The sequence below is a fragment of the Limanda limanda genome, chromosome 8 (assembly GCF_963576545.1).
Source record: "Limanda limanda chromosome 8, fLimLim1.1, whole genome shotgun sequence".
Classification (NCBI taxonomy): domain Eukaryota; kingdom Metazoa; phylum Chordata; class Actinopteri; order Pleuronectiformes; family Pleuronectidae; genus Limanda; species Limanda limanda.
The window spans coordinates 17,815,520-17,876,467 of NC_083643.1; the positions used below are offsets into that span (position 1 = coordinate 17,815,520).

Consider the following 60,948-nt stretch of genomic DNA (forward strand, 5'->3'; position numbering starts at 1 on the left):
AACAATATTCACTCTCTTTTTTACAATCTATCCTTCATAAATCAACAAAGAATTTCAAAGGGCAAAAGAGTGGATTATTTAGAATAACTGTATTGTTACTTGGATGGATTATGACTTTGATCTCTTTCACTGGAAAGGAAGGGGTCTTATAAGGAAGAATTAATAATAAAATACTTTTGATTGATGTTTTAAGAAAGACTTGAAAATGCAAAATGTGTTATGCAGCATGTAATGCTGTAATCCAGTGGCTGCATTCAATTAAATTATGACAGTTTTAAAACTCCTGCCATCTGACAGCCCTTATTATTCCCCCTCATGTCTGCAGTTCACCTACAGATTCTCCTCTCGGTCGGCCTCATCGTCTTCTGTCTCTCTTTGATCCTGGGATGTGTCCTGTGCTGGAGGAAAAGTCCGATTTGTCCAGGGAAAGACAAAGATCCTGTGACGCCACCCCCTGCTGAACCCGTGACCTTTGCCCAGAGCTCACCTCACGCGGCAGCGACGACAGATTCCAGGCAACAGTATGAGGAGCTGGACGGAGACCTGCTGGAGTATCCCTCCACATTCACTAGTCCTGCCCCTTCGGAGGTTGAAATCACCTCTCCGCCGTTTTCTAATCAAGCTCGAACCACCTCTGAGCGGAAGGAGCAGCCAAAGTCTTATTTTTCCTTGCGCCGTCTCAGCACACCATCGCTAACGTCACCCATTTATAAACCCATAGATCCCAGCCACACTTCCCTGCCCACCTTACCCAAGCTTTCACTATTGTCCAAAACATGTAATGCTCTGCAGAGGCGCTGCACTGTCACTGAAGACAATATATCTTATAGTGAACACAGCAGGCTCACCAGCCCTGGTGCTGTCTCTCCCTCTATGCCTGAGGAACCAATCCCACTAGCTCCACCGAGCTATGGCTCCAGTGCCAGCTGCAAAGAGCCAGCATCACAAACACCCTGCCTCCATTTCACCATGGCCTTCTCTCCCGAGCAACACACCCTGGCAGTCACCGTCATCGGCCTGAGTGGGACGCCTCACAGACTGGAGGACGTGTCCGTGCTGGGCAGCCTGCCGCCTCTGTACCCCTGTCCCACACAGGCCTGCGTCCAGAGCCGCCTCAGCGCGGGGCCACGCAGCCTGGTGATGCTTTTGAAGGTGAACTCAGTGAATGACCTCCAGAGGTGCACGCTCAGAGCAGCTATTTACACCCGGCAGCCACACAGCCTGGGAGGCACCGCGCTGGGTGAACTGGAGGTGGAATGTGGAGGAACAGACTGGAGAGCAGAGCATCCAATCCACTACACGAAAGAACTAAACCCAAACAAGGGCAAGCTAAAAAAGGTAGTGGTGGATTGAAATAATATCACTAAGTGAGTGACAGTATATCTTTGGATAGAGGAATAGCCAGATTCACCTGTTACAGGGCCCAAGAGCAAAAATCGGATTCCGGGCCCCTTTTGACCCCCATTTTGGGCATATTTAGGACTTGAGGTCTGCGTTCAACTTCTATACAGAGACACGCAGTGAACCTGGGGGTGTGGGGGTCCTGACATTTGCCTGGTTGGCGATCCTGCCTTGCACAAGGGTTACCAGTTTAAATGATCTTCTAAAACTTTTAAAGAAAATGATGCAAACATTTTTATAACAGTTTTTGGTTTTGATGTTCAGCAGACGAGTGTGCTTGATTTCTGTGCTCAGTAATGTCACGCTTCATTCTCTTAGTTCCTTCCTGTGTCGGCAGGGTTCTAAAAAGCTAAATTCTCATCCCCCCCTGACAGACGTTTCCTGTCTTTGTTGAACTTTTGCCCTTTTGACTGCAGAGTTTGATCTCCAAGGATGCACAGACAGATAAGGGGCTTAGCTGTCCTCCGCAGATCTTCATTTTGCTGCAGTATCAGTCTCTGGCCCACCGGATCAAAACCACAGTCCTCAGAGCAGATAACCTGGAGAAACTCACTCACATGTCAGCAGCACCAGGTAAAACTGGCATTTGCAGTCGCTTGAATTTGACTATACATGTGTGTAGGAATCCCATAAGGGCAGGATGCATGGACACATTATGTAACCATGTAAGGACCTAACGTTTGTTTTGCAGGGGCAGAGGTAAAATAATTCCCTATGTTTGCTTTTAATGTTTGAGGGATTAGATGATGTCTACAGGATGCGAATGCCGCTGGAGATCATCCCCCTTTTTTAATGACATTGTGGTTTAATCCTTCACTCTTCACAATCCCCGGGAAAATGTTCCAATCTCCTCTTGATCTCTGGTCTGACAGTTATAATCTTTGTTTGCATTAGCCTGTCTGCGCATTATTTTCATCCTAAAGACCCATTCGATTTTATGATATCTATTTCATGTGCAGTGTGTCACACACACATAATCTCTTTTTTGTTTACATCAGATTCTGAAAGAAGAATATGTACAGTGGAGAGGAGAGAAGACTTTTTAACTATGGTTAAAGACCATATCTATTATTTACTCCAGTTAGATATTACAGGTTTTGTAACTGGACTGTGTATATACATGTTTTGTTTCAAATATAATGTGTGTTTTAGATCTAAATACAAACCTAAACTGATACAGGGGCAGCCATGCATTTAAAATATGGCATTTGAAACAATATAAAAATGTATTATTAAAATCTGACTTTTTGTTTATGTGGTATATCAACACAAGGAAGAGCTAGTACATCGTATTGTTAACTGTAATATGTATATAATAGTAAAATTGTTTCTTTCCTTTTCCGTTTGAATCTTATTTTCAGATTACCTGGTGGTGATCAATCTGCATCACGACAGAACTGTGATCTGCAGCAGAGAGACCAAGGGAGGCTGCTGCACTGTGTGGAACAGCTCATTCCTGTTTGAGCTTCCTCCAGGAGACATCAGTCAGCTGCCCCTCATGCTGGAGTTCATTATCATGCAGGTACTAATAGCTTTGGGAGTTCACATGCATACAATGAAATTATTTAGTGAAACATAACATTTACTTAGGACACTAAAAATGTCCTATCCTGCTCTTTTCTTATGTGACAGAATCACGTGGGCCCAGAGGCTACAGTTCTTGGTCGAGTCGTCATCGGTGCAGCGGCTGCAGATGCAGGCCGAGCTCACTGGAGGGACATGTGCAGTCTGCAGATGGAGCAGGCACGCTGGCACAATGTTGAACCTGAACCACAGTAGATACACATGTCCTTAAGAACTCTTCTGTGGCCAGTGGACCTCATACACTCTGACCTCAGAGCTGATACAACATTTCTAATGGATGGATTCCTGAGCACCATGGCCTTATTTGAATAAATCCATCTGGGAGTTAATATTACATAATAATAATTTGTGGAGTGATCCATAATAAGACCAGACTTTGTATAATAGTATATTTGTCAAACTGTTCAACAAAGGAAAAACATGGTAGGTGAACAGAAAAATATGTTCTATATTTCTAAAAATACTGTCACTCAAGTGTTCTGCCCACTTGCCATTTGTATGAATCATGAGTAACACACATGTTCTTTATATACTATAAAAATCTTTTGAGACACATTTGAAATATCTTGTCGTCTGCAGGATTTCCTAAATGTTAAAGTGCTGTGAAACTATATCATATAAATAAAGCACATGTTTACCTGAGGTTGGTGGCTTCATCACCAAGTGGAGCTTTCTGTTAGACTCACTACCAAATCATCACAGTATTTATTTTCTAAAAGCATCTCCATCATCTAATCAAACAGGTTATTTTTAAATACAATAGTAGCTAAAATGTACAAAGGATTTCTGGTACAGCACCAGAAAAATAACCTGTTAGTATATTAATATATATATGTAAATCAATTCTTACACAATGCAACGTTTTCATGAAACACCCTGTCCCTAAACTCCATCTTCATCAGGGCTGCAGATATCCACAAGCTCAGCCAGGAATACTCCATCAGGGTAGAGGGACAGTGTCCTCCGCTGCAGGTCACACTCATCTGAACAGTGAGCCAGGTTGGGCTCTTCAGTATCTGAAGGTGGGTCTGATGCGGCAGTGGGAAGATCATGGATCGGCTGCCTGAGCCTTATGACTTAAATCAAAAGAAATAAGGTTGACATGATTGAAACAGGATCTTTTTTCAAAGTTCAAGTCTAAAAAATATTTTACACATGCATGAGATAGAAAGCAAAGGTATACAAAGAAGGCAATGAATTCAAAGCAAGGACTTATCCTCCAATGAAGATTTTAAAAATAGAATTAGCCTTATTCATTTGTTAGTTCATTTAGTTATGGTCATGTGTGGATATGTCCCTGTTTGAGGAAAAGAAAGTGTCTCTCAGAGGTTTAAACTATGAACATGACACAGATTAAAGCACACACATATACACTACTGATTATATTGATTCATGTATATTTTCACCTTGCAGCAGATTCTCATTATTTGCCATCAGATTGCTGGATTCTGCACTCACAGCTGACATCTGGTAGAAGAGAGAATGGTTTCAGATGCTTTTTTACCCAAACACTTCCAAATACACCATTTTTAAAAATCTATCTTTACTGTTAGCAGCCAGAAAAGATCATATTCAATAGAAAGCATTTTATTGCTAAAACATCTTGATCAACACTGTATGACCTTTTAAAAACACATTGTAGTTTCTATATAATGTTTTAAAAAGCTGCATTTAGTCATGTTTGGATGTTTAATACAGAGGTGGTCACAGGCCGTCAGTGCCACATACTGTAACTCTTGTCCCTCCTCTTATGGTTGAATCAGATGTGTTCCAGTCGAGCGGTTAACTCCTCAGCTTCAAATCCGATTATTCACCCAGTAGAAAGGGTCATATGTGAGATTATGGATGAACAGCGTTTCACATGGAGTTTAAGGGGTTATGCAGCCATGTGCCCATGTACTGTTTGCTCTTTGATTGAAGCAGGAACTGGGATTTGTGCTGTCTGCACATATGTGTGTGCTTGTAATGACTGGATGTAGTCACAGCGCCGTTAATTTCATGATATAATCTACGAGACAAGATTAACGATATTAATTTACATTAGTTGCAGACGCTGATACATCAGACATTTATAAAGCATAGCAACATGCAGTGGGAAAAGCGCCTTTTGAGTGGTGTGTTGGCTGGAGGTTTATATTGATGTGTCTGCTGGTGGTGTGAACAGTGAGATTCAGTGATTTGAGGGAGATATGGACAAACTGGACACACGCATGTATACATGTAAACAGCTTTAGGATTGATTGTTGATCCACACCTGGTCCTCTCCTGCCAACCCTTCCTCCTCCCCTCCTAGGTCACAGCTCTCCTCGTCCTCCTCAAACACTGGCATCAAACCGGGACTCTGCTGGCAGCTCCACCTGTCCACTGCAGGCTAAATGAAATATTAAACACATGCAATCAGAGCTCCTTCAGCAAACCTTAGTGGCTATTAGTTCGACTGAAAATAAAGATGGAGGACAAGACATTTCCCCAAGAATGAAGCCAAAGTGTCACAGATGCCCCCTGGTGCCCAGAATAGGTCATAACTCAGCTTGCAGCTTGTTGGCAGATGGGACATGGGCCAAACTAGAAAATCCAAGGAAACATTAAATTCATTTTTCTCAAAGAGGCTTTCTATCAGTTTAGGGTAGTTCTTAACGCACTGATATTTGTTCAGTGTGTTTATTAATTTCGTTTTAATTGATTTGATGCTATAAAAAGGGGAGATGATGATTGACAGTGATTGGTCAAGAGCTTGTATCTCTATGATCACTACAGCACAGACTCTGATCCAATGACATCATCAGTGGGATACCCATCATGCATCTTTACAAACAGTCTATGGCCTAATCCATGTCATTACTGTCAGGGTTCATGTTCCCTCAGTTCTTAGTCATTACCCTGACAGCTTTAGGAGTGGGAGTCCAGTCCTGAGGTGAGAAGGTCCCAGTCTGAGCAGCTGCTGACTTGTTGTCCACATTTACCGCCTCATTTCCTTCTCGCTCTTTGAACAAACTCTTTAACTACAAGCATAAGAAACATAATATTTAGATTAGCATAAATGTTATCCTCAAAACAGCCACTACTTGTATTTATTTACTCTCCACCACTGCTTTTAAATACAAAATACTCGTTTTTTTGACAAGGACTTTAAGAATTACTAGTCATCCAGGGTGCAAAAGTGAATGTCATGGCAATCCATCCAGTTCCAGTCCATCCAGCAAACTTTCACATAAAACCACCAATATCCACCTTATGGTGGCACAAGAGAACGATTCAACATGACCCAAATTAATAAAAATTCAAGCTCTGAGGACCATGAAAATATTATGGCTAATCTGTCCAGTGGTTGTTGAGGCATTTCTGCCTAAAACAGAGGGTCTGACAGAATGACAGTAACATCCAGAGCCACACTGCTGGATAACAAAAGGTGAAGTGGAATTATGTTGGTATTGTACCTGCTCAGTGACCATTCTGTTCTGCTGGACTGTCTCCAGATTAACTGGACAGACAGTTTCATCCTTCCTGTCTCCCACAGGTGGTTTCTCATCTTTAACCTGTTGATAAGGGATCAGTCGTTTTTCATATTCATCACCACCACACGCAGGAAGCCATCTTTGAGGGGGTCTGTTTACCGGGTACAGCTGCTTTAGTGTTTGAACCTTCTGGATTGCCGACATTTTCTCCTCCTGCTGCTGATTCACCATCCTCCTGCTCTCTGAAAACATGGGGAAGAGGAAGGTTTGGAGCTGAACCAGTGAGGAAGATTAATCCAGCATCATTGGACATGTTTTTAATAGCAGACTCATTATAAACCTTCTTGCTGAGTCCGCAGTGATTCAACAGTTAAGACGTTTGCTTGGTCCTCATCATCTTGACTGTCTTCAGAGGCCTTCTCCATGGGGGTTCATGAAAAACAGTGATGTTAAAGAGAGATGAAATGTAGCCTAGTGCTTTTTGCTGGTTCTCAGGGAATTGAACATAGATGTGTGTACTTGACTCATAGACCAATCAGACTGGAATAACTGTACTATGTGAAGTAAAAAGCTGGACCTCAGTTGTCCCCGTGTCTCCCAGCCTTTCTTACATTCAAAATACATCACTCATGATTTCATCTTGTCTGCAAACGTAAATCCTGTAATTTAAATGTTGAAAATTAATTTAGCTGAGGTGCGGGAATATCTTGTTACCTGTGGGGATTTGTTTTGGCTCCTGTGGGAGTCTGCTGGTGGCTCCGGTAATAAAGAGGATTCAGATAAGCTGATACACAGACAGAGTACGAGATAAAGACACAGATCAGAGAGTTTAATTTTCCACCTCTGCTGACGATATATTTTGAGAATGAAAATCTCATCAAAATCCACTCACTTTGTCACTGTTTCTTTGTCCTGAGGCTGCACGGCTTCACCACCTGTAAATACAAGCAGATGTGATTCAGAGTACATCGCTCACAACAGTAATCTAGTGGAGAACATTGCCATTTTCATTCACCCATACCACCATCTTTATATATGTGAAGCAGCAGCCGACTCCTGCTCCTTTCCAGCTCCAGTTCCTGTTTACATGCATCAAGCTCAACCCTCAGCAGCGAGACAGATTCCCTCTGTAAGAGTTAAGAGTAATGTTATAGAACCAATTCATATCTAACAAATATGAACGGCTTCTCACTTAGAGCATCTAAGTGTCCAAACACTAAAGGAGATCAGGCACAGGGATAAACTACCATGTTATTGGTCAGCAGTGTCCTCAAACTAACGTTGTACTTCAACACATTCTTAGTTTCTTCCCAGGTAGGAAAATATGTATTATCAAAACATGATGTTATGGAAGTTATTTTTTCATTCCTGCTTGTTTGTCTGTTAGTTTGCAGCATTACACAAACAAATTGGATTTCATTAGACAGATTTCCAAATATCTTGGTGGAAGGATGTGCTATGGGTCAACAAAGAACCCATTAAATGTTAGTGTGGGTTCAGATCAAAGAGGGGTTTTTTTTAATCCTTTGGATGGAATAGTCTTACTTCATTTCTGGAGTTGTTCTTCTTGAGTTCCTCCAGCTCCTCTTGTGTGAACTGCAGGGTCAAAGCCACTTTTTGCCATTTCTCAGTCCAGTGTGAAGTCACGGCTTTAAGATCCTGGATTTTTTTGATTCTCCCAGAATCTCGTTTCTGATGGTCCTCCTCCTGAAGCTGTAACTTCTCCTTGTTCTCGAGGACGTCAGCCTCCAAACACAGACACTGATCCTGCAGCTTCTGCTTTTCTAATTCCAAAACCTCCACAAATTCCCTGCATAAATAAGGGGGTTTTAGTGAGGAGAGAATAACTACATCTTCAATATACTGAAGGAGAGCCAGTGTTCAACATCTCACCTGAGCAGGCAGCACTTTTCCTTCATCTCATGTCCACCTTCATTCATTTTACTCAGCAGCTCTTCTTTTTGTCTGATCAGCTCGGAGCGCTCTGCCTCGAGATCTTTGATCAGTTTGGTGTTGACGCCCCTCTCTGCTGTCAGCTCCTGTAGCTGAGACCGCGATGTGTCCAGCTGCTGCTCCATCGTCTTTAGCTCACATGTCAGCTTTTCATTTATCTGGTGTAATGAAACAATGGCGATGATTCAATAAAGAATTCAGAATAAATTTATTTGACAAGGAGACGATCACTAAAAGGTTGTAACCTCTCTGAGAGCCGTTGACTTTTCCTTCATCAGAACCGTCTCCTGATCCTGTTTGTTAGTGTGAAACTCTGCAGCAGCCACATGATCATGGATCTCACAGACCTCAGAACCTGGTTGGGTCGTCTCCAGGACCTGGGCCCTCCGGTGCAGATCAGCTTTCTCCTGTACAAGCATCAGGCCAAGAAAACCTGGTCACCCCACCACAGCACAACATTTTGGTCCTAGAGGCCTCAGATGTTGTTGATAAGGCTCAGAGGAGATTTCTTTCTGATACCTTCTGATACAGAGCCCCTGTCAGTTTGGCCTGCAGCTGTTTAACAACATCCTCCAGCTTTAGCACTTGAGTTGATAAGATGGCTTTTTCCTGAGCAGAGTTAGGAAGATGCTTTTGAATGTTCAACTGTTTCTGTAAATGTTTAACGTGATTTATAAGTTCGAAGGGAATCAGACACGTATAACTGACCAGGCATGCTTGGCTGATTTTGTTGTTTGCTTCAGTCAGCTGCTCTTGCACCTCGGAGTGATTTGACCCCGTGTGGCTGAGCCTCTGATTCATCTCCTCGATTTGAATCAACAGTGCCCTCTGTGTCTATATATGAACAAAAGACAGTCAGTATAAAGATATGTGTACAGTAAATATGGAGGTTATGTTTTCGTCTGCTTTTGTTTGTTTATCTGATTGCCGTTTTTTTTTGTCAGTTACCAGGATTATGCCAAATAAAACAAATAAAACTGAATAAAGGATCAGGATTCTTTTATTTTCATTAGTATTGTGAGATAGGGTATTTTCCAACACTTTCGCTGTTTTCTTAGAAAACTAGAATGGCACTCAGAGAGCACACCTCCACCCAGGTGTAACAGTCCGCATATGACATTTAAATTGACAAGATCCAGATTTTCATTTGGGTCTACACAAAATTCATCAAGATCCATGAATTAGAAATCAGTGTTAAACAGAAAAACTAATTCCTGGATTTGCCCCCTGGTCCAGATCCCTTCCTGACCCATACCTCATCCCAAGTTTTGCAGTGATCCGTCCGGTCGTTTTGTTTTTTTATCCTGATTACTAACAGACAACCAAATGCAGACAAAAACAGAACCTCCTTGGCAGAGGTAACAATTCTCTCAATGAAAAAATCTGACATGATTATCGGACTGATATTTATTAGTGCGTGCAATTTGGTGCACATCCAAAAAAGATCCAGGCCTATTGAATTTAAATGTGATGTGATAAGGGGACCGTTGGGCCTTGGCAGAGGTATTCACCTATCAGAGTGCCATTCTAGTTATGAAATTATTTTATTTAGGACATTTCTATTTCCTTTATATCCTCATACACTGACCTCAGTTGAGGTCTGGAGTTGCTGCAGGGTCTGGTTTCGTTGTTCTCCTTGAGTTTTCACTCTTGTCTCAGCCTCTTTCAGCGCCTCTCTCAGCCTCCACAGCTCAGTGTCAACCCTCTGCTTCTCCTCGACACAAATAAAGCAAGATAACAAATCACAAAACACAGAACAATCCACTATTTACTACACACATCTGTTTTCACAGTACAGAAAGCTAACACACCTGTCTGTTAAACTCTTCTTCTTTCAATGATCTGCTGAGTGAATCACTTTTTTTCACGATTGGTTGATCATTGCTTCCGCTGTCCACAGCAGACCTCATTTGCAGCAGGTCCTTCTCCAGCTTCAGGACCCTTGTGAAGTGAATTTCACATGAGGAATGTCAGTCTTTTCTCACAGCCTCTCACATTTACCTCCTCCACGTCTTCCCCTGCACTCACTTTTCATGGAGCGCTCCGTGCCGGAGGTTCTTGTCAAACTGGGATAATTGTGCTGCCTCCCTCTCCTGCTCAAGAGGGCCCATTTCTTCTAAAAGCTGCTGTGTCACACATTAGAACGAGGTTAAAGAATGTTCTGTGCAACTGCAGCAAATATCAAACATCCGCTTGAAAGAGAAACATTGTAACTCACCTCACAAAATAGTGGCAAGAGGACCAGAAGAATGCCAAAAAAGGTTGATAGTCATCTAGATACTGTTTTACTTACCTTCTGTGTCATGTCGAGTATGGAAGTCATGTTGTAGCTTAGTTGTCCATCTCTGGCCCTCAGCCGGTCCAGCCGAGTGCCGATACGCTCTTGAGTATCCTGCAGCCATTGTGGCACCTCTGCTTGTCTAAAGCTACTCTCCCCTCGGGCAGCTTGTAATTTAGCCCCCGGAGTTGGAGGATAGGGCCGTGTTGCCCCTTCAGGCACCAGATGGGACAAGGACTGCCACTTCCTTAAAGCTGGGTCATTCTGTCTGAGGCCACCGCTGCTGCCTGTTGAGCTGGAGCAGATACAGTATTTCACCCGACCTGACTTTAAAATGAGTATAACTCTGTCTGGGTTTCTTAAACACTGTCTCCCCCTCACCTTGTGCTGACGTTGGATAGAAATCCAGATCCAGAGAGGGTTGACGAACCATACCATGCTGAGGTCTGAGAGAGAGAAACACACATATTTCAGGCAACTGCAATTTTAATAAACTGTTTTTACAAAGAAAGTATAATGGGTTCTTACCTGGGCTGAAAAGCGAGATCTGGTGTCCCACATGTCAAGGTCCCCGAGGGAAAAGGGACTTGAACTTCTGCATGAGGACCCGAACATCATGGAGTGACTTCCTAGATCTGAGCAATTACTTTGTATGGGAGAGGCTGCAATCCTCATCTCTCCTCGTCCGCCCATGTGACAAGGTTAGATTTTCACACAAAGGTGGCAGCTCGGAGTGAGTTACTATTATTGGATGATGTGTCTTTATTTTTCCAGTGCCTGCTCGATGGCAGATTACTCATTGTACTACATGTTATTACAGCACGTCTGTGGTCTAGAAAACTATGGATTTGATTATAAATACGCTCATAATACCTATCTAGATCTATATCTAGATGCAGGTCCTTCTGGTCAAAGTGTATCACAGTTTGCACTAATCTACTCTTTCTCTCCTGTCCATTGACAACACTCACCAGCTCTGCTTGTGATCCCCCTCACGGCTTTGATTTCCATCAGATACAGCCCTTGAACCAAGTAACCATGGTAACCAGTGTATACAGGACACAGTTGGGTGGGTGTGCCATGTGCTAACACTTCTGGGATAGTCTCCGCATGACCTCACTCAGCCTGCTGACTGGCTGTTTGTTGCCGAGTAACAGTAATCATGATACACATAATTTACCCCAGACTAATTCGACGTGACAGTAAATGTGTCATGATTGATTTGGATGCCTGTGGGGATATTGAAATAAAAGAAAAACTTGGTGTGATGATGTTTTGGATACATGGATTTTAAGGGATATTATATTTTCTCCATGGGTTAAAAGAGCATGTGATGAGTTTCCAGATGGTATCATGGTTGTACGCTTACTCATACTCTGCAAATCAGTGTGAAATATTACATCCTGCTGACTAAATCTCAAGTTCTGTCTTTGCATAAGGAAGTCAGACCATTATTCAGAATCAGTGCTCCACCTTTAGCTAGTAATAATGCTAAAAACAACAACAGAAACAGAAACAACAACATAATATTATTATTATTATTATTATAATCAATGTCGCACATCCTAATTTAACGCTCCCAATGCATCCTAATATAATAATGCTCAGAGTGTTACATGTAGTATGCCTACCCTAATGTTAGAACAAAACAAAATCACATGATGATATTCTAATCCATTGTCGAGATGTAGCTTTATTTGCATCTACAGTAGATGGAAAGAAAATCAAGGTTCAAGCTTCTGATCTTATTTTGCAAATAAAAGTGTTCCGGAAACAGGAAGTGGTCATTCAGACGCTAGCAGCAGAGGGTGATAGCCACTCATGAATCTGAGAAGCTAACACTTCCAGAGAGCTACAATCTTCCTTCCAGCACTTAACTTTACGATTCAGTCATCCTTGTTCCTGAAGAGTTTGCTGTGTGTTGATCCCTAAAAGGTAAAACACTTTGACCACGCAGCTTTTATTAAATAGAGCGTTTTTGTGTCTAATTTTTTAACCGAATAGGCCGAGGCTAATGCTAGTTAGTTAGCACAACTAGTAGCATAACAATTCGCTAGCATCTCGCACTTAATGTCTCCGATTTTCCACATTCAGAAAGTTAGCGAAGTGATTTAAAAGTGAGGTTGATTTAACTACGCATCCGCTTTTACGAGTCCTGTTGTATTAAAAGTGATTTTCTGTATCATTATGCAGACATGGCTGCGGATTGGTTGGGTAGTTTAGTGTCCATCAACTGCGGCCCATCACTGGGAGTGTATCAAGGAGAGGTAACATCTGTGGACCAGTCCAGCCAAACCATCTCCTTGAGACAACCGTTCCACAATGGAGTCAAGTGTCCTGTTCCCGAGGTCACATTCAGGTAAAGCACTGCAACGATCTGACCCCCCCCTCTGGCTCTTCATCTGATCTGATTCACAACTTCAGTTCCTTCCTTCAATGTTTCTCCTGCAGTGCCATTGATATAAAAGAGCTGAAGATCTTAGACATCAGAAACGGCAGTGCCAAGACCAGCTCTTCTGCATCCACAAAAGTAAACAGTGCTCCGGTTGCAGTCCCAAAGGGAGACCCCAGGTCGGTGGAGAAGGTGAACTCTCCCCCGCAGTGCTCAAAAAGCCACGGAGAGCGTCACCCGGACATTCCTGGTCAGCCCAAAGGATTCCGGCGAAGACACAATTCCTGTAAGTGCAGTTTTATACGATATCAGAATAAAACAGTACAGTCGATTGCTCAGGTTAGGGTTAGACTTTTAAACTCCTCCGGACTGCAATAACTCCACCAAACCAGCACCGTGGCATATTTGCACATAATTGCACCATTTTTGTTCTATTTTTCTGCTTTATGTTTATATATTTAGATATACATATTTTATTTTCTATTTTAAATTTTGATATTCTATTTTATACTATTTCTATTTTTTATTTTTTGGTTGTAATTACTTTAGCGTTGCTAGAAGAGAGCCTGTGACTCAAGCATTTCATTGCCAGGGACTGCTTAATGTTATTGTTGTGCATTTGATAATAAAAATATTGAGTCTTGAATCTAGAGATTAACTACGTCTTCACTGTCCCCTCAGGGTCGGCCAGTAGTCGAGGGGTAAACCAGGTGACGCCGAAAAAGAACGGGGTGAAGAATGGCCAGATGAAGCACAGAGATGACGAGTGCTTTGGCGATGCCGTGGATGAAGAACTGGAGACAGACTTTGACTTTGAAGGAAACCTGGCTCTTTTTGACAAAGCAGCCGTTTTCTCAGAGATCGATACAACAGAGCGTCGTAACGGCGCCAGGTCGCGCGGGACGCCACAGGACCCGGCGCTTACGCGTTACCGCCACGATGAGAACATCCTGGAGGCCAAACCTGTCGTGTACAGACAAATAACTGTACCGCAGCCGGGGGACAAAGAGTATTGCACTGGTAGGTATTTGGCAGTCTTAAGAAACAATTAGTAGAGAGGGGAAAAGTGATTTAATTGTGTCCTATACTCTCTTCTATACCCGTACAGACTCTGGACTTGTTGTACCCAGCATATCCTACGAACTCCACAAGCGTCTGTTGTCACTTGCTGAGCGTTACGGTCTCTCACTGGAGCGAAGACTTGAAATGACTGGAGTGTGCGCCAGTCAGATGGCACTTACATTGCTGGGTGGGCCCAACAGGTATGTGATGGTTTACACACTCGTTTCATTATGTCTTACATTTTAACATATAAGATGGAATATTGGTAAATTTGCAAATGATCAGAGAGTGTGTAGTGTTGCAAGCAGGGTCAAAGTTTGGAGAAAAAAGCTATTTAATGAACATCAGAGATGTGGCTGTTGGTTATCTGGAGATCTGGAGGCTCAAAGTGTTGGATATGAAATGCATAAAATTGCATTCATAATATTGTCTTTTGGGTAATTTGAGAGGGCAAAATTCAATAAATCAACTTATTAATTCTTGTGTTTTTTTTTCTTTCCAGATTCACTCCCAAAAACTTACACCAGCGTCCCACGGTGGCCCTGCTGTGTGGCCCTCATGTTCAGGGCGCTCAGGGCATCAGCTGTGGTCGTCACCTGGCCAATCATGAAGTGGAGGTCATCCTGTTTCTGCCCAATTTCGTCAAGATGCTTGACTCGGTCACCAGCGAGCTCACACTCTTTAACAGAACGGGGGGCAAACAGGTGTCAAGTATCAAAGGTGAGCATATTTTCATACTTGGACTTTCTGTCTTGGTCTCAATCAATTTAACTTTTTTTTTTTACATTTCCCATTGTTGTTGATTTAAACATTAACCGATTAACTGATTTTCTCTCTCGACTCCTCAGACCTTCCAGACACACCGGTGGACCTAATAATTAACTGCCTGGACTGCCACGAAAACACATTCCTAATGGATCAGCCTTGGTACAGAGCAGCTGCTGGCTGGGCGAACCAGAATCGAGCGCCCGTGCTCAGCTTGGACCCCCCAGTGAGTGGACAGGGTCAGGCAGTCGAGGCCAAGTGGTCCCTCTCTCTCTGCCTCCCGCTTCCCCTGGGTGAGGCCGCCGGCCGGGTTTACCTGTGTGACATAGGTATTCCTCGCCAGGTGCTCCAGGAAGTCGGAATCAAGTACCACTCTCCGTTCGGGTGCAAATTTGTCATCCCCCTGCACTCTGCGTCACAAGACTAACGGTCAACACGACAGGTTGAATCTTTCACCATCCTTGACCATTTGGGCTTGGTCGCCTTATATTAGAAAGTTTCAGCGGTAATTCAGCTCAACACTTAAGTTTCTAACTCCTCACTATGTGAAAGGGACTGTTCCGTCACAGTGAAGGACCATGGTTTGGTACCATTTAGGTCTGTAAGGAGTCAATACAGGAAGGGAGAAAAAAAAGGCTTTCAAAGCTTTTTGAATAAATAGATGTCAAAACGAGTGTCTATACAAATATATTTACATACAAGATATTATGATGCTGAAAAACTTACACAATGTTCAGTTAAACATTTACTAGGACAATCCTAAAATGGTAAACTACTGAATGTCATTGTAACCTAATGTCATTCCAAAGCCATGTGAATAAGATCATCCAATTCATACAAATATCATGTTCTTACATTCATCTGGATGAGCCAACAGAAGGGACTATCGCTAATGTCTCTGCTTCAATACTTTGCAGTATTCAGTAAATGTTGTCGGATGTTTTATTAGGATAGAGTTTTCATCCTGAACCTTCATCTGTGTGTTTTCACTGAACCAATGTTATGTGGACCAGCTCCTGGAGAGAATCCAGATATCAGCAGTGTTGTTTGTCCATGGTTAACCAGGCTGTGGTCATAAGGGCTCCGAAAAACCTGAGCAGTGAGGAAGAATTTAATTTAATTGGTAAAACTTAAGGACCATACCAGTGTTTTTGTAGGTTTCAGGTCCTTAAATACAAACCGTATTTTGTTTCCCGCTGAACTTAATGTTGGCTATGTTTTTTTTACATTTTTTACTGTTCCATATAGATGTTGGTTTCTATTGATTTACTGTAAGAAAATGTCATCCTCTTAAACTCAATTATGTGAATTCTCCACAGTGAGCATTACATCTGTTTGTGTCAATGTTATAGTATTGTGTGGTAATGCAGTTCAAGCACATTTATTTGCTTAAGTTAGCACTGCATCACTAACAATCATTAATACAGACTTGATCAAAATGTAGATTACACAACGTAAGCATGTTTTTTTTATAGAGTTTTTGAAAAGATTCCGACATTGTACGGAAATAAATAGAAGCCAATGATTGTTTGGAACAGTCGAAGAAACATCTTAATTTCTTTCTTTTTTTAAACTGCATAATTCACAGGTTGTTGTGATGTAGAATGTAAATGATTTGTGACAAATGGGGAAAAAGATGCACTGGTACGGTACCCTCAGTTACAAAAAAAGTTTTTTTAACCGTTCAGGTTAGAATGTGAAAGTTTTGTTGGCTGAGAATTTTTCTAAAGTACAGACACTCTGTGGGATTCAATGCATTTTCTTTGGTTGAGTAATCTCGACCTGAACTCAGAAAATGATCAACATGCACCGTCCTGCAAAGTCGTTTGCAAACATGTTTTTGACCGGGACTTAGCCCGTCTCTGTATCTGACTGTTACTGGTATTGACCATAAAACTAAAGTATAGACTACGAAGTACATAATTAACATGAGTGCAGAGCTGCTTTTTGCTTTGCTGCTTTTTAAAGCCTTGACAGACAGGTCAGAGGCCTCTGTGATGCCAGGTCAAACCCTTGTTGCTGGTTCTTTAAAAAGACCAGAGCTCCATATCACTGAGGTCAGTGGAGTGTAGAAAAGGCTGATTTGAAATGCAGACGGCTACAAATCGCTCTGTTAGGTCCGTGGTGTTCGGTGTGCCATCACATTAGCTCATTAACATCTCAGGAGGATGAAAAAAGAAAAGATTGTGTTGTATTTGTTGTGTTTTCTTTGTGCACACACGTCTCTGCACTCAATCAGTGGAAATAACTGCCATGCACAAATTGTTCTGTCCTCTCTCCAACATTCCTGCAGCCTGATGTGTTATGTCACATCTGTCCGGACAAGTCTGGCTTGGGAAACATCAGCCTTGAATGTACTTGAAATGTTTTCTGTCTCGTTTGGCCGCCAGGGGGCCACGCAACCACACGTTTAAGCCGCGGCGCTTCCTTATTCTGTTGAATCTGATGTAATGGCAGCTTTAATTCTATTTCCTCAACGGATGGGGTCATCACCTAACATAATGTGAACAGTCATAAGTTGTTGTTTGGATCTGGGTTTTCACCGGAAGAAGAAGAAGTTATGTTGCCTGAAGTTAGTTTGGGAGTTTGAAATGATTTGACCTGCGGCGGATGTTTGCTCCGTGAAAACTCAGTGTTCATTTGAGCCGCGTTAAAAAAGCTGGTGATATGTTGTATTCGTGTTTCCTGCATGGATCGAAGTTCACAGTCAGGTCTGCTGGTGTGTGAACCCTGTGCGGTCCTCCTGTGTCACATCTGGAGACTGGAACTATCAATAAAAACAATCACCACTGACTGCTTCCTCTGTGTGTGTGTGTGTGAGACTGTAAACACTGATCATCAAATTCCTCAGTGACATGTTTTCAGTGATCGCCTCGTTTCAGCCGCAGGAGTTTGGGCTTTAACGCGCATGTGCAGAACCAAGGTGGGGCAAAAAAAAAAAAAAGACTTGAATGTTTCTCACAGGGAAGAAGTGAAGTGAAGTGAAGCCTGACGTTTGAATCGAGAATAACCCAGCGCCTGCTTCTTGACAGATTGCGTCATCAGAGTTTTTCAGATCCTCTTCACAGAAACTCATCGACTCTCTGGTTTGTAGAAAAGTAGTTCTTCTCTACACATTTTCCAGGCAGTTTCTGTGGAGTGATGTTGACAGGGGACGCGGCAGAAGTGTTGTTTTAATAGCGAGCAGCTCTCACACTGCTGAAGTTTCACCTGGGCCGCTTCACTTCCTCATCAGGACTTCATGTGTCTCCGCTCCTCGGTGGCACAGTCGCTGGTCTCGTCAATGGGAGTTCTTCTGCTGCAGCTGCTCCGATGAAAACAAACGTGTGTCCGGAGCTCGATCACCTGTTGTTGCCTTGAATCTGCAGACAGGTAAGACGCTTTGTTTGGGGCTCAGGCCATCGCTTCTCATGCAGTGAAGTTATCACAGGTACTTAAACTAACAGCTCTGATGAAGTAAAAGTAAGTTTATTATAAGATACTTGGTTTGGACCGTTTTAAGGGACTGGGGCACGTTAACAAAATGCTTGTATGTGCAGCTCCAAGTGCTTCACAGTAAAACGAAAACATCCGCTTAAGGTGAGCCTGCACAATTAAATGTGTTTATTGAGCTGTTAACTAAATTCTATGACTGTAATTTAATGAAATATATTGATGCTTGATATCACGTTTTAACCAAATGTATTGAAAAATCTACATTTATGGGTTGAACATGACTCACAACGCCACCTAGTGCCTCAAACTGTCTCGGATCTTGCAGGAACTTTGAATATGAGCAGTCAACCATTTGTGACGTCGCAACATCCTGACTTTTATATATTTGAAAAGGTTAACAGTCTCATTAAAGGTCAGCAGCCTCCTGCCACCAGCGTCTGCGCATTAGTGTGACTCTGGAGAGCAGCGCTCATTTGTCTGCTTCTTCAAACTGTGTTCACTTCCTGTGGTCTTGCTGGGATGCAGTAGCTCCATCGTGCAGTAGCTGCATCGTGCAGTTCTCCACATTGCTCTGTCTCAACATGATAGATAACAGTATCAATACAGATCATGCTGCTGAGGAATCAGGATGTTGAGCATCTATCAGAGCTGTCACAGAGCCCGTTGACAGTTTACTAGCTGGTCGTGGTCTTCTCGAGCTGCAACAATAGAAATGTGGAAATCTACTGTGGCTTAGAAACCTCAACACATGCAAATAGGAAAAAATACTTGCAAACTGCCAAAACAACTTTGTGAAGTCATTGAAGTCTGCTACTCATCAGTGGTGATGGAACTTCACAAAGCATTGAACTATTACTATTATTACATTATTACATTTCATTTAGCAGGCGCTTTTATCCAAAGTGACTTACAACAAGTTCATTCAACCATGAGGGTACAAACCCAGAACCTCAAGCCAGGTTCACCGCTTTTTTGGGTACCCTGGAAACATTTTTGCAATTTGCAGCTTGTTTCTGTATTTGCGTGTTTTGTGACTTTTTGCAGCACATGTGTCATCAAATTGATGATTTTCTTTCTAAATTTGCAAATTTTTCCCCCATTTGGATGTGTTTTTCTTAATTTGCAGTGCATTAAGTTGTCTCGACCACCGTAGTGATTATTACAAAATGGTGATGCCTATCCCATCCCATAATTTTGTCTGTCATTGTCTAGAAATGATTAAACATAAATCGGAAAAGCCACCAGTGCACTTAAAGTTTAATGAGAGAGAGAAAACAAAGTTCCGTGGAAGCAGCATTTGTCATCGAGAGGAGCTGAGGACCTCTTGAGTCTGTTTCAGGTTGAAGCCCCTCATGCTGAGACAGGAATTCCCTCAAAGGTCAGCAACCTTCCAACAAATAAACCACTGGTGCTGCCTTAGAGCCCATTGCACTGATGATTCTTTATGTAGAGTGTGAGAACTGTAAAGAAGGATGAAGCTGGTGAAACAAGATGAAGAGATCGCATGAAACCACAGCAAAGCGACGCTGCCACAGTGTAATGTGACATGCATGGCTGCATTAGTGGAGCAGCATTGCACTGCACAGTGTGCAAAGCTCCCCAGCAAGGAAGTGACTGTCCATGGTTCAGATGTGGCTGCTTTCTCCTGCACAGTGTTTTGATTTTGATATCTTCCCCTGGTTGAATCATCAGTTGAACAAGTTATGAGAGCCTCATTGTGTCGTCTGAACTTTTGTTAACTTGCAACCAAATGTGGATTTTTCTCTGCTCTTAAAACAACTTTGTTCTGTGAGTTTTTATGTTCAATTATGATAAACAGGCTGTATCTTTAGAAATAGTATAAAATAGAATATCAAAAATTTTAATATATCTAAAAAATATATATATACAGCTCAAGCTCAAGAAAATAGAGCAACAATAGTTCAATTGTGTGACAATAGTTCAACTGTGTGAATAGTGCAATAGTGTAAGATGCTGCACCCCAAATTGCCCCTGACGGCTTGAAAGGCAGTGTAAGAATAATGTGCGATAGAGAAAAGTGCTGCACGTAGAAGCACTGTATGAATGTGTGTGTGAGTGGGTGGATGGCAAAACTGTACTGTAGCGCTTTGGGCATCAAGACCAGAAAAGCGCTATTCCCATTTGTACTGCAGGGTCTAACACTAGATGTGCACTTCCTGTCACAGAGAACACAGTAGAGTCAGTGAGCTGAGCTGCTGCACTTTAATCCAGCTGTTGCCCCGGGAGGCAGAGTTGATTTCCTCCTCTGAGGAAAACATCTGGAGACTATCAGGACCAGCAACTGTTAGCATGAGCTCCCTCTGCACATCGCGCCTCTCCTTTTGTGCACCTGCCAGTTAAAAAGTCAGCGGATCGTGAGCGAAAGTCATTGTGTCCTTCACTCTTCACTTGGCCACCCTGCACGTTATAACAGTGATGACAACAGAGCATCAGAGCAGCTGCAGAGCATCCTGAGGCCGGGGGTCAGGGTGTGGGGCTGCCACATGTCGAGGAGAGATATACACATTGCTTTAATAACACAAACCTCATCGTGACATTTACTACTGGATATCCACTTATGGAAGAAGTATTCAAATCCTTTCCATGAGTATAGAAGTATAGGACTACACAATCAAAAGAAACGCAGTATGATTAAATTATCAAAGGTAAAAGTCATTGTTTAATAAAAGAAAGGTCCCAGTGACTGATGTTATATATATTTATATATATTTATGATATTATTCTTAATACGTGTTCACCCCTATTTAACTTTTGCTGTTTCCATATTGAGGGGAAGCTATAGTTTTGTGTTTCCCAACCTACGGGTCTGTCAGTCAGGAGTCATGAGATCATCAAGACAAGTTTATTAGTACAGTATATTTTTAAAAACAAGGCCATTTTAAGTGCTTTACAGAAAATAAAAAAGGCTTCTTGACAGAATGTAAATTAAGAACAAAAAGTTACACAGAGAATAAAATAAAAATAAAAGGATGAAAGTAGCTTTGCAAAAAGTATTAATAATTAGTTTTAATAAAAGGCCGGTTTAAGTAGGGGAGTCTTCAGCATTGATTTAAAAAACTCAGAGTTGCAGCATTTCTCTGATAAGAGTGTGAAAAAAAAGATACAGATCTACAAATCTGTACTGTTAACAAAATGTCTCCTATCTTATTTTTTTGTCAATTTTGTTCTGTATATATTTTCTATTCTCCCTCTATTTGCACTAAACAGTTATTTCAATGAAACCATCTGAGAAGTGAGAAATAGTGAAGAATTTAAATAATGTCTGATTATTGGAACTGCTAATAAATGATAGACAACTGAAATGTAATCAGGAGCATCAGATAGACTCAACAAAAAAAGATAAATTAATTATTTCATTTGACAAGATTCTTGTGTTTTTTAATATTAAATTATGATCAGAATTGAACTACAATCTAAAGTCAAGTGGCGAAAAAGTACATTATTACTAGAGTCGAGGTATAAAGATGTATAGAATGGAAATACGCAAGTAAAGTTATATCAAAATTAAACATGCAAAAATACACTATTGGACTAATCGTACCTTCATATAACTCTTTGAAAGTTGCCTTTTTTCTCCAAAAGAAGATTTAAATCTGTGTGACACATTTACAAATCCTTCCACAGCCCGTCTGCTCCTCCTCACTTGACTGTATCACAGCTACTACACCTATAGTATAATTATCATTTTGACCTCAGATTGTTTCTGCTGATAGGCGAGGGAGTGGCACATTTACACAAGGCCAGAGAAGATATTCCTACATACCTGTCCTGTCTTGCTTGGTGCAGTCAGGCTGGCGCTGATGTCTACAGTTCACACTGTTGCTGATTTGCATGAGACGAATGTGGCTCGACCGGTTGGGTTCGAAGAAAACAGATTGTTAGGGGATGACAAGAATATTAAAATATACATTGATATATATATATATACAAGAGATGGTGTTCTCTGAAGCGATGTGACACCTCTGTATTTTAGTTACCCGTTGAAGCTCTTCTCTGACTCTATTCAGGTCTAGTGTGTCACTTAGTTTCCTGTTTCAGTGAATAATGTCGTGCATCAGTTCTCCTGTACACAATCCTACAATATGTCCACATCAGATGTATGAATTGAAATGCTGCTGTTCGGCATGATGCAGCTTAACTGTATTCAGTGAATGCACATGATAGTTATATTACCCATAGACACACGTCAGTTGTACTTAAAGAGTAAATTATGAAGAGTGCATTCTTCCTCCAAGGCCTCTTTATTACCATTCATAAACATGTAATTGGATCAGATACATAAACCATGTAAACAGAACTTTCTACTAGCTGTTTAAATTATGCATAGGTAAAGTATCCACTCTCTGATATAGTTGAAAGGAATGTGAATATACAGTAACTGAATAAAGATAGAAAATATTTATTTTAATTCATGAAATCCAAATGTAATTTGTTATAAAAGGCAGCCTGAATTAAAATAAAATGACCTATCTTTAATATTGATAAATATCTATGGATTATTCACGTGCATTGAATTTACCATCAAACCAACTGTGCAACAACCCATGATTAAAACACAATATGGCAAATAATAATAAACAATACACTTAATATAAAAAGGAGCAAATAACCCATGATTAAAAGACATAAGAATCATAAACACACTTTACACATCTCTTATTTCTTTCAATCAAATATATTTTCTTTACAAAAAAAACAAACCCTATCTCTAATGTAAAGAAAGTGAAAAAAATGAATCCGGATCCAGATCTGCACCGAAATTGAATTTGTACCTCTGCAACGTAGACTGCATCTTCAACCAAGTTTCCTGGTCATCCGGCATCCAGTAGTTTTTGTAAAATGATGCTTATTAACAAACCATAATCTTCTTGGAGCTAACAATTCTAATTTCCATTGCTGCCCTTAAAGCCTCTGACTGGACAGGCCGACGATGATGATACTGATGATTTTTCAGTGAGACAGGAGTCATTAGGAGCCCAGGGGTCAGTAGAAACTCGACCGCTGCACAATGACAGCATTGTGAGCGTCCTGAAAAGAGCGTGCTGTGGTCCCATGTGGAGCTCTTTGGAAATGGCAATGTGACTCTATGACAGTCGCAGTTCTGTCTCGTCCAGTCAGCTGCTGGTGGCCTGCTGCTGTGATGCATTCACTGTCCCGCAAGAGATGAATTTCAAAGTGGCGTTCTGTGTCAGCAGTGGCCCAGTCGATCCATTCCTTCCTTGGTGAGATCACTCTGCTCCTTCACCAAGGACATGTTCTGATGGCAGAGAATTGTGGGTAGGATTTCCTGCTCCAAATAAAACATATGGAGTTTGATCAAATTGTAGTTATGTTTTTAGATTGGCTTTATGGATGTTGGGGCTTTTGGTCGATGCCTTTGTTCAAGGATCACCAGAGTTATTATTGCTCATCCTCTGTCCCCATGAACATCTGTACAAAGCGTCATGATAATCGGTCTGACAGTTGTTTTAATATTTCCGGTTGGGCCAAGGAAGGTGCTGTCCAACGGAGAAGCTGATGTTAGTACCCCAACGCCACATCACTACCATGGCTAAAATATTTTTCATATTTTAATTTTCAAATTTTAATTTACATTTTTTGTGTCTTTTGTAATTACACAAAAATAAATGTTAGTCTTGAAACAAACATTTAAACAAAATTATTTGAGGAGAAAAATTTACTTTGGTTTGGTCATGGACATTTTAAACCTGTTACAAGAGGCCTCTCATAAAAATGGCAAATGCTGTTTACAGTGAATCTTCCAGGCTCACAACGATTTAGTCTGTGGACTGTACTTTAGTTTTGCTTGTGGTGACCAATTAATACCCACCGTGATATCACCCATTGGTTTGTGAACTGTGTTTCGAGGCCCAGAGTTAAGCTTCTTGTCAAGCTTCATCTTAATTTTGTGAAACCAGAAGTAGCCATATTTGAAGGAGAGGGGGGTGGAGCCTGACTTGAGAGCTCGAGGACACTGCATGCCAATCACACAGTATCCATGCCCCAATGCATTCTGTGCTGTCTCATCTACTTAAATTGGACCATAACTGCAAACTGAACATGATGCTGTACTGAAGAAGACTTGAAACAAGCGATTGAGACCACGAACTCTGTACAAAAATGTTTACTGACATAAATCTAGTGAAAAATACTATAATTTTCTCATAGAGTTCTAGATACGTTTAGGAGATGCAGCAGCATTGTGGGTTTTTTGGGTGGTTGATTGTCGCGGGAAATGTTACGACACAGTTTTTTCCTTCGAAACAGAGACACAGCTGCAGTTCTCTGTAGGGACGGACGTCCGCCACATCCTCATTATAATCAGCCACGACAGTCCTCTCAGGGACACATGTTGTTATAGTTTCTCGTGTGGTGTCTTTGAAGGGGCAGGTTCCATATTCAAACACGTGAGAGAAGAAGGAAGTGTTTTGGTAGTGATATCAGCAGAACATACCCACCCTAATATGGGATATTGCTCTTACACAGGAAGCCAGTTGCGTAGCATGTTGGAGGATGTGACCTCATGTGCAGTGACACATGGGTTAAAGCCAGGATTTTCCCTGACCTTTGAGATTTGCCACCTTTGCATGGGAACTGATGCAGGAAGAGGGGAACTGGGGTTTTTTGGCGGGAGCGTTGGCTTGAGCACTACTTTATCAAAAGGTCATAATTTTATTATGACAACTCTGTGCTCTTATTTGTATCATGGGAACTCTGCACTGGGTTATACCACTGTGGCTGCTTTATTACTGTAAAGAAACACTGGGCTGGGTGAGTCCATCAGGCCTGGTCAGATCTCACCCCAAGTTTATATCCAGCTCTGAGTAGAGCTATGTTGATTCATGCATGACCTAAAGAGCACAACTTAGAACCAGTAGGTGTCCACTCAGGTCAAAATGGTCAGAGTTGCCATATGAAACACAAAGTAGATCACGTTTTTGGAAGATTATAGCATTATGCTGTAGTATATTTCAACCAGGAGAGACTTCGATTCAAAGTTTTAACAACATTTATTGACATGTGCAAAGAGGAAGTGATGTGAATGTTATAAGTCTTTGGGCGTTTTTAGACTCATTTGTGCTGTCATCAGGATCAGATTGGGGGAGGGGGAGGGGGGTTAAGCAGAACGAGGTACAGTAATCCCCCCCGGGGTCTAGTCACTGTCCGTGTTTGAGGATCCACATAAGGTGATGATGAGACTTGAAGAGATTGGGGTGGAGGTGGGTAATGCGTGTCACTGGATGATGGCTGACTGCGGAAGAGAGGAGAAGGGATTTAAAGTTTGACAGCATCCGCATGATTGGCTGGAAGAGACCGTAGCAGAATCTGATTGGCCATTTAGAAACGCCCACAAGCAGCTAATTACTAAGCATAGAGAGAGTGAGAGATTTGAGAACTTACGCTGAGCTTCATCTCTGTCTTTTTGAATTTGTGTCATTGCTCAATCTCCTCACTGGAATCCGGTCGTGTAAATAGTCTTGCTTTGCGTCACGGAAACATTCTTGCCCAGTTGTGAAAGTGGGATTTAAAAAAAGAAGACATGTTAGTTCTGCTTTCTGTGAGCAAGCTATTTTTACTGACACTCTCTAAACTTACACTATATTTTGTTGTGTTCTGATAATAGCTGATATATTTGCAGATAATTAATCTACTGCAAAACCCAAAATTAAAGGCCTTCCTTAATATATTTGAATAATAAAAAAAATTATATAAATATATATTAATATATTTGCGTTAAAGCTTTGAAGCAGCTTCATTTTACTTAAAGGAAATTTTGTTTTGTTTATCAGGTACATGTGTGTGTTTACCAGCTCTGATGGTAGCAGCTAGAAAACCTCACCTGTGAGAGGATCCAACCCCCTCATCATGACAGAGGTACAGGTAAGACAGGGATGTGTAACAATACATATTCAAACCAAATGTGATATGATTGCTACTTACTGATCTGCCCATGTCCCCATAGACTCCTTGGCCACAGGGCACAGAGTGTGTTGCCAGGTACAATTTTAAAGGCACATCCGAACATGACCTGCCCTTCAACAAAGGAGACCTGTTGAGCATCATCGTCGTCACAAAGGTAATGTTTCATATCCCACACAAAGATGTGAACTTGACGATGCATTTTCTCTAATTAGGCAAGACACCAAATTATTTAAATGCTATGTTACTTACTCCACATTTTGCATTTCAGGATCCAAACTGGTACAAAGCTAAAAACTCAGCAGGTCGTGAGGGAACAATCCCAGCCAACTATGTTCAGAAAAGGGAAGGTGTCAAATCTGGGGGCAAGCTGAGTCTCATGCCGTGAGTACACAGATTATTGTGACATACCGGATCTCATATAATCTTTTGCTTTCAAAGCAGACAGGTTAAGGTTTCTCTAGATATGTGAAATTCTGCCACCCCCTCAGCTTTGTGTGGTGTCTGCAGCAACGGCTAAAATAGCTCAACTTTCCCCTCTGCCTGTGGCTGCGTGGTCATATGAAGGCAGATGGCCTATTCGTCGCGGCAGTGATGCCGTAGTTATGTGAACAGAGACCACAGTTGGGCCGGGCCGTGTTGTAATTGCAGAGCAAGTGTGTCTGTCTGTAGCTCAGCTTTCGCTCGCATTCGGCATGATTTCCTGTTGAGAGTTTTCTTTCTCAGACTTCAAAAAATCCCCTTGTTTGTTCATATGGCAGACAACCGTATGCATTTGTGGATATTAGTGTAGGAATAACAGATTAATTTACTGTGCACTTGATCATATCCTTATGCCAAACCTGCCAAATCCAACAAAGAGTGACATGAAACATGAAGACAGTCACAATGAAGTGTAAAAAATATGGCCTGTAAGAGCAGTCATAGTTGAGCTTCACTTAATCTAATCTACCCAGCATTGACCTTAAATCATTATTTACTATGTGTAGGCCTATTCATAGACACACAATCTCTCATATCATCAAAATTTTACAAGTAAACTGAAAAATAATGTTTACTATGCTTTTTGTAGTCCAGCCAATTCTTCCACATCATCTTGATGTCATGTGACATCATGATAAGAGTGTGTATCATGGGTCTAAGTTCACCAAAGTTAAAGTAAATGTTTTATACGTCTTGCACAGATTGTAAGTGAATGGGAGGTGAAGAATCGCTCCTGCGTGTATGACCGTGCCCTATTGTTGAAGTATTTTCCCACTTTTGCGTAATGTACACTTATAGCGTTTGGCCTGACAACCCCCCCTAACAAAGCCAGAAAAATAGGGAATAGGCAAACATTTCCTAAACGTGCTTAAAGTGGTTGACCTTCAAAACAGAGTGGGCTAGCTGGCCTATCAGAGCTTTAACGAGAAGGTGTTCGTTATAGAAACCGGAGCTAAATCGAAGAGTTTCAGACAGAGGCTGAAGAGAGGAGCTGCAGTAATGGACAGTCTGAGGAAAGTGATGGGTCTTCTGAACGTTAGCGCATGTAAACATTTTCCAGTTACAACCCAAATCCAAAATATGAACCTGAATATGAATATATAAAATAACAGCCACAAGTCTAGGAACATCAGTTGACCTTCTCATATAAAATGCAGCTCCAGCCTCTGAGTGGAGGTGGTATTGTGTCTATTAAATAGGAGAACTGAAAACTGAGAAGGAAGCTGTTTCTATTTCAGTGGAAAAAAAAGTTGTCTCAGCTCCCAAAAGATTTTCTGTGCAATATTTAACTGTGACTTTCTCATGGAGCCAGATGCAAATTAATATATTGAACAATCTGTGACTCTGTCAGTAATAAAACGGATCACAGTGGTTATGTAAAATACTATAATCTCTATCTCTCTATAATCATTTTCATACTTTTTCCTTGAGGACCCATTTATGGTTGATAATATGATCATGAAATACATTAAACAAGGAAAGATGGAAATTTCTTATATGGTAATAGAAAATAATTGTTGACACACGCAAAATGGACGCCAGGAGTATTTGCTTATTGCAAGAATTCAGTGTTGTTGCTGCTTTTGCACAGTGATTAGTTTTGAACACAGTCAGTGTCATCCCTTGCTATGCCTCGTCAATGCATTGTCAAAAGGCTTATGATAAATCTATGTGATAAGCTCAGTTTTGGCGATGGACTTTATATTTTATCATTTTCATTTCGTTATTTTCATGTGTGTAACCTCTGGCTTTCAGGTGGTTTCATGGGAAGATACCACGGAATCAGGCGGAGGAGCTGCTTTGCCCTCCAGAAACAGGCCTGTTCTTGGTGAGAGAGAGCACCAACTTCCCCGGGGACTACACCCTGTGTGTGAGCTGCGATGGCAAGGTGGAGCACTACCGCATCGTCTACCACAACGGCAAGTTATCTATCGACGAGGAGGAGTATTTTGAGAACCTCATGCAGCTGGTTGAGGTGAGACATTAAATGAGGCTTTGTTTTACATGCAAAAACAAGGCTTTTCTGGTGTTTGCTCTTGAGCTATATCAAGCGTTACTCTACTGTACGAGCGATGCACTTTCCTGTTCCCCCGTCATTGTACTGCCGCCTAGACCACATACAGTTCCTGGAACATATAATGAACAGGAAGTGTCAAAGAGGAAGAGCAAACAGTATGCTGAGGTTCAGAGTTCTAACCTCGGAAAGAACTGAGACATTTAACTTGAAAATGACTCATATTGCTTTGTGAAACTCTTTTTGAACAGCTGTATGCTTTAAACTCTAAAGAGTCAAATACATGTGTAAGTTCAGTTTGACCTATTTAAAGCCAAACCTTTGCTGTCAGTTGTACACAGAGCCCTCTATTGGTCATAGTGAAGCACTGCTCACTGAGTTTTGTTGGTCCTACACTGTAATGGTGTTTTTTTTGTCATGTGAATTTTTATTGAAACTCTGTAAGTGTAAATAGAATGAATTGAGTAAATGTCTCTGCTAAAAGTGTTTATGCACAACATTATTTTGTCACAGCGAAGTTGACTGTTGACTGTTTGGATTTACAATGTCATAACTTTGCTTTATCTTTCATCTTATTGTCTGAAAAGTTGTTATAATTATTGAATGCATTACTTCTTGATTTAAGTGTTGTGACTTCAGAGTGACCTTGATATTCAAATTTTGAACCAGACAATCTTATCAGTTCATCGTTAAGGCCAAATAAAAGTATGTTTAGAAGGAAAGGAGAAGTTGGAGAACTTTGCAAGTTATTGAAATCGTGGTTCTGGTGTTTCCTTTGATTATATAGGGCCATGACCAGGTGACACTCTCCTGGTCAATGTTATTGTTTCCACTTTATATTCACTTTGCTCTTGCTTAGTTTTTTATGTTCTTTATTTGTCTCCAGCACTACACCAAAGATGCGGATGGCCTTTGCACCAGACTCCTCAAGCCAAAGGTGGAGGAGGGGACGGTTGCTGCTCAGGATGAATTTTCTAAGGGTGAGGCTCAGTTTCTTCCCACTGTGACATTTCAGCCTTTTTGACCATGAGAAGCATCAATGGGCCTGTTATGTCTGAGCTGCTGGTTGTTTTCTCTTTGACTCACCAACAGGCGGCTGGTCAATGAACAGGAATGAACTCAAACTACAGCAGGTTATTGGAAAAGGAGAGTTCGGAGGCAAGTTCACGTTCAAACCTTTAGTTATTTTTACACTGCGACATAAAAGTCACCCAGTTTTATATTATTGCTTAAATGTGGCGGAAATCACAACCATACTATTAACTTGTACTAATGTAATTTGGCCGTGGTTAGAGGGTGAATAATGATTTAACAGTAGCTGCTGTGAACATTTCAACATTACATGTATGTTTTTCTGCCATGATTGTATGTGTCCCTCAGCTCAGGGTCTGATAAAAGCCGTTTCCCTGTTTGTTTACCCACACAACATGGTCATTGTTTGTGATTGTTCCAGATGTCATGGTGGGAGACTACAGAGGAACAAAAGTAGCCGTGAAGTGCATCAAAAATGATGCTACAGCACAGGCCTTTATTGCTGAGGCTTCTGTCATGACGTAAGGATCATTAAATAATTTATATATTTTCAACAACAGGAATAAATGATAATATAATAACAGGTACATATGCTCTTCTCCTCCATCAGACAACTACGGCACGATAACCTGGTGCAGCTGCTTGGAGTCATCGTAGAGGAGAATGGGAGTCTCTTCATAGTAACTGAGTATATGGCAAAGGTAGGCGGTCGACTGTCTGATCATTTATATTATAATATTTTCATATTATTTAACATCCAGATCAAAGTAATGAACACACAACCTCATTAGAATTTTATTTTCAGGGCTGTTTGGTTGACTACTTACGTTCCAGAGGACGGACAGTGCTCGGTGCAGATGCCCTCCATAATTTTACACTGTGAGTATTTCATCAATTGTCATCTACTATTATATGTGTTAAAGGTAGACTGCGCAGTGTTGTCCCACTAGTGGCACTGTGGAGCACTGGTTTGATGAGCAGGTTGCAGATAAGTTAGTATTTTAGCGGCAAACTATTAACATACTAATTTGAGAATGTGGAACATAAATCTGCATAGCAACCTCTTACATTATAGTTAGATCCTGCAACTAGCAACTGATTTGTGTATTATCATTTTGTCATATTAAGATCTTAATGTGTTGGTGTTCAAAAAGAGTCTCATCGTCAGAAAATGTGTGTTGACAGTCTAAAAGGAAACCACCTCCCGGTTTTTAACTTTTCTCCTCTGCTCCTGTACAGAGACGTCTCTGAAGCCATGGCGTACCTGGAGACAAATAACTTCGTCCACCGAGACTTAGCGGCTCGAAACGTTCTCGTATCCGAAGACAACATCGCAAAAGTCAGTGACTTTGGTTTGACCAAGGAGGCCTCCTCCACTCAGGATACTGCAAAGTTGCCTGTAAAGTGGACGTCACCAGAGGCCCTCAGAGAAAAGGTATCAGTGATATTTGGAAGGACTGCTGAACATGTATTGTGTCGTGGGCTTTGCCATGTGTTACCACTACACACCGAAAGAAACTCTGACATTTGTGTTTTTATTGTAATTGGTAGAAATTTTCCACCAAATCAGACGTTTGGAGCTTCGGTGTTTTGCTCTGGGAGATTTACTCTTTTGGTCGAGTACCTTACCCAAGAATTGTGAGTATCAATAGACATACAGAAAGATCCACACTAAATCAGTTCCTGCTGTCAGTGAAACACATTCTGAATATCTGCTTTTTTCTGCAGCCATTAAAAGAAGTAGTGCCTCGAGTGGAGAAAGGATATGTAATGGACTGTCCGGACGGCTGCCCTGAAGTTGTGTACAACATTATGAAGATGTGCTGGAACCTCGACCCTGGTGCTCGACCAACCTTCCAGATGCTGAGGGAGAAGCTACAACACATCAGCAAAGGGATGGGAAAAAATCTGTGAGAGATCCGACAGAGGAGAAACAAAAAGTGACTCTGATCCTCTTTCATTCTGACGACTTGGACCATGACCGGGGAGGAAAAAACTGATCTCATGGACTGTTTTATATGTCAACAACAAATACGTTTGTCTTTGACTGTTAATTAGGGATATGAAATGTAGGTTTCATAGTGTCTCAGGTTCGTCAAACAGCAGCGACTCTGAGTTACTGCCTCATTTTCTCTCACCTTCTAGTGCTCTGTTATCAAGAGTGAATGATTAACTGTCATATCGACGAGTGCTGCCTTAAAGTCTCTTATTTTTTATTTTATTTTTTCAGTTGATATTCTTGGTCATATTGGCATCAGTTCATTTCATGAACTTGTGACCATCATCATCAAGTTTGAGTCCAAAGAGGAATGATGCCACAAAATGCAATTAATTGCTGTATTAATATTTCTTTACAGTTTTCCAGGTACACCTTTTTTGCATGAACTGGTGAATGTTAAATTTGATTTCTTTGTGGTTAAGGTAATCTTTTTTGTATACTCCCACAAGGGGACATTTGTTGTGCAGCAAAAGTTTGCAAAGAGACAAAAAAACACAGGGGCAACATCAACATTCACATTATAAACATATTTCAGAAAGAACAGAAAAATGGAAAATTACTAATACTTACAAATCTGCAAGGTAAATACCAATTCAAAATCAGAAATATTTTTTAAGGGAAACAAGCAAACTGCTAATCGCTGTTGATAGCACTTGTGATGAAAGAAACATGAAGTCGTCTTGTCCTCTGAACAGACGCCCTGTAACGGCGACCTGAGGAGAGGATGATCACAACAGTCCAATGAGCCCTCCAATATTTTTATTTTGCATATTTTTGAATCTCTCTGTACGTCAAAGAAAGAAGCACAAGTTCGAAATTTCAATTTTACTACTGAACAAAATCATTCAGCTCAGTCATGTCATCATTCCCATGTAAATATATATAACAGAGAACAAGTCATTGACTTGTTAGATTCAACCAAACTATCTGGAGTTTGTATGTATTGAGAAAAACACAATGTTAATACTGTCAATGTGTTGCCTTTTTCAACAATAAAAAATATTTTGAAATTCATTCTGCGATTTTTAATGTTCTTTTTTGTTTTTACAGAATTTGCTATTTAATATTTTTGTGTTCAGTGTACTCTGTTATATCACTTAAATAATCGACTTGCTGAACCATAACAATTTTTCATTTACACATTTTACTCCACTACACGCTGCTGTATTTAAGGGAAATAGTATTTATTTTGGTAAAGATTTGTGAAACTAATATTATCTGAACAAATAAGCTTAAGTATTATAAAATACTGCTCAGCTACATTTGAATGTTGCATCATTACTATTAATGCAGTTTATGCAATGTAACTTTCCTAAATGATGGATAATGAGTCAAAAAGTTGTTCTTTATAATGATCTATGAAGAATCAGTCAATTGTTTACTAGCCACTAGTTATGCTATAATGAAAAACTAGTCGAAATGATTAATTCACCAGTAATAGAGACATTAAATATATGTGATAGTCAAAATGTGCCATCTCAAAATGTGTAATTACCACAGTTCAAGGAAACAGCGCCATCAAGTGATGAAGCTAGAACATTGATTAATAGACAATCGTTGTATAATGATTCCTTTTCATTAAACAAGCAACAGACAATAGTTTTTGTTTGTGAACCAACTTCTGTCAATGCGTGAAATAAAGAAATGAAGAGAGACAGATTTTAGAACCGCACAAGTAGCGGAACCTGGAATCAACTACGAAGTGCGGGGTCTCATTTCTCTGCTGCACTCAGCGGTGTAACAGAGAAATGTCCACTGAAAACAAAGGCTGTTTGTCAGCGTTATGTGACAGAAGCAGCTCACACACACACACACACACACACACACACACACACACACACACACACACACACACACACACACACACACACACACACACACACACACACACACACACACACACACACACACACACACACACACACACACACACACACACACACACACACACACACACACACACACACACACACACACACACACACACACACACACACACACACACACACACACACGCACCGTCCCTGCTGTTCTCTGTGATGGAAAGCGAGGCTGATGTCTTCTACCGGCAGCTTCCTAAAGTGGTGAGTCACATAATACCAGCGGAAAGTAAAGAAAGTTAACTTGGTCTTTTATAAAGAGTTACTCCACGAGGTTAGGTGTTGTGGTAGCTACTTGCTAACGTCAGCATTTGAATTGTCCCCAGGAGCTTCACGCTCACCTCAACGGGTCCGTGAGCTCTCACACCATCGAGAAGCTCATCAAGACCAAACCTCATCTGAACATTGAGCACAACATGACCGCCATCGGTAAAGGACAGAGGAGGACTCTGGACGAGTGAGTGTAACTTTAATACGAGAGCCAGCGTCGAACTGCTGGAAAGTACAATTCATTCATTTAACTGCGGTCAAGCCAGCCGACACAGAAATTCTGCTGCACGCATATACTGACAATTATGGTAAACGCATCCAAAGCGTTTTTTCAAACTAAACTGTTGACATGGAGCATATACAAAAATCATAGTTGAAAATTAAATGGATTGGATTATATTCACAAGAAGTGTAATTTTTATGAATAGCATTTTGATTTCATACTGTAAAAAACTTTGCTCAATAAGTTCCAGTCTCACTGTGGACTTTGCTCAATAAGTCCAGAGTGAGACTGGAATATCATAGAGGTCCTGAACACAGGCATATCAGTCTCTCTCTTATCTTATTGAGCAAAGTGTTTTTACAGTACTTTGAAATATCCAGGAATTAACTGATATGATTGTACACATGTTGGACTTTACTTTGAAAAATCTCCAAATCTATACAGTAAATATGTTTGCTATGCATTCATTTAATCCAAGAAATTATTTTTCAATTATGCAATTTGTTTAGGCTCCATGTCAACAGTTTATTTTGAAAACCGGATGTATGCCCAAATGTGTTCTTCCCATGGTTCTTCCTCTTACTTCGAGTATTCCGTTGCCTTCCCCTTTCTGGGCGGTTTGGATGTGTTTACCATAAGTGTCAGTATATGAGTGCAGTAGAATTTCTGTGTCGGCTGGCTTGACCACAGTTTCATTTAATACGCGTCACACTGTTGAAAGGGTCCAGCAGCTGATAAGTAGATAATCGCCTCTTTGGGTTCAGTCGGAAGCAAATGATACACACAGACATTATTGGAGTGACAGTGTGAGACATTCAAACAACATGGTGCACGTGTCCGCAGGTGTTTTCAGTACTTCAAGGTCATCCATCAGCTGGTGGACACAGAGGACGACATCCTCATGGTGAGGACCCCCCCCCCCCCCCTCCCTACTTACAACAATAACAACATTTTCATCTTTATCAGCAACTAAATGTACTTGTTTCACTCCAGGTGGCCACAGATGTGATCAGGGAGTTTGCAGCTGATTCTGTGAAATACCTGGAGCTCAGAAGTACACCGAGAGAGGAGAAAAACACAGGTTACTATACCTAACAAAATAAGGCTTAAAGGATAAAGGCCTCCCAGACAAAGGGATATGTTATGTTACATAACAGTAAACTCAATATCTTCTGATGTTGCATTTTGTTTGTGCAAAACAAGACACCCGAGTGAATCATGTTAGGCTGTGGGAAATCAAATGGCATATTGATGTATTAATAATCAGGACAATAATAACTAAAAACAACTGCAAGTTGCAACTTTTTATCTCCTTTCCCAGGATTGACAAAAAAGGGATATATTGAAACTGTCCTCAGAGCCATCCAGCTGTGTAAAGATGAGGGACTGGACATTGATGTCAGGTTGGTGTATTCTTCAATATTGCTGTGTGTAAAAGGCAGAGAAATGTATTTCAGGTCTTTAAGGTGCAGATACACTTCTACTTCCTGACCCCCTAAAACTAAAATACTGCATAATGTTTGACTATGATGCTTCAACAACTTGTTTGATGCTAAACTTGCTCATTTATCTCAAAGGTTCCTTGTGGCAATTGATCGCAGGAATGGGCCACAGGTTGCCATGGAGACAGTGGAGCTGGCTGAGGAGTTCATGCTCTCTTCTGATGGTGTGGTTGTGGGAATCGACCTGAGTGGTGATCCAACGGTCAGTCGGCCACACAAGATTTTGAAAATGTATTCTATTTTATATCATGTTCAACATGCGTTTCAAACAGGAAGTGCCTAGTGTATAACAGTATTTCATAAAGTAAAATAAATTAGCCGCATTTAATGTTAATATGACATGTTTTTTATTGTATCAAGGCTAGTGGGGGGGTCAGGTCAGGCCTTTATGCTGGATTGTGTCAATTTTTATTCTCAGGTAGGCGATGGAAAAACATTCCTTCCAGCTCTAGAGAGGGCCAAGAACTGTGGACTGAAGTTGTCGCTGCACCTCTCAGAAGTACGATAATATCAATCTTCTTGCCCATTTGACTTTAAGTGACATTATCTGGAACTGCAGTGACATTGCAACAAAAATTTAATCTTTTAGGTGGCGTCCCAGCTGGAGGAGTCAGATTTTCTGTTGAATCTTCCTCCGGACAGGATCGGTCACGGCACCTTCTTGCATCCTGAAGTCGGAGGATCTCAAAGCCTGGTTGACAAAGTGCTTAAGAACAACATTCCACTGGGTGAGACTGAGTTGGAGATGAAATGATTGTCCTGTGGATTGTGCAGTACGCTAACTGTGTCTCTGATCTCCCCTCTTGTAGAGCTGTGCCTGACTTCAAATATTAAAGGACAAACTGTGCCATGTTATTCCAAACATCATTTTAAATACTGGTACCAGCTGGGGCATCCAAGTGTGATTTGTGTAAGTTTCATCCCTCTATACACATCTGTGAAACTCTTTGGAAAGTGTGAATTCAACCAAACTTCTCTTCATCATCAGCATTTGTTATCCTAATCCAAAATGGCGGGCTTCATAATGCTCCTTGAGACATTTAGTATGACCCTAGTTCTGTTTTTGGTGAAGATCGGTCGAGGGGAAACCTAGGGGCTGCGTTCCAGGTGGCGCTGTTGAGCCATTTTGCCACGCCCATTTCCAACTACTCCAGAATACGTAAACTGCAAACTTTAGAATATTTTTGAGCATGTTGAAGCCCTCAAAAAGCCACTTCATTGGGGTTAGAATAATGATAATAACAATCCTTACAATTTCAATAGGGCGTCCCACCGTCGGTGCTCGGCCCTAATAATGTCTTATTCAGAATAAGGTCAATAATAGTCAGAATATTGCTGTTCTTGTAAATGTAACCAGTGTTTGCTTGGTAAAAAAGAATCCATGGAGAACCTGAAATGACGATGCCTGAGAGGAAAAACTAATTTCACCACAAGTCATTTTTTATTCTTTGTCACATTACAGACTGATGACAAGGGGGTGTTCTATACAGACTTGTCTCAGGAGTATCAGCTGGCAGCTTCCACGTTCGGCCTGAGCCGTGAAGCCGTGTGGGAGCTCTCCCAGCAGGCCATCGATTGCATCTTCGCACCAGAGACGGTGAAACAGCAGCTCAAACAGAAGTGGACTATTTCAAAGCCACAAGTGTTCCAGTGACCTGCTCAGTGGAGCCGAAGACTTAATCTATATACCTCAGGTTTCAGTTTGAAAGAAACAAACATGTTTATTAACTTTTTACAAGATTTTGTAGAAATCATGACATCAGGAATGACTTATAAAACTACAGTTAACAAATGTTTAAAATAGGTGAAAGAAAACAATACTTATTTAGTACAAGTGTGAAGTGTGTTCTTTTGTCTTTTCTGTTGTTGAACGCAAAACAAAAACTGAAAGCAACAGACTTGTGATGACATAATGTGAATGGATGAGCCGAAGTCAAAGAAAGTCACGGATAAAAAAAATAAAATAATGAATATCCAGTCTTTCGGATGCTCTTCAATATCTGCAAGTCCATCCCTGATACCCAATGTTCTCTAAATTCAAGCTCATGTTGCTCTGTGCCCACACACAGTCCCAGCAATGCAGCACAGTTTTTCTATCAAGCCTTCTTTCCAAATTTACCATGTTTATCCTTGTTCTTCCTGAATTTGCCATGTTGCATTTCCTTCTTTTTCACTTTCCCGTTTCCCATTCCTCCATTGCTTGCTGTCACGTTTCCCCCGTCCAACTTCCTCTTCTTGTCACTGTTGAGGATAAGACACCATCACAAACACGTTTCTACAACAAGTGCACAGTATTTCCCCGAGGTCCTCGAGTGTCACTTCACCTCTTGATGCTGACAATAGCCGTTTTCCCTGCTTTCTTCAGCACCTGGTCCCACTCCTCATCATCTCCACGGATTTTGTACCTGTAAATACAAACAGATTAGTGAAGCTTCAGTGAGTGTCGCCCTGATTAAAAAATGCTGAGACAAATAATGAGCAAAGCCGCTCTCTAACAATGTACTCACTCTTCTAAGTCCATGTCCTTCACTTTCTCCATATCCTGCTTGTGTTGTTCCTCAAACTCCTTAGCTGCTTCATTCTGGTAAGAGAGGAAGAAAACTATACATTTAGTATCTTTCAAACAAACACATTCTTAGTTGTAAGGCTGCAGTGAAATATTGAAACTCATCTGTTAATGTATCAAGTGTTTGGTCTATAAAATATCTTAACATTTCTTATTTTACCAATCAACAGTTCAAAACACAAGTATATTGAAGTTAATATTTTATAAAACAGAGCGATTGGAATATTTTCACACCCGAGAGGCTGAAACCAGCCCATTAGACACGGACTGTATATAAAGATGGATGATGCGTCTCAACTTCTTCCAGTTGTGCCAAAATATATGCTTTGACACTTATTCCTTCACTAATCACATCCATGAGTGAGACCCCACATACCAGATCATCATTCAGACTTCTGACAGTTGGCTCCATGGAAACGTCTTTAGTGTCCACCATCTCTGCCTCAATCGCTTTCTCTTGGATGCTGGTAAAGGCCTGGGACAGGAAAGAAACAAACACTTTAATAGTAGGTTGTTTTAATACCTTTCTTTTCAATACAACTTCCATCTCACATGTCAACTCACTTGTACAAATTTGCGGATGAGGCGGTTGAAGAGACCCATGAGCTGCGAGCTTGGCAGTTCAATCTCCTTTTCTAGCTTGTCCACCGTCTTGTGTTGCAACCCGATACCCAGCAGTAACGCCTGGAGGAGAGCGGTCATCAGTCATCAAATCTACAGGAAACTTATTGTGGTCACAGCAAAGGGAAAACTAGTTTCTAACTGGGCTACTTACACACTGTGCTGCCGAGATGGAGATGTTGCCGAGCTGCTTGAGGAAGAACATGCGTGACACCACTGGGATCAGGTCCATGATGAGGTGGTAGTCCACCATGCTCCGAGAATACAACTCCAGACGTTTGAGGTCGTAGGGGCTAAAATGTGAGTCCAGCTCGGAACGGCTGAGAGCTGTGAGGAACGAGAGAAGAGTCAGATCAGGACCGTGGGAGGTACTGAGGAAATCTGATGAGCTGAGGTGGAAGGATCTTAACTGCTCGTCTCCTCCTTGGCCTTCTTGTTCTGCAGGATGCTGAGTGCCAGGCTCGGGTTGAAGCTGCTGAACTGGTAGGAGAGGAGGGACACGAAGCGCCGACGGAAATCTGAAGAAAGCAAAACCTGGTCAGGACGACTGCGATGCGTTTAACAACCAACCAGATCTGCCGAGGTGGTGCAGGAGAGTTCACCTTTCCAGAAGGCAGCCAGCCACCGACTCTGCTCTGGAGCTTCATCTGTGTTCAGCTCCTTCAGCATCACACACGAGTGCTCTCCTGTCAGGTCATTCTAGAGACAATCACACAACCGTTACACCATGTGACAAGAGCAGGGGTTCCCCGAATCACAGTCCGGACCAAACCATTTTTCAGATCAGCAAAAAATAAATTAAAGAAAAATGTCCCTTTACTGTCTATTTATTAAAGACAACATTCCAGGTGTTAAATGTTTAAATTACGTTTTTAACAAATATATTTTATATTTACTGAAATGCAATATGAACCACAAACAAAAATAGACTTTGTTGTGGTATTCAGTCTTTCCCAGTAATTATCAAGTCTAGCATGTTTTAATTTGAGAATTCAAATTTATGCCGTTATAACCATATAAACTCAAAGAAACAGTACATCAGCGTTTTACACCAATAAAAATTTTATAGTTCACATGCGTTCAGAGTCAATCCACACAGATTATGGATCAACCGTGATCTGCTACAGTGCACAGAAACATACGAATATTGAAACATCTTTTCATACTTACAGGAGTTTGTCGCAGGTAGACAGGAGTAAAACCTGCTTTCTTCCAGAACCTGTCGGGTTGCACAAAAAGTATTTGACATTTCTAGATCTCCGGCAATATTAATACCCGTCCCCCAGCTCCATACTTAGGACACTCACTTGAGCAGCTGTGTGGTAAGACCATAGGAAACTCCTAGATAGTCGAGTCTCTCTGCTCTTCTCTCACTCAGCTTAAGCAGCAGAGGCGGCAGCTCCTTCCGGGGTGTGACGACCTCCTCCAGGAGACTGACGGCCTGCAAAAAAGAAGTTTGTATCACAGATGTGTGCGGTTTAATCTGCCTTGTCTAATCTGTAAACTGCACTTTTATACTTCATGTGGGGAGCTAATGCATCTGAGATGTCTGTCGTTGTTATTACCTCACTGCTGACGGAGGTGATCTCATTGGGGTTCGAGTTTGTGCTCTCATCCATGGTTGGAAACTTGCCCTCGTAGTACATCTGCAGCAGTTGGAGAGCTCTGGAGCCGTAACCCATCTGTTACACAGGTGGAGACCAAGTTACACACATGAATCGCACTGAAAATACTCATTAACAGCTGAGGTCTTTGTAAGGTCTCACCCCCTGATAGTCTGGATTGACAGCGATTCGCACCACTCTGGCTCCAGAGAGGCTGCCGAACTCTGGGTCTTGGAACTATAAAAAAAAAAGAGCAAACTGTTCATGTTCGCGCTGAGGAAATGAGCTGTAATGATTTTCATACAGCTTTTGTGACGGGATTGTACCTGTTCTGACACAGTCCAGGGAATGAGATCACCAGAGGCCTTCTTCCCTCTGGACAGGCTGTTGAGGATGGACTGCTGAGAGATTTCTCCTTCTAGACACACCTGAGGAACCACAGACAAACCCATGTATGTAACAACAAGCTATTATAAGCAAACATCTTAAGAAACGGGACTGGGCCTGATGTGAATTTAAATCTGTATTTAAATGATTGAGAAAAATAAAGAAATGATTGATATAAAGCAGGAGGATGGTAAGATCCCAATCTTTGAGTCCAGGTGACAACTAGTCAACATTTGAAGAAATTCCCTAAAGACAAACTTGAAATATCATGTACTTTGACCACAGTCAATCTTAATGTTAGTGAACTTTTGTCCAAATTTAATAAGGTTTCTCCTGAGATATCTTAAGAAATCATGTTCACAAGGCAAAAAGGGGTTTTGTGAGGTCACAGAGACCTTAACTCCCGCACCCCTCATCAGTTCATCCTTAGGTGCAAGTGAACATTTGAAGAAATTCCCTCAAGGTGTTCTTGACATGTTCACAACAATGGGACAGATGGACGGACAACTTGAAAACATAACGCCTCTGGCCATCTCCTACCTCAACTTTAACAGGCACATAAGCTTAAAAACAGTTCCCTGAGAGTCTCACCTGCACCACAGCGAGCACCTCAGGTAGAGAGTTCTGTGTGGGAGGAACAGGCGGCAGGAGGCAAAACATGTGATGGGCCGGAGCGTCGGACAACATCTGCAGGTCATTGGGTGAATTCTGGAGTCGGAGGAAACAATGAGAGGAGCAAAAAAACACAAAGATGGCACAGCACTATGTGTGCGACAATATGTTCTCCAGATAAATTAGTTTTTTATTTATTACGAGGAAAAAAAATGATCTCACCTTGTAGTGAGACGCCACATACAGCGCCATCAGCCTCTGCAGGAACGCCTCAGACGCCTTATGGTAACAGAACAGCGTGTCTCTGTTCACATAATATCTGCACAGCATGGGATTAAAGATGAAAACAGAAAAATCCACCACCGGGTTTGCTTCAGACTCAAATATGAACTCAGGGCGGGACTTTGAAGATGAGGTTCTGCGTCCTCTGCACGGACCTCCACACAAACACATGAGGTGTCGTGGACACGAAGAATTTAACTTTACTTTGCAGATATAATTAACCAGATGCTGCTCATTAAAAATGCATCCAATGTGAAGATAGTTATTACTTGATCAAATTTGATATTTTTAATTCTGCATTAATTGTACTGTATAAAAATAGTAGCAAATTAAAAGGAAAATCTTTTGGTCATTTAACTTCTATCACTTCAGTGCCTCGTGTAAGATGGGGGGGTTTTAGACCAGGAGTAACTTGCAGTTCTTTAGAGTGAATGAAGGATACAGGTCACAGGTCTGTGGGAGTGGGCAGCCAGAGATGAGCCTGGGGATGTTGAGACAATCCAGACAGAGCAGCTCGTTCAGCCACTTCTCCACCGCGTCTCCTGGAGCGTACCGGATCGACTCGTGGAGAGAGACCTCATGGAGGGAGCGAGCTGGGAAGTGGACATAAACAGCGGTTAGGTGATAAACACGCATGCGCATGCACATGCACACACACACAATAACAGTTACCTGCTGCCAGCCTTGCTGTATTGCTGCCCCTGTTCTCTGCTGACGTGCTCTGCTGACTGCTTGCACTCTGCTGCCTCAACTGCTGAATCAGTTTGAGAGAGAGGGAACGTCCGGTACCTTCATACCTACAGACACCAGGAATAGAAATGATTAGAGAGGAAATGATCAAAAGACTCATTGATCAGCAGAATGCTTTGATCATTGATAAATATTTTAAGTAGCAAAATGCAGAAATTTCACTGTTTACAACCTCCCAAGTGCAAATATTTTTTTAAGTATTATAATAAAACCACTTAATATCTTTGTGTTCCACACAAAACCAGTACAGATCACCTCTATTTCATTAATCGGCATATCACTCTGTACTTGGTTATATAAATGTGATCCAGGTACTGACCCGTTGATGGTGGAGGCCATAAAAACCAGATAAGGTCCCAGCAGCTTCTTGACCAGCGGGAGAGGGATGGCTGCAGCCTCATCAATGACCAGCAGCTCAGCCTGGCCCAGTTTCACTGCATCGCCTGGGTGGATGTACTGTTGGTCACAGAACGGTGAGACCACATGTGTGTTTTTCCACTTGTCGGTATACACAACAGATAGAAATAGAAAAGAGCATTGTCGTCTTCTTTACCTGAATCGTCTGCCGATGCTCTTTGAAGATGTTCACACGCACCACAGCTTTGTTAAACTCTGGATTCAAAGACTGGATGATTTCATAGTCCAGATGCTCCTACAAATGAAAGAGAGGATGTGAGGTTTTCTGTGCTCACAATTGGAGATTCGGTCAATGACACAGAGCAGATGATCACGCAGCCTACCTGGTACTGCAGAGCATCGAATCCTTTAAAGATAAACTCAAACATGGTGTGGAGGTTGTCTGGGCTTGGTGACGTGACAAAGATGTTGGAATAGCTGTATGGAAAAATGTCGAGCAAAATTGGTTACACTTGAAGATATAACTGACAACATATTTTAGAAGACTATAAAACTAATCTGTACCCAAAAGCCACAGCTCCAGCGACAGCCAGCCCCAGAGCTGCAGACTTGCCTCGACCACGGGCAGCGGTCAGAGTCACAGTGGTCCGCAGGGTCTTCTCTGAGATCGCTTCTATGAACTTCAGCACCCCCTTGGCCTAGAAGGCAAGAGTAAAACAAGAGAGTAAGGAAATGACAACAGGAACACATATTAGAAACACTGTCAACGTCTCTTAATGGCGAAGTCATCAGATTATATTGCACTTTATAAATGTGGTTCATGATTGAGAAGGTCCTGACCTGGTCCATGGTCTTGCAGGAATCCACCAACACGCCCACAGGCTGAGTGTCATGAAGAGACTCCTTCAGCTCCTTCAGCTCCTGCTCTCGTGGAGACAAACCGTCCTCCTGAAACGGACAAGACAATTTGTCAGTTGTTTTTAATGAGAACTGCTTTGTGAACAGCAACGCATTTTGTTTCAATTACAATCTCGGAACAGACACACGTCTCCAAAGACACAAACAAAGTGTTAAAAACTATGTATATCCCAATAACACTTTCAGATCAATACTAAAAGAGATTGAGCGTTGGTGGACAGAAGCTAAATCTGGTGAAATGTGTCAATCAACATTTTGCACAAACAAGCAGTGAATTGTACTTTTTGGTTTCAGGTCTTCTTTGTACAGATAGAGATGCCACTATTTATTGTTATTCCAATAATATTATATAATAATATTTTTAAGTGAAAGCTTCTGAGACAGGTTCTTCAAAACATTTTTTTTTGTCCAAAATACTTTGAAATTTAATTTAAAACAACAAAGAGAAAAGAAAAAAAATCTCCACACGAGAAAAAATAATTATCAGAATGAATGCAGATTAAATTTTTATTTCATTAACAACCAGTTGTTTTATTTTAATATAAAAAAAGTACCTGAGTCTTTGGAGGAACTGGGTGGATGTTCGCCATGTGACTGGAGATTGGAAGGATGTTGAGTTGGTCGTCAATGGCAACACAGTTCTTGCAGGATGCAAGAGACAGAATAAACCTGAAAATACAGAGAAAAAAATAACACCACTGATAAGAGTCTTTCAAGTGTCCAACAATCCTTTTATTTCTATAATCTGCTAAAGAGAGCGAACCTCTCATTGAAGCGTCCGACCACATCCTGATGAGCCTCGGTTCTGTATCGAGAGTGAACGTCCTGAGGAAAACAAGCCACAGTGATCCTTAGTTATCGGAGTGGAAAAGAGAGTCTGACGTGTGTGGAGGAAAAACACGATGGAGACTCACCATGGTCATGGTGTAGAGCTGCTTCAGAGAGTTCATGGTCCGCAGCAGAATGACCACGATCCCGCCTCCTTCTACAGTCTCTACAGTCCTCGCCAAGAGGTTCGGTGTGAGAGCTTCAAAGTCCTGTGTGACAGAAAATAAAGTTTGAAAAAAACAACCTGACGTACTCAACGCGTCATATTCATATTGATCTACAGCCGAGGCCTAGAATATACTAATGTCTCACGTTTGCATAGGTACGGTGGCCCTGAGGTGCAAAACACAATCAATTAAATACAATAGCATTAACTTCCATTAGAAGAGGTAGGTACCTACTATCAACGAGAATTGTCGCTGATTGGACGGAAACAATGTCTGTCTTTGAATCAGGGATGAAAAGCTGACAAAATGTATTTTATGATTTGTTGTTGCGTTTTGTCATTGTGTTTATCCACTTGTCGTTTTATTATTCGTCATGCGTTCTGTGTTTTATACTCCAGGGCCACCATACATATGAACAATGATTAATGTTTTTTACTTTGACTTTTGCAAACAGTCAATCCTCCGTGTGAGCCCAGGTCTGCAGCCTCAGAGCAGGGACACTCACCTGCAGGACACACATGCCGAACGTGTTTCCCAGGATCTTGTGCGTCTCGTTGTAGTAGCAGTAGCGGATGTTGGTGGCGGCGACAAAGAGCTCAAACGGGTCGTCCTGGTTCAGATTCAACGTGCCCGTCTTGATCTTCTTCTGCAGATGCTTCATGCGCTTCTTGCGGTTGCTGATGGGAACATGTCAGAGGGTCAGACCTCCTCTTCTCCTTCTCCACACACATCATGTGACTCTCTGCGAGGAGCTGCCACTCACCTGCTGAAGCCCAGCTCCTTCTTGTAGCACCACAGCACCGACGGCCGAGCTCTGACCGTGGCTTTGGACAGCATGTGGTGCAGGATGACGACCTGGATCAGAGACAGTGGGTTGATGCTACATGACAACAGACTCAAGTGACGGGGTAACATGGACAAAATGAGTCGGATGCTTTGTACGGGGAGAGTTCACCTGGTCTCTGCCTCGATCTCCCACCACCACAAACAAGGTGCGGTGCTTCAGAGCCACTCCATTCTCGATCTGCACCCGGATCCGGTTGTCCACCTTCTTGCGGACGGTCGCCATCGTCTTCCTGCTCCAAACCAGCCAACGATAACCCAAAGAACCAAGTGCGAGTCAAACCCTGAGAAACAAACAGGGAGGTTAGCTCGGGTCAGGAGTCCGAGTTCAGCCGGAACACACGAGTCCGGCTACAACGCGAGGAAGAAAGAGCGCGGAATAGAAGCTTTCAACTTTAAACCCTTTTACCTTCTTTTCAATCTAACTGGTCGTTGTTTAAGCCTCGTAAAAAGTCCAGAGAGTCGCAGAAGTTACTTGTCAGCCATCATGCTGTTGATACTCTCACGTGGAGACTCCGGTTCATGGAGGACCCCGGTGCGACGTCATCACTGTGCGACATTCCCTCGAGCTACAGAGGAAGTTTCCCCCGAGTTCAGTCTGGCAGGCGGAGACTTTTTTAGCATTAAAATATATCCTTTATTTATCTTGTATATTATCTTTTTGTAATAATTTGTATGGTTGTTGTTGTAATCGCTATAACAAATTTGCAACAATTTATTGATTGATAATATCCATTATGTTTCAATTCCAAATAAACAAGTCTTATTCATCAAAACGTTCAGTGTCAGGTTGAAGTTGCCCCTAGTTTAGTCTGGCAGGCGGAGACTTTTTTAGTATTAAAATATATCCTTTATTTACCTTGTGTATTATCTTTTTGTAATAATTTGTATGGTGTTGTTGTAATCGCTATAACACCTTTTCAACAATTTATTGATTGATAATATCCATTATGTTTCAATAACAAATAAGTCTTATTCATCAAAACTTTCAGTGTCAAGTTGAGTAACAACAAATACACAAAAAACATAAAAACATTTAAGATGAAAGCACTTCGAAGAAACAAAACAAAACAAGTAATTCTAAAACACTGAATAGTTATTGATTTGTCATTGCTTCTATTTCATGCTCTGTGTTTCATTTCACTTCACATACCTGATGCAAGATTTTTTTTTGTTTTTTATTTTATTTTATTTTAATTAAATCAGACCACATTATTTTATTTTATTTTATTTTATCATGTGGTTTGATGGGGTCTGATGTGGTCTCATGTGGTCTCATGTGGTCCGATGTGGTCCGATGTGGACTGATGTGGTCTGATGTGGTCTGATGTGGTCTCATGTGGTCTGATGGGGTCTGATGTGGTCTGATGTGGTCTGATGTGGTCTAATGGGGTCTGATGTGGTCTGATTTGGTCTGATGCGGTCTCTTGTGGTCTGATGTGGTCTGATGTGATCTGATGTGGTCTCATGCGGTCTGATGTAGTCTAATTTCTGCTGATATGGTCTGATGTGGTCCGATGTGGTCTCATGTGGTCTCATGTGGTCTCATGTGGTCTGATGTGATCTGATGTGGTCTCATGTGGTCTGATATGGTCTGATGTGGTCCGATGTGGTCTCATGTGGTCTGATATGGTCTGATGTGGTCTGAAGTGGTCTCATGTGGTCTGATGTGGTCTCATGCGGTCTGATGTAGTCTCATGTGGTCTCATGTGGTCTGATGTGGTCCGATGTAGTCTCATGTGGTCTGATGTGGTCTGATGTGATCTGATGTGGTCTCATGTGGTCTGATATGGTCTGATGTGGTCCGATGTGGTCTCATGTGGTCTCATGTGGTCTGATGTGATCTGATGTGGTCTGATGTCTGTTCTTTTTTTATATTTAATTAATTTAAATATATATAGTGTAATATATTTTCCAATTGATAGGTGATTGAAATCCTGCCAATTTAATTTTAAGCTGTTAGTTGGTAACTTTATATGTGCAGAAAATCTTCAAACGTACAAGGGACATTCACCATCTAACCTATATTCTACAAACTGTATATTGTGGATTTACCCCAGCGTGTATATATTTATATATATATATATATATATATTTATATATGCAAGTTTGTTGTCTGTTTGTTTTCATTTTAACTTCCACCTGCCGGGAACTGTAGATGAAAATACGTTTTTAACTCTGGTAACCATTGTGCTCATGCTAATTAACTGTCCCTATCAAATAAATACAAGTTAAAAAAAAAAAAAGTTAAGGTAAAATAAAAACCTTTCAAATATGTGGAAAGATGTCGGCTTGTTGGTTAAAAGAAACTGATCTCACCAAATATAACTCGACAGTTTTTTTAAGAGGGATGTTTGTTAGTTCTCTTTTTCAGCTCCACTCGTACTGTGAGAATCTCTTACTTCAATGGTAGCAGCATTCATGGACAAATATTCAAGAATGTTAAGCTGCTCCTGATCTTTAAAGCCTTGACCAGCGAGGCTCTCAGGGAACGATAAAGATGGAGGGATAGGGGGAGATTGAGTTGAAACTAAATTACCCTCCAGACACTTAACAGTGTTACGCAGCTGCGGCAAGTCAGGCATTGGGCTCCGTCTTGGATTTGGACCACATCAACTTTTCTGGCTCTAAATCACAGGCTGTTTATAATAATTTTTCTTGTGATCGACACAAAAGTTAGGCAATCATTTTCATTATCTTTTAATCATTTGTCGTTTCAAGCTTAAGTTCAAAATTTGTGCCTGTTACCACTGTTCCTGTGTAATATTTTAAGTTTTCTGTTTTATACAAGTTAAAACTAAATACTGTGGGATGCTCTATAACTCAAACATAAAAACAATAATTCTGACATTTCTTAAAAACCAAACAACTAACTGATTCATCACCAAGTCAATGGCAGAATAATTCATAATGAACATGATCATTAATGGAAGCTGCAGACCAGTGAGAGTATTGGCCCATTAACTGTGGTGGTGATGTGAATATCTTTTGGTCTGAGAAAGAAAAGAAACTAAATTAGGCTCTTAAGTTGTGATGGGCGTCTTACTATTTTATCCTTGTTTTATAGACCAATAATAATTCATGAAAAAAATCCACAGATTTCTATTAATAATGATTCAGTTGTCAAACTCTTAACTGAATAAGCACATCCATGTGTCCATGGCAAAATACAAAATTATCAACACGAATTTCAATATGGAAATTTCATGTAACATGTCTAAACTATACAGCAAATACTCCAAGCTGAACCATGGGTATGCAACACAACTTTATTGAAACTTTTGAAGCGACTTCAATTTACAAACAAGAAAACGGGAGCTCATTAAACATAAAACGCTTGTTTTTTTTAGAATCAAAATGACAGAACAGAACTGAGAAAGGGAATAAACTCCCAAAGATTGGACCAGCAGTGGCAGGTGCATTTTTTTTTATACAAAAAATAACTTATGAAATCTTTCAAGTTTACAGGAATATTAAAACCCATGGCATGTGTAAATCAATGATTGGATTTACAGCTTACCTTGTGTTCTAGACTTAAAATGATTTGAATATTTCCAAATGTCAAAGCAGGAGTTACTTTGATTGAAGAAACAGGAAAAGATACCACTGATGAAGAACAAACAAAGAGAGGACATGAGTGAGCTGGGGCAAATGCATTCTTGAATTTTCTGTGTGGCGCAATTTAAATCACAGTCATTATGAAAGGCTTTTCAGGATCGCACTGCCTGAGTGCCTCTCGACACTCCCCTGGGTCCCTGACCAGCTCCGCGCTTGTAGTTCTGTTGGTAACCGTCCTGAAGCAGCAGGGGGGAGGTAAGAGAGACATTTTAGAAACTACTCCCAACAGACAACAAAGATTAAAAAAAAAGGCAGCGTGAAGTCTGAAGGCTTCTTTCATACCCTCTGATAATTTCCATTTGAGTAATCCCGAGGTGTGTTGAACTGGGTCTGTCCGTAGCCAGAGTTTTGAGTGTTGGCGAACGGTGGACGATAACCATCATAGCCACCTGGAAATAATAAGACCTCTTAATTTAAAATGCTCAAACTGAGATTTACAAAAGAATTAACTCCTTTAAGCCCCTTTCAGACAACAGCATTTTTACATGTCAAAAAGCACCCACGTCACTTTTGCAAGGAAGTCCCAACAATCGGGTTTGGTTTGGTAACAAAGCACTTTGAATACAGCACATATCTGAATAAAATGCTGTAAAACTAACAAAGGCTCCTGTAACACAAGATTAAATAGTTAAAACACAGATTGTCATGACAGCAATTTAAATCTTTCTCTACTAAAATAAAATTAACACAGATTGGTAAATTTGCTTAAGGAAATTAGTCCTTCAAAGTGTTTGCCTGTTAGGTCATGGCCAGGGTGAACGCAACACTGCACTACATTGCTTATGTGCTGAATGTCAATAAAAGATGCAGAATAGTTCTCATTCCAAGAGAAATTGACACATCATTCTTTTTTTGTTGAGGTAATGGAGTTGAGTGAGCCTGGTTATGTTGATGCACTCTCAGTGAAAAAGGCTGATCTTGAGCATCATTGCAGCTAAAAACCCTGAATTTGAGTTGCAAGGAAAAATGCTCTTGGTCCAAGTCAACACTCTTCAGCAGAGTTTCTGCCAAACAAGCAGCATTCACGAGATGGCATCCTGACAGAAGCAATTGTACACGGGCAGGTTTTGTGGTGAGGGAGCTAATGGCTTAGAAGCTGAAACCTCAGTTAGAGGGACAATGTGTGAAGGAGCATAGTTATTTCTGCGTTAGTTGGTCTTGAAGAACCCTCACAAAAGGAGATTTCTGATATGGCACCAGAGAATACAAAATTAAAATAAAAGACTGAAGGCCTTTTTTCCAGTTTTTCTCTTTGGATATCAAGCAATTTATTTAGGCTAAGACTGGCTCTGTGTAGCATCAGCAACACTACGGTTTGATATCAGGCGCCTCGCCAGAGACCCCGTTCACACCTTGTATTAACATGTGGTTTTTATGATCTGATTTCAAGTGGACAGCTGTGTGTACAGGTGGGAATGCACACCAGACTGCATTCGGCGGTGGTCTGGTCCACATGTGTCAACATTCTTTTTCGAGGGACCTCCTACTCAGCTGACATCCTCTGACCCACTACAGGTTCACTATGTATTGAACGTTAACTTTTTGTAGTATAGAGTGGTGAGGTGAGATCTGATCTGAGATCCAATCACGAGATGCATATGGGGCCACAGGTGTGAACGCACGCCCTCAGAGCTGTCCACTTGTGATCGGATCACAAAAACCACATGTTACTACCAAGTGTGTACGAGGCCAAAGAGAAGCAACTCCAGCCATCAGATTAGAAAGGTTTGTGTGTTATGTGATCAGTAATTCAGTATGGCCCTCAAAGGATGTTGTGACAATGAAATGATGCTTTAAAGGATAAAATTTCCACACTAAAAATATAATTGAAAGAACTGACAAAAAACCTTAACGTTACTATATAGACAAAGCCATTTATGTAACATATTTGTCTGAAAGGGGCTTAAGTGACAATAAATGATACACTTTTGGGTTTACCTCTGAATCCATTTGATGAGCCTCTGTAGCCATTGATCATGCCCCTGGCGTTACGAGGTCCGCCACGGGACATGCCTCTGCTGTTGTAGAAGGACTGACCCTGCCTGCCGAAGCCTGGGCCCTGAGGAGTAGGCTGCTGGTGGCCTCCTGACTGGTCTTGGGGATGGAAAGCACCATCCGCTAAAAAAAACATGGACTCATTGTTACAGGTAACTCTTACACAGGGGAAAATACAGTATTTTAATGGAATATCATCCCAGAAACAATCAGGTGAAAATCTACCCACCAGACTGCAGTTGTTCTGACTGCATCTCTGTCTCCTCCACTGGATGCTGCTCCTGGTTATTGAAGGCCGGGTTGTAGTTGTTCTGGTATTGGTCGGCCTGGTTCAAAGCCTCTGTCTCATTAGCTGGTGGGACTGGGGCATTAAGGTTGAACACCTGAGGGTAAACAAGAGCCACATTGTAGTGAAGCCAGAACCAGAGGAAAGGTCACAGGCTCATTAGAGGAAGGTACATTACCCACTATTTCCACAATATAGCTGCATGACTACAAAGCCCAAGAACCGCAAATGGATGAGAGAGCACTTAAGGACTCAACGTGCAAATATCAATGCAAGTCATTAAGCGTTATGACAGGAATTGTTTGTTAACTTTGTGTCACAGTCTTACTGTCTGCATTGACTGGAATGGTGCAGCGTTGACATTGATGCCGCTGCTTTGAGGAGCTTTGGAAGCAGGCTGGAAATCCTGCGTCGGAGAGGCAGGGGGGAGAGCAGCCGAGGGGGGAGACTGCTCCGATAAGGACATTGAGGTCTGTGGAAGACGGAGACACGACACAAGTTGAAAGATACAGATTTTCGATGATTCAGTGATTTGATTGAAATAAAAGGAAAAATATTATCACACATTCTGAAAGTATATGTGTACATCACCCTTTTATCAACATTCATCATCAGTAAAACAAATGTAAGATCTTTCCTACACAATTTAATTTTAAGTCAAATGTGGAAAAAGAAAAAAAAGCAGAGCCTGGTTTACCTGGATGGGGTCGATAGTTTCTGTTAAGGGTCGAGGATCTGGCGTGTGTGAGGTCTGATACATAGGGGGCGGTGTTGGGGAGACAATGGGGACCTGTAAATAGGGAGATTGAAAATAAAACGTATATAAACTAAATGATTTTTTACTGGCATGTTCTTGTCAGTTTTGTCGTTTCCTGTTTGGTTACTTACTTGTCTGGGCTCAGGTTGGACAGGAACAGTGTTGTGTTGTGATAGTCGGGACTCTGGGTGAAATGAGGAGATTTAAACACTGTAGTCAACTTCAACTGTAAAATATTAGTTTCAATATTTAGACATCATGACGTCAAAACTTTCTCTTTGTTAAACCCACCAGGAGGACACACCATCTGTGTTAAGTCCATGTTTTGAGCAGGGGCCATGGGCTGTGCCAATACAATGGCCGGGTCAACGGGCTGTCCGTCAAAGTCCAGCATGGAGTCCTGACAACAAAGACGCAATCAGCATCATACTAAAACTTCTACAGAAAACATACATGTTCTTAACACCAACTCCTCACCTGCATGAAGTTGTACGTTCCCTTCAACTGTGCCATTAAATCCTGCACCACCTGCTTCCTGACCAGGGGGTCGGAAGGTGGCGCAGGGGATGTTGAGTTCATGGGGTGAGTCTCCAAGGCAACAGGGGGAGCTGCAGGCTGCACGGGCTGCTGCTGCTGCTGCTGCATGGCACTGACTGCCTGAGAGAGTAAGACACACAGAGGGTGAGTGCTGGACTTGAAAACAAAAGGAACTAATTAAACCGGATCATTACATAAGACTTTAAACAAAACTGCTGATGACTAAACACAGAACATGAGCATTGCGGCATAGAAATATTTCCACTGTTTGCCCTCATGAGTCAGAATGTGAAATTATTCTTGTGCAAGTGAATAAAAAGTCTGGCACAAGCAAAATACAGTGCCTTAAAACATCAACTCGTCAAAGCAAATCACACAGTGTCAGACTGAGACAGGGTGGTGCTTTAACACCAGCCTGACAGACCTCCCTGGACAAAGGGCTCTGCCTGTACACGCTATAAACACACCAAGTACTTTATTACAGGCACCTGTACACCTGATTATTCATGTAATTATCCATTATCAGTACAATTCATAAAATCATGTAGATACAGGTCAAGGGCAGAATGAAGAAAGATACAAACTCAGTGACTTTGACTGAGGCATGGTTGTTGGCACCAGACTCCAGGTTGCAGCTGACATTAAACCAGACTCACTCTTTACAACTGCAATGCTTATAAAGCAGCTCAGGACAAACACTACGAGCCATGCGGAATATATCGTCCAAAGAAGCAGAAAGCGGGTCAGGTTCCACTTCACTCAGCCAAGAACAGAAGTCTAAGGCTGCAGTGACACACACTCCCCAACACTGGACAGATGAAGACTGGAAAAATGAGCCTGGTCTGATGAATCTGTTTCTGCTGAGGCTGCAGATGGTTGGGTCACAATTTGGCATCAACAGCATGAATCAGTGGACTCATCCTGCCTTGTGTCAACAACCCAGGCTGGTGGTGGTGGTGTAATGGTTTGGGGAATGTTTGCTTCACACACTTTGGGTCCTTAATACTAATCAATCATGATGTGAGTGTTACAGTCTGAGTGGTGTTGCTAACCACTTTCCTCAATTTATGGCCTTAGTTTTAAATTTTCTAATGGAAATTTCCAGCACGCTAATGCTGTGAAATTCATTTGCCTCCTTGGTCACCAGATGTGAATCCAGTAACATTTGTGATGTGGTAGAGCCGGAGATTTGCAGCATTAATGGGCAGCTCACAAATCTGCAGAAACTGAGGCTCTACACAGTAATAGGATGGTGTTCCTAATAAAGTGCTTGGTGAAATAATACTGCTTGTATAATCATTTTTCACTCTCTGTAGAAGTTTTAATGTTTTTGCCAGCCACAGCATGGATGAAAAGCAAATTATTTCTTAATTGTCAATGCACTACAGAAAAACAACGTCGACACTAATGAGTATCCAAACAGAAGCTGAGGTTAGAATTAGAGATATTAACTTAAACACTGATCATGCATCTATAGTTAGCTGCCATTGTGCGTTCTTTATAAACAGACTCCAGTGCTTGGTCTTATCTTATGTCTTATCTTATCTTGATCTTATCACCTTTCTGACCGACATCATTCGCAGGATTGATTGTGATCCAAATGTCATTAAGACATTTGCAAATCACACGACAATCTAAGATGATGCGTAGATAAATAAATAATAAAACTCTAAAATCAGGGAAAAAATGGCAAATGGTTAAAGACCCTGAAGAGAAAAATGTAAAACTTGCAGCACACCTCTGTTTCCGTGGTCCACTCATCCCCCAGCTCCTTCTCACTTCCACTGTATGTGCCGTCTGGAATGAACTGTCTATTTACAAACTGGAGGAATAAAAACAAACCAAGCGTCAGTATAAATATACATTAGCTCCAAGACTTCAGTGGTGAAAGGAACAGTCACCTCACCTCTGTTGTTTCCACTGCAATGGGCTCTGTGAACTCCTCAATTATTTCAGTTTCTGCAAAGAGAACAAAACATTTAGAGAATGTAATGCTGATCTTTTTATTACAGGATTACATTAGCCTGTTAAAAATAGTCAACATTTGTGCAGAATGACTTGGACCTGGATCAACAGTCTGCTCTTCTGCTTCTGACGATTCAGCTGCTGCGGCTGCCACTGGCTCTTCCTCCTCTTCCTCCTCACACACTCCATTTTGATGAGACTGAGACCTGTCAAAGTACCCACTCAGCAGAACCTGGTCCAAAGTGTCTTTCAGTTCCTTGTCTAGCAGAGGAAAAGCATAGCTGGTTAGCATTTTACTGGAAAGGCAGATCATAACAGAAACATCCAAATTCACATTTATTGAACTAATATTTTGTATCAATCATGGTTTGGTTCATGTTTGAACTGCTCAAATAAAATGTGACAACATAATAAACTTGTATTTTAACAAATAAAGATACTTACAAATAAAGGGCTTTAATGTGATTTTCACAGTACATTAACCGTCACTGTGTGATACCAAGAGTAAATATTACAGTATTTCACAATTATTATTAGTTACAGACTGAGAAAGTATTATAAGTAGTATACATATACTTCACTATAGTGAAACCTTAATATGACACTGTAAAGTACTCTGTTACAAGTACAAGCCCGGCATTGAAAATGTTAAGAATGCAAATATGTTCACAGAACGTGCATTAACACTATTATAAATAAACACACTCAAGGCCGAATAGTGTATCTTGAGACTCTTATGCTATCATATATAATATCATTAGTTTATTATTAAACAAGCAATAATGTAAAAGCAGGATTCTACTGTTGTAGATGAAAAAACATTATTTGCAGTTAGTTAGAACAGAATTTTTTTCTGTTCTGTATACAACTGCAAATAATTTATTTTTCCTTCAATAAACAATCGCTTGTTTGGACAGTAAAAAAATCTGATAGTGAGAAATTCTGTAACAAGTGCGTATGCAATTATCAAAAAGAGTTTACAATTAATTGTGTGGTTCTTTATGAGCGCAGGATTGGGATCAATGTAGCTGGGATGGCAAGTTAACTAGAAAAAAAGCTAAAGCCTTTATACCAACTCAAGTTTCTTCTAGAGCAGGTGAATGTTATTTCCTCCCCTGCCTTCGGCCACCAAGTCTGCTGCTGCCTGAAAAATATCACCCCGAGTCACTGAGTGAGGCCTCCTTACTGGGGTGAAGAGGTTGGCTGGTGTCACCACAGTGAACTGGGTCACCAGTATCCTAATATGACTCCAGAGAGCTGACCAGTGGAACCACAGGCAACTGGGCCATTGGCACCCTGCCCCGCTGCTGAGTCAGGATAAGCCCACAGCGCTCAACCCCCCAGCAGAATGCAGCAGTGCGCTCCCGAGGCCAGACCGCTGAGAATGCAGTACATGCTCGAGCACGGATTATTCACATAGCAGTCCCTCACACATGCTGCATTAACAAAACACGATGCACTCCCTACATTATCTTATTGGGCCAAGTTTATAGCCGACAGCACCATATGAAGAAAGTATTGTATAGAGCTTTTGCCTTCTTCATCACCTTGGGACCAATCAAAAGCATAGGGTCAAACTACTTATGGCTGACTTTTGATAAAAAGCCTGTGGATGACTGCGCCGTCACCATCTGATAAAATGTCCCTCCAACAATTGTCACCACCAGCTGTCCAGTTTGTACTGAGTAATGAATCTCTTTTTATTTAGACTGAATCAATACTTTTCAATGTTGATCCATCTGCTATTTATTTTCACTGTCTGATAAATTTTTACAGCCATATTCTGCCAAAAATGCCAATCGGAAAAATGCTATTGTCTAACTAACAAACCCCCAAGTTTATTAAAATAACCGTCAGCAAATATTCACCGACCGGAGCCAGTTTCTTTTAGCTGATCTACATGGTCATCTTTGAAACTTATCAAAAATAGTTTCTGTTCAGTGACAAATTAATATGACAATTAACCAAGATTATATTGAAAATAATTACACGAACTAACACAGTCATTGTAAGAATAGTTATATGTATTAGTGCTACTGCTATACAAAACTTAGTGATGAAACATTTGACTTACATGTTGTTCCAACCACAGCCTTGTCCCTCCCTTCCAGCAGGTCCCAGAGGTGCACAGATGCTTCTTCATACTTGTCGACCAACCTGTGACAGTAATTTGCATTGATCACCTTGATTATTAAAAAAACAAACATATGTTGCATTTCTAATTGATTCAGATATTAATGCCTTAGACCAACCTGACATTTTGATCACGGTCTGGCCCAACTAATTTGTAGAACTCATCAAAAGCTGCAAGATCTGCATCTGTCAGCAGCGGCGATCCACTGAGTCCCTGCTTCAGGTCCTGCCGCACCGTCCCGTCTCCCAGCCGGTCCAGGAGGAACTGCAGCTCCAGAATCGTCTTCAGCCTCCTCTGCTCTGCATCGTCGCGCTGCAGCTGCTCCCGCCGCGCAGACTTCTTCACCACCTTCTGGATCTAATGAAAATATACATGAGCCACATACAGCTGATTGTCTACAGTCAGAACAGACACTGAACATAACCAACAAACCACCATAGTCATCCTTACATCTTGTCCCAGTGCCATGAAAGTCTTCTGCAACTCTCGGGAAAATTCCAAGTTATACGTGATTTCCTGGTATTTGGAGAGGGCCTCCTAAAATAAACAAGGCAAAATAGTAATTTCACACATTGCCAAGTTGTAAAATATTTAGACGATTATATGTGTGGAATGATGCAGACTTCAGTGTACCCACCAGCTGGTCCTGGTTGAGTCGCTCCCCATTATTCTTCCTGACTTGATAATCATCCAGTTTGCCCTGTGGGGGGACAAACAGTTTGGAAATTTAACACGTTAGGTGGAAAAATAGGAGAAGCAGTTACAGTCCAGAATAATGATTGAAGCAAATGGTTGTTACCCTTTTCTTCTCCATGCTGCGGGCCTTCTTGTCGATGATGCCCAGCACCTGCTTCAGGACATCAGACTGTCCACCGCATGTAAAATTGCCCATCAACCCTGGAGCGGATCCCACATCTGGGCTTGCAGACTGCACCGCACTGTTTGCATTCATTGCTGAGGGCATCTAGAGAGTTAAGTATGAAACATTAACTTTTGATGGCAATAAACAGGGACTTTTCTTCTCTGTACCCTGACAATTTTTCTCAGTTAAATGAGTTACCATTAACTGCTAGTAAATAGTAGATGCATTGATCATATACTCGATATCCGTATCAGTGCAAATGCTGGTTCCTTGTCAATGCAATAACACATTGCATTGCATTACATTACATTATCTATATATTAATTCAGCCACAGCAAGCCCCTGACTCAGCTTTTAATACCACAGCAATCCTTGGCCTATATCACCTCACAGAAAAAATAGTCCTGTATTTTAAAGCAGCGGGCTACAGATTTAAAAATGCAGGTGAAAGACAGGACAAGATTAAGACTTGTTATCTGCACTGGCAGATATCCAAAGTAGAATAACACTGTTTGAATCTGGAAAGAGGGAATCAGTGCCTCCTCAGAAAATGTCCAACACAGTTTCCTCAAGATCAAATTAACATATTCATATAGTTTGTTCAAATCTGATCAACAGTCCTAAAAAATTATATATCATGTTACTTTCAGAGAATTTAGCAAACAAGCAAACATTCCCATTTGAGATGAGGTTTAAATTAAATGCAAGTATTTTGCACAAACAAGGTCTAACATAAGCATGGTTGTTTAACAAAATGCTGATTATGAAATTTCAGTTAAGAATATTTAACCCAGTTGTGTCTGCTCTACAAGAGTTATCAGATCGCATGACAGTGAAAGACTCCTGGTCATAAAAATGTATCAGCAACTGTTTGGATAATCAAATCAAGCAAGAATTCAATGTGGCACGTCACTGCTCTGCTAAGTCTTACATTGCAGTTACCAGCTGAATATTCCATTGGAGTTTTAAATGTTTTTGTTTTGTTATAAAACAGGTAGTTTAATAACATCATCCTGTGCTCCAAGACTAATCCTCAAAGCAATCAGCGGATTTATCAGTGACGAAAACGACCATTAGTTGAAGACCTAAAATAGACTAGTAGAGACAGATGACAGAGAGGTTAGCTGTGTGATACCAAGAGTATGTTTAAGCAATATGATGTCAGAAACATGGCAAAGGTGTGATTTAGTAGCTCAAGCAGAAGAGCAGATATCTACACTATAACCATATGGAAACTACAACATCGGTGTTAAAAGTCAACTGTATTGTTAACGTGAGGAATAGCTTGTATACATTTATCATAAATACTCAGGTTTACCAGACATGCTGCATAACCTAGCACTTCATCATCAGCTAACTTTAAACACAGAGTGAAGCAGAGGGAGGACATTTAACCCTGTGCTATCTCCTCATCAGCATACGCTCTCTCTAACATGTGCAACGCAGCCCTCGGCTCCGTGGCCCCGTGTAGCCCCGGAGAGAGGGTCCGCTCACGGTGCTCGGTAAACGGCCCTCTCCGTTAGCACACACCGCTGCCTTAGCATCCCCATGCACTGCTAGCTCCGGGCAGCGAGGCGTGCTAGCCACCTGCCGACCGGGAGCCCCGTTCCCGCGGCGGCGCGGCACCCGATTCACCCACCTTGATATTTTATATATCCACAGGGGAGCTGGCTAGAGAAATGTGCGAGAGTTGTTATTATTGTTGTGTTGCTTTATTTTCTCTTTCAGTCAAGCGTGGGATCCGCCCCGCCGGCCTCACCGACAACTGAGATGGTTCGAAAGACGGTGAAACTCTTTATAAAGGCGGAGGTCCGGTCATAGCTGTCCGAGATATGCCTGACTACATAAACTGCAAAACAAACCTCGGCGACGCATCAATAAAACGTAAAAACACACAAACACACAAAATATAGTAATCTAAATTTAATTACAAGATTTTTTATAAATCCTTTCGTATCTAAATATTATTATTGTTGTATTTGTGGTACGGCATATTAGTGACCATCCAATTGGCAGAAAATCTGCACAATCATTAGCTCTGATCAGGCTTTGATTAGTTTTATGAGTTCGGCCCTCGGAATGACATCATAACGTAATAACCCGAGTTGATCGTGTTCAGTTGCACAGCATCACTGTTTACATTAGCCAGCTAGCCACTGTTCGCTAAAACACTTCATGACAACGCATTACGCGGGATTTCGTGCACACCGGAGGAACACGCCCACAGGCAGTATTATGTGTAAGAAACATTTAATGACAGTAGTGCTACTAAACAGGGCAAACAACAGCTTTCACTACTGTTGATATACGGCGCAGACATCTTGGATTTGGAAGTCTATGGTCGGGGATGTTTACATTCCTCCGACTTTCCGAGTTGACTTGAGGGGGCGTTCCTGTGTCCCCTTCCGACTCGGAGGGGGGTCAATCCGATCTCCGAGAACAGCATTACTTTCCCCATCCCTGTACAGCAGCTGTGCGTCCTCCTGTAAACTCTGCCATGTGTGTGTATGTGTATCACATTACATGTAGCCCACAGCTGTCTCACTGCACAACCCTGCAGTCATCGCGATACTCTGCTTTGCAATGCACTCAAATCAAGTGCAAACTTTTAAGCTATAGAAGAGAAAATACAATTTAAAAAACAAGTGAACTAGTAGTCAGGGTTATATAAAGCATAAACAACCCAAGTAAAGAAAGTGTTGCCCCTCATACACCGAAGTGATTTTACTTCATTCTGCTCTTATATAACTCAAACATACAAATATGATTGAGTGTTAATTCCCTTCTTGTATATGTTCTCTGCCTCATAAGTACTCCAGCTTTAATATATTTAACTTTTAATTGCTAAAAAATATGCCAAATCCATACAGCACGTGCACAACCCAACAAAACAATTTATAATGTTCATTGTAGGATTTTTTTCTGGCAAATCTGTCTTCCACTATCTGCATTTAGGCAGGTTCAAACATTTATATATTTTTTTTATTTGGAACATATCTTGGAAGAATCTCTTTTAGTTTAAATCAGTAATTAATGAACCCATCCTAGAGGTCTGTGCAGCTGGGAGGTTTTGTCCCTTCTGAAGAAACACATGTACTAATTGTGAGTTACGATAAAGAAGGATGTGAGAGAATGTTGCAAGTTTGAATCAATATGAAACAATATGTCCAATCATATATGAAAGGTCATA

General features: G+C 41.3%; 5 protein-coding genes across 7 annotated transcripts; 3 read left to right on the forward strand and 2 right to left on the reverse strand.

Moving 5' to 3' along the window:
- Positions 1 to 12,476: 12,476 nt before the first annotated feature.
- On the forward strand, positions 12,477 to 17,683 carry edc3 (enhancer of mRNA decapping 3 homolog (S. cerevisiae)). Its single transcript, XM_061076128.1, has 7 exons — positions 12,477 to 12,606; positions 12,865 to 13,030; positions 13,123 to 13,349; positions 13,745 to 14,083; positions 14,172 to 14,325; positions 14,628 to 14,845; positions 14,974 to 17,683. Exons 2-7 carry the CDS (start codon positions 12,867 to 12,869, stop codon positions 15,315 to 15,317), a joined length of 1,446 nt encoding a protein of 481 aa, XP_060932111.1. The 5' UTR covers positions 12,477 to 12,606; positions 12,865 to 12,866; the 3' UTR covers positions 15,318 to 17,683.
- A 123-nt stretch (positions 17,684 to 17,806) lies between these two features.
- Positions 17,807 to 32,808, forward strand: LOC133008768 (tyrosine-protein kinase CSK-like). 3 transcript variants are annotated; one of them, XM_061076046.1, is made up of 14 exons: positions 17,807 to 17,976; positions 18,126 to 18,262; positions 26,137 to 26,227; positions 26,310 to 26,423; positions 26,538 to 26,650; positions 28,505 to 28,724; positions 29,650 to 29,743; positions 29,856 to 29,921; positions 30,217 to 30,316; positions 30,406 to 30,496; positions 30,601 to 30,674; positions 31,035 to 31,230; positions 31,347 to 31,433; positions 31,524 to 32,808. In XM_061076046.1, exons 3-14 carry the CDS (start codon positions 26,213 to 26,215, stop codon positions 31,707 to 31,709), a joined length of 1,356 nt encoding a protein of 451 aa, XP_060932029.1. In that variant the 5' UTR covers positions 17,807 to 17,976; positions 18,126 to 18,262; positions 26,137 to 26,212; the 3' UTR covers positions 31,710 to 32,808. The 3 variants fall into 3 exon arrangements, with proteins under 3 accessions (XP_060932029.1, XP_060932028.1, XP_060932030.1); XM_061076045.1 differs by having other exon boundaries at positions 17,807 to 18,262; XM_061076047.1 differs by having other exon boundaries at positions 17,807 to 18,262; positions 26,137 to 26,221.
- A 992-nt stretch (positions 32,809 to 33,800) lies between these two features.
- On the forward strand, positions 33,801 to 37,649 carry adal (adenosine deaminase-like). Its single transcript, XM_061076997.1, has 10 exons — positions 33,801 to 33,878; positions 34,001 to 34,131; positions 35,011 to 35,071; positions 35,161 to 35,248; positions 35,489 to 35,570; positions 35,745 to 35,871; positions 36,088 to 36,168; positions 36,259 to 36,397; positions 36,479 to 36,579; positions 37,132 to 37,649. The coding sequence occupies exons 1-10, from the start codon at positions 33,834 to 33,836 to the stop codon at positions 37,321 to 37,323; spliced, it is 1,047 nt and encodes a 348-aa protein (XP_060932980.1). The 5' UTR covers positions 33,801 to 33,833; the 3' UTR covers positions 37,324 to 37,649.
- On the reverse strand, positions 37,088 to 46,120 carry nat10 (N-acetyltransferase 10). Its single transcript, XM_061076996.1, has 29 exons — positions 46,014 to 46,120; positions 45,717 to 45,888; positions 45,525 to 45,616; positions 45,267 to 45,438; positions 44,681 to 44,803; positions 44,530 to 44,591; positions 44,321 to 44,435; positions 43,689 to 43,796; positions 43,413 to 43,546; positions 43,232 to 43,325; positions 43,045 to 43,143; positions 42,811 to 42,947; positions 42,414 to 42,538; positions 42,184 to 42,334; positions 41,682 to 41,778; positions 41,439 to 41,555; positions 40,787 to 40,888; positions 40,623 to 40,697; positions 40,422 to 40,538; positions 40,164 to 40,297; positions 40,027 to 40,075; positions 39,459 to 39,555; positions 39,267 to 39,374; positions 39,011 to 39,183; positions 38,800 to 38,919; positions 38,612 to 38,710; positions 38,177 to 38,250; positions 37,994 to 38,074; positions 37,088 to 37,910 (listed from the first exon to the last, which is right to left on the reverse strand). The coding sequence occupies exons 2-29, from the start codon at positions 45,828 to 45,830 to the stop codon at positions 37,766 to 37,768; spliced, it is 3,114 nt and encodes a 1,037-aa protein (XP_060932979.1). The 5' UTR covers positions 45,831 to 45,888; positions 46,014 to 46,120; the 3' UTR covers positions 37,088 to 37,765.
- A 2,732-nt stretch (positions 46,121 to 48,852) lies between these two features.
- Positions 48,853 to 59,522, reverse strand: caprin1b (cell cycle associated protein 1b). The gene is made up of 18 exons (XM_061076444.1): positions 59,398 to 59,522; positions 57,696 to 57,860; positions 57,534 to 57,596; positions 57,347 to 57,433; positions 57,015 to 57,253; positions 56,837 to 56,919; positions 54,862 to 55,023; positions 54,704 to 54,756; positions 54,536 to 54,619; positions 52,738 to 52,917; positions 52,552 to 52,660; positions 52,392 to 52,444; positions 52,201 to 52,293; positions 51,832 to 51,975; positions 51,447 to 51,600; positions 51,161 to 51,340; positions 49,505 to 49,611; positions 48,853 to 49,398 (listed from the first exon to the last, which is right to left on the reverse strand). The coding sequence occupies exons 2-18, from the start codon at positions 57,858 to 57,860 to the stop codon at positions 49,315 to 49,317; spliced, it is 2,040 nt and encodes a 679-aa protein (XP_060932427.1). The 5' UTR covers positions 59,398 to 59,522; the 3' UTR covers positions 48,853 to 49,314.
- Positions 59,523 to 60,948: the final 1,426 nt, after the last annotated feature.

Excerpts from the sequence above, each read along its gene's own strand:
- edc3 (XM_061076128.1), top strand. The coding sequence starts at position 12,867 with ATGGCTGCGGATTGGTTGGGTAGTTTAGTGTCCATCAACTGCGGCCCA. Across the intron at positions 13,031-13,122 it reads GTTCCCGAGGTCACATTCAG|TGCCATTGATATAAAAGAGC; the intron begins GTAAAGCACTGC and ends TTTCTCCTGCAG. Across the intron at positions 14,846-14,973 it reads ACAGGTGTCAAGTATCAAAG|ACCTTCCAGACACACCGGTG; the intron begins GTGAGCATATTT and ends TCGACTCCTCAG.
- LOC133008768 (XM_061076045.1), top strand. Across the intron at positions 28,725-29,649 it reads ACCTCATGCAGCTGGTTGAG|CACTACACCAAAGATGCGGA; the intron begins GTGAGACATTAA and ends ATTTGTCTCCAG. Across the intron at positions 30,497-30,600 it reads TAACTGAGTATATGGCAAAG|GGCTGTTTGGTTGACTACTT; the intron begins GTAGGCGGTCGA and ends TTTTATTTTCAG.
- adal (XM_061076997.1), top strand. The coding sequence starts at position 33,834 with ATGGAAAGCGAGGCTGATGTCTTCTACCGGCAGCTTCCTAAAGTG. Across the intron at positions 34,132-35,010 it reads CAGAGGAGGACTCTGGACGA|GTGTTTTCAGTACTTCAAGG; the intron begins GTGAGTGTAACT and ends ACGTGTCCGCAG. Across the intron at positions 36,398-36,478 it reads TAAGAACAACATTCCACTGG|AGCTGTGCCTGACTTCAAAT; the intron begins GTGAGACTGAGT and ends CCCCTCTTGTAG.
- nat10 (XM_061076996.1), bottom strand. The coding sequence starts at position 45,830 with ATGGCGACCGTCCGCAAGAAGGTGGACAACCGGATCCGGGTGCAGATC. Across the intron at positions 44,804-45,266 it reads TCGGCATGTGTGTCCTGCAG|GACTTTGAAGCTCTCACACC; the intron begins GTGAGTGTCCCT and ends TCTGTCACACAG. Across the intron at positions 42,539-42,810 it reads ATGGCCTCCACCATCAACGG|GTATGAAGGTACCGGACGTT; the intron begins GTCAGTACCTGG and ends TGGTGTCTGTAG.
- caprin1b (XM_061076444.1), bottom strand. The coding sequence starts at position 57,860 with ATGCCCTCAGCAATGAATGCAAACAGTGCGGTGCAGTCTGCAAGCCCA. Across the intron at positions 51,341-51,446 it reads GTCAGAACAACTGCAGTCTG|CGGATGGTGCTTTCCATCCC; the intron begins GTGGGTAGATTT and ends TGTTTTTTTTAG. Across the intron at positions 49,612-51,160 it reads CTCATCAAATGGATTCAGAG|GTGGCTATGATGGTTATCGT; the intron begins GTAAACCCAAAA and ends TATTATTTCCAG.